Below are 72089 nucleotides of genomic sequence, written 5' to 3'. Positions count from 1 at the left end.
AAACATAGGATTGTTGTGGTATTAGAGCGGGACTCGTTGCCTACCGTTTGGTAGTCAGGAATTGCCAAAAAAAGACATAGGTTGGTCTCTGACTGTAATGAGAGCGTGTTTATGTCCAAATGTCCATCTAGCTCTCTTACAGTCAGAGTACTCGGGCTATGTGTTAGCTACAGAAAATAAATGACAATATGTAAGGCATGTAAAAAGTTAATATGATAACTTTATTCTATGTAAACCAGTAATCACTAAGGCTTTGCTTCACCCCCAAAGACCCGAATGATCGGTAACTAGGCCGTGTGACGTCACGCCGGTTCCGAGAATCAGACACTTATATAAATATTAGTGCATGATACTGTTAAGGGCATTGAGAAATAAACGTATAAAAACGATTTCAAATACATGAATTAAAATCGATATGTGTCTGACGAAACATAAATCCCTATTTCACTAACCTTGTCCATCATTGGGCCTGTTTTGGACGATATCATAATGTAAACATTAAGATAAGCAGTTAATAAACGAAGCCCATTCCATAATTTTCTAATGAAACATTAATCTTTATGGCATGGCATTTACTATGAATAAATATTTACACAATCTAGTTAGCTGCCGATTAAAATACAACAATTAAATGAATGGAAATATACCTGTGTTCTGTAGCTGTATGATGTGTATCAGAATCTGAGTAGGGAAAACGTGTAGGTCTTCACGACCTTGACTTTTACTACTTCAGTAATTCTCGTGTTTGATTGGTTAATAACGTGGGCAGGTCCTTATCTGTGACATTCGATTGGTTTATAAAATAGGACTTTATTCCTGTTATGTTTATAATATTGATAAAAATGAGCAATTATGGGACCATGATCTTAATTTGCATTAAACAAATTAATAATTATATTAAATAATACAAATCTCCCATAGGTCTTTGCAGTTTTGACTGGTATGCGATCGGTCACTGCGATAGCGTTCAAAATTGGCTATTTGTCCGTTAACACGTAAAGTTTTATTTTCCCCAACAATACGTCAGAAATGTTCTATAGTCAAACGTCCTTTGAACTCTCTCCACCTTTACACCCATCCCAAAAATATTGTATTTTATAAAATGAATTTGGTGCGTTCTGTGGTATTTGATTTTGTTATCTTGATATTACATTTTGTTATTTGTCTAAGCTTTTTATGTTCTTATTATGTTGTCTAATGTATGCCATGCCATTTTATATGATCCATATATATAATATAAATAAATTATTAGAATTTTTAAAAATTATTATTATTATTTAATTGTTTTATTTAATGTGTGAGCGTGCGCGCACGTGTGTGTGTAATATAAATGTCTGTGTTGTTTTATTAACAGAATCCACGTGCGTAGAAAGGTGGCAAAAAGTGTGGGGGGGAGGGGAGGGGCACACACACACACATATATATATAAATACATGCAGAAATATTTTTTTAAAATATCCCCCCCCCCCCCCCCCCCCCCCCCCCGCTTCCTACGCCAGTGTTTGAGAAATCTACTCATCATCTGACGCAAGCTGATTAACGGTTTGCATCACCTGACGGTTTTGGTCCAATACACTATTCTATTGAAAATTATCAAGCTCGGGACACCAGTCTACGATTGTTCATTGCATGTCTGCTGAGGTTCCGTGAGCATGGCGAAAGCAAAGGAGACGAAAACATTTAGCCTGAAGGATGTGAAGGAAAGCAAGGAGCCGATGCTAGTAATCCACGACAGTGTCTACAACGTGGCCAAGTTTCTGGAAGAGGTAAGGAGGCGCCTGGCGCCTGGGGATGCATTCTGTGTAGGCGTGACTAAGGGCTTTTTATTGGAGTGCCACTTTTCGAACGAGTGATGCGTACGTGCTGTTGTACAGACACCGACTGTCAAAACACGTCACATGGCCATTTCATTATTAACCTTTAGACTGAATGCCAGACAACTCGGCCCGGAGGACAACTCGGCCCAGACAACTCGGCCCACGTCGAGACAACTCGGCCCAGAGTTCTGAGACAACCCGGCCCACCGCGAGACAATTCGGCCCGGAGTTCAGAGACAACTTGTTGGACAAGTGTTGTTTTTTAAATTAAAGTTTTCTCACTGAAATAAAAGAATGTGTTTTTGTTGGTATTGAATTAGTCCCACCTTAACCTAAACGTCCCGAAACGATTTTGAGACAGGTATTTATATTTTAGGGGATTAAACATTTAAAATACATTTCTTGAATTTGTAACAGACTTTGACAAAAACTTATTTTGTAAATTATATTTATAAAATTTAAAAGAAAACTTATTTTGTAAATTATATTTATATGCACTAAGTTAAAGTAATTGGATGGGTCTGACTCGGGTCTCACTCGATATTTCGAGGGGTGTTCAATAACTTTAACTTAGTGCATATAAATATAATTTACAAAATAAGTTTTCTTTTAAATTTTATACAATCCAAATTACTAAAAACTAGCCAACCGTAATTTCTTTGAGGGGAGGGAGGGGGTAAGGTCGACCTGTCAATCTCACTTAACCTTCTGAGTACTGCAGGCGAGATATCTCGCCCGATGTCACGTCAGTCGACACTGTATGCTGTATACGGTGCTTCCCCAATATAATGAATTGTAGCAGCCCATCCAATAACGAACTTGTAGCATGATATTGATTGACAGCTTGTCAGTACAGTACATTAGCATGCAGGTAGAGACTTGCACGTGCTAAGCGACATACAATGTATGTTACATAAAACATGCATTTCAAAACGCTGTTTTTTTTTCATATCTCAAATTTTTTATTCATTTATTCTTATTTGTAGTTTGTTTTATTTTCCCCGTGTCTTGTAAAAATATTAAACATTTGCCTTTCGTGTCAACCTTACGAACATCTCAAAAGAGTTGGGGGTGGGTGGGGTGGTCTATCACATGTATTGAAAATTGAAATGTATTAAGATGGGCACTAATCTAAAAAAAAATTGTATATTAAGTTTATATATGCCTATATTGGTCTGATGGTAATGTTGTTTTAGCATTCTGTGATAAAATAAAATATATACTTGTGAAACCCAATGGCCAGGGGGCAGGATAAAGCTCGGTGGTAAAAGCCCTCGCCTAGGTGATGCGGTCGCAGGATCTATCCAGCTCAGTAGATGTCTACCACTGGGCTTTTTTCTGTTCCAACCAGTGTCCCACAATTGGTTTATCAAAGGCGGTGGAATGTACTATCCTGTCTGTGGAAAAGTGTTTCATGCTGAGTGTTTCGTTCAATAAAAAACTCCTTCCTCCCTCCCCCACCACCAAATTATGTTTAAATAATGTGTCCGCACATGTCCTTATTTTTGTTTTTTTATTATTATTATTGTTATTTTTTTTATAAACATGTAATGAACGATTCCGTGCAGCATGGTGTATTGTTCTATCTCACGTGACAACAGTACTATCACTATATGCACGTTTTGTGTGCGACTCAAGTTTAGGATATGAATTGCACATGCACAGGGGGCGGGATAAAGCTTGGTGGTAAAAAGTCATCAATCGTTAAAAAGTCTTTGATAGTCTATAGCATCTTAAAAATTGCAGCAAACTCGGGAATGTCCCTTTAACATTGTTTGAATCCTGGTTTGGATAGACAAATGACAAGTGGTGTATCTTTTTCTTTTTGAGACGTGGCCTCTGATCGAGGAAGATGTCTCTTCAAGGCAGAGATTTATCCAGGATTTTTTTTGCCAGGGAGCCATATTTGCAGGGAGTGGGAAAATTAGGGCAAGTAAATCAATTTGGGATATTTTTTCAGGCCACTGAATAATACAGTACACAACTGTTAACTTTATTTCTTACAACAAACATAATTAAATTTATATTTGGAATTTTTAGAATGGCTGGATAATTCCCTGTAAGGATTTATCGTAATCTTTTTTCGCTAATGAATGTTTTATTTTATATTTGTGTATTTTTGTTTTTGTTTTGCAGCATCCTGGAGGAGAAGAAGTTTTGATAGAACAAGCAGGTGGGTAGAAATGTAAGATCTTGTGTAGACATTGTCTGATGAACAGGTAGGTGGGTAGAAGTGTAAGATCTTGTGTAGACATTGTCAGATGAACAGGTAGGTGGGTAGAAGTGTAAGATCTTGTATACACATTGTCTGATGAACAGGTAAGTGGGTAGAAGCGTAAGATCTTGTGTAGACATTGTCTGATGAATGGGTAGGTAGGTAGAAGCGTAAGATCTTGTGTAGACATTGTCTGATAAACCGGTAAGTGGGTAGAAGTGTGCAGGTCTTGTGTAGACATTGTCTGATGAACGGGTAGGTGGGTAGAAGTGTAAGGTCTTGTGTAGACATTGTCTGGTGAATGGGTAGGTGGGTAGAAGTGTGCAGGTCTTGTGTAGACATTGTCTGATGAACGGGTAGGTGGGTAGAAGTGTGCAGGTCTGGTCTCAAAAAGGAATTTGGTAAACATTGTCTGATGATATTTTATGGATGTACCTGTTAGACTACTAAAATATTACTCCTGAATGTTGTCATTTTATCTTTATGAAATGCGACTCATGTGATGTGATTGATGACTTCATTTGATTAGGGAATGTGACGTTCGCCAGAAGTTAATTCGAAAACTGTATGCCGTTTGTATGTGTATAGCTATTTTTAAAAAATAATTATCTTTAGCTAAATATTACTTGAATTTGGCTACAGATTTTTTTGATCAAGATAGAACATTTCTATTAATTTGTGGCATGCATCTTAAACCCTAATTAATTTATACTTCATTTGGTGATATAGGGACGAGACATAGCCAAATGGTAAAACATTCGCTTGAAGCAGGGTCGGTCTGGGATCGATCCCTGTCTGTGGGCCCATTGGGCTATTTCTCAATCCAACCTGTGCACCACGACTGGTATATCAAAGGCTGTGGTATGTGTTATCCTGTCTGTGGGATGGTGCATATAAAATATCCCTTGCTGCTAATCGAAAAGAGTAGCCCACAAAGTGGCAAAAGTGGGTTTCCTCTCTCCATATATATGTAGTCCTTAACCATATGTCCGACGCCATATAACCATAAATAAAATGTGTTGAGTGTGTCGTTAAATAAGACATTTCCTTCCTTCTTTCTTCATTTGGTGATAGTCTGCTCACTGCTATAACAGTGTTTGTATCTACAGGTGGCGATGCGACGGAAGCATTCGAAGATGTAGGCCATTCTGCCGATGCTCGTGAATTGATGAAGGATTATTATGTTGGTGAAGTACAGGCCGTAAGTTTTAGATGTTATCTTTCCCATTTTTTTCTTGCCTTTACAAAGTAAAAAAGCAAACCTTGAGTATGATCACTTTTCTGACGACGCTGTGTCAGTGTTGAATTATGCATTTAGCTCAATTTTAAAACTAAGTTCTAGATCAATGAAAGTGGTTTATAGTTACATCTATGAGTGTACATCTATGAATGTAATTTTTTTTTTTAAATTCATTAAATTAAAAATTTTAATTGAATGGTTTTAGGGTTTGTTTTGGTTCATCCCACATATAGTTTTGCAGACTTCAATTATTATTTTTAATCAGGATTTTATTTATAAAATTTGATTTGACACCCATGGCTATGAAATTGGGAATTTTAGCATCATTTTAATAAACATTGGAAACTTTGTTTCATTTCAGAAACATCTTATTAAACCAATTTAGAATTAAACAAGTAATACTGTATATATGTATATACATGTACTTGTGTGTATTCAGATAAATATATCTATCGTGCATTATGTTATTGGGGAAGGAAGGTTTATCAAGTGAAAGAGATTTACATTCAGATTGGAAATTTTTTACTCCAAAAGTGGGAATGAAAAACGACATAGCCTCTGTAGAATGGTGGGGAATGGTGCCCATTATCGGTGTCTAGAAACATACATGTAGGTGATTTAGAAACAGGTGATAAAACCCTGAAAAATTTGCAATGCCTCCAGATATTGGACTAAAATTGTGTGTTTAGCTTTATCATGTACATTGTAGAGTAGCAGATCAAGTTTGCCTTTCATAGCGATTCTCCCATTTTTGACTGAGTTATGAAACTCTGTACAGTATGTATTTCTCTGTAGCAGTATTCCCACAATTCTTATTTTTCTTGGAAAGTCAACTGTGAGTTTGTTGTAAATATGAATTGGCCATAATGTCCATTGCAAATCAGTATTTTTTAATTCTTATTTTTAAAATTAATTAAATTACATTCATTGTTTGTGAAAAAACCTAAAGTGAGTGGTCTTTTTTTATGTTTTAGTTTGTCGAGATTGCTGTAACATGAAGTTACTCCTATTTTTCTTGTTTCTTTCAGTCAGAAAAAAGGAACGAAGATATACAGGTTTGTATAAAGATTTATTATGTAGGGCTACTATTAAATGAGGGAGGTAATTAACAACTTTCGTCATGGTTTGTTCCTAGATTTATTATGTAGGGCCACTATTAAATGAGGGGAGGTAATTAACAACTTTTGTCATGGTTTGTTCCTAGATTTATTATGTTGGGCTACTATTAAGTGAGGGGAGGTATTTTACAACATGCGTCATGGTTTTGCAGGGCTCAAACTTGAGAATTTGTCTCAAAATTGACATGGTTGAAAAGCCCCACTGACGGCAATTTAAAGTCTGCCCACAGCAATGTATCTTTGAAACTGACTTTTGCAGCAAATAATAACCAGGGCCCATATTTTCGAAGCTATCTTAGCCTACGAAATCGTGAAATCATCGTAAGCTATGACGTCACTATGGCGTGCGCTGTAGTGACGTCACAACCTACGACGGTTTTACGATTTCGTAGTGCTAAGATGGCTTCGAAAATAGGGCCCCAGCCTCGGTGGCGTCATGGTTAGGCCATCGGTCTACAGGCTGGTAGGTACTGGGTTCGGATCCCAGTCGAGGCATGGAATTTTTAATCCAGATACCGACTCCAAACCCTGAGTGAGTGCTCCGCAAGGGTCAGTGGGTAGGTGTAAACCACTTGCACCGACCAGTGATCAATAACTGGTTCAACAAAGGCCATGGTTTGTGGGAAGCGCAAATAAAAGATCCCTTGCTGCTAATCGGAAGAGTAGCCCATATAGTGACGACAGCGGGTTTCCTCTCAAAATCTGTGTGGTCCTTAACCATATGTCTGACGCCATATAACCGTAAATAAAATGTGTTGAGTGCATCATTAAATAAAACATTTCTTTCTTTTTTTCTTTGCAGCAAATAAATAAGACTGAAAGGTGGTTTTTTTTTTTTTGTAGAAATATTTTAAATGTATTAATGTTATATACTGGCAGATAATGTACATCAGGCGTAAACATTTTGCCATCAATGAGGAGCTAATGACGGCACTTTTGTGCTGTTGGTGATACTCATGACCTGCAGCAATTTATATTACGTTCAAACCCTGCTGTTGCGTTATGAGATGTGAAGGGAGGTATTTACATCATGGCTTGTCTAGGTTTATTGTTGGGCCATGGGCCGTTAAGGGGAAGTAATTCACAACATTGTTTATTTCTAGATTTATTGTATTAAGCTATGGGAAGCGGTGAGGAGGGGGGTTGTAATTAACAATATGGTTTATGTCTAGATTTTTTGTGTTATGGTATGGGAAGTTGGGGGAGAGGGGGGAGTAATTCACAACATGGTTTATGTCTAGATTTATTGTGTTGGCATATGGTTCCTCCCTCCCACTCCTGAAGGTGTATCAGTTACATGTTTGTTTTAAAAGCTGTTGGGATAGTCAGATCAATCCAGGGGAAAACAGATCAACTATTTTAGGTGGATGTTTTTTTTTATTAATGTAACAAGTCTTGGGTTTTTAAAAAAATATTTTAGTGTTTTTTATAATGAATAAACAAATTTCTTTCTTTTTCAGCCAAACACTGGTCCCACGCCAGCTGCACCTAAAAGCAAGTAGGTACATGAAAGCGTAACATAATTCAGTGCTTGATATCATGTATTCTGGTAACACCAGGGTCACCAGGGTGGGATTCTCAAGATACAATTGTGGGGGGGGGGGGGGGGGGGGGGGGGGGGGGGGGGGGGGGGGGGGGGGACTCTATATCCTTTGTCACCTGCCCTGTCAGTTTAACGTAGCACAAGCTTCTTCATTTTAAAAGGAATTCCTACCCATCTGTTATTTTCTAACAAAGCTACATGTTGTGTAGGTCATTTAAATTGCTTGAAACTAAAGTTTTGAAGTGTGCTCTTAGCTATGATATCACTGTTATTTTGCTTTATCCTACAATTCCATCCAGGCTTTTCCCAGAGGCATATGGCGTGTAAGCATGTTGGGGAGGTGTAAGCATCTTAAATCAATTGCCGCTTAGCGTTAATTGGACGTGGATGACAATTAGTTGTTGGTTGTAACAACTTTTGAAACATAACAGTACACTGGTATCCACAACTCTAATAGATGAAACATAACAGTACATGGGTATCCACAAATCTAATAGATGAAACATAACACAGGTATCCACAACTCTAATAGATGAAAAATAACAGTACACGGGTATCCACAACTCTAATAGATGAAACATAACAGTACACGGGTATCCACAACTCTAATAGATGAAACATAACATTACATGGGTATCCACAACTCTAATAGATGAAACATAACGGTACACTGGTATCCACAACTGTAATAGATGAAACATAACAGTACACGGGTATCCACAACTCTAATAGATGAAACATAACAGTACACTGGTATCCACAACTCTAATAGATGAAACATGTCCTTAATACCTAATTAGGTGCAAGACCCTCAACACCCTTTCCTTTGACAACGGTCGATTGCTATTTCAAAATTTATTTTTTTGTCAATCAAGGTTTAGGACTTGATTTTATTTGCCATGTGATGTTGATCACTAAGTGTCCTTAATATTGTTTTTGTCAAATATATATATATATCTATCGTTTGAAGTGAAGACCAGTGTACATTATAATATTGTTAAACAATAATATATTGTTCTATAGGCTGGCGAACTAGTAGAAATACTGGCAGGCTAGTACATTTTAGTTGATTTTGGTCCGGCAGGTTAGTGAAATAATTATCCATTCCTGCACCTCTGCTCATGCTTTTTCAACAAACATCAGCTTTCTCTCGACTAAACATTGACAGGTTTGACTACTAACACACCTGTCTTAATTTGGCTTGATTGAGAACAGATACTTGTATATATGCGTTAAACTGACACTGAATTCTTAAGTGCCTTTAAAAATATCCTGGGGAAAGGCTTGTATTTCATACATGACAGCTAGGCGGGATGGAGACAAGTGGTAAAGCGCACACTTGGTGGGCCCATTGGGCTATTTCTCATTCCAACCAGTGCATCACAACTAGTATATCAAAGGCTGTGGTATGTGCTATGCTGTCTGTGGGATTGTACATATAAAAGATTCCTTGCTACTAATGGAAAATGTAGCATGTTGCCTCTCTAAGACTATAGGGGTGAGACGTAGCCCAGTGGTCGGTCTAGGATCGATCCCCGTCAGTTAGGCTATTTCTCGTCCCAGCCAGTGCACCACGACTGGTATATCAAAAGCAGTGGTATGTCTTATCCTCTGTGGGATGGTACATATAAAAGATTCCTTGCTACTAATGAAAACATTTAGTGGGTTTCCTCTCTGAGTGTCCAAATGATCATGTATTTGACATCCAGTAGCTGATGATTAATAAATCAATGTACTCTAGTGGTGTCGGGGACTACATATATAATAATGACATAATCCTGACTCGACTAGATTATTTCAAAGTAGATTTTTGATTATAAACTCTTTAAATTGTTAAATTTCGGTACTGTACATGAATGCCAGTGACATTTTGTGTTCAGATAGAGATGACAAAACTTGTTTATTTTATTGATGATGACTGTCACCAAGTATTAGTATTGAAAATGTCAATAACAGAGGATTGATGTGTTATAGATGAATAACAAAGCAAATGACAATAGTCATCCTACAAGACAGGGACGGGACATAGCCCAGTGGCAAAGCACTCGCTTAATGTGCGGTCGGTTTGAGATCGGTCCCAGTCGGTGGGCCCATTAGGCTATTTCTCTCTCCAGCCAGTGCACCACGACTGGTAATTCAAAGGCTGTGGTATGTGCTATTCTGCCTATGGGATGGTGCATATAAACGATCTCTTGCTGCTAATCAGAAAGAGTACCTTGTTTCCTCCCTCAATATCTGTGTAGTCCTTGACCATATGCCCAACACCATATAACCGTAAATAAAATGTGTTGAGTGTGTCGTTAAATAAAATATTTCCTTTCCTTTCCTTACAAGATGATTAAGTCATATCCTTTCACCCCTCATGGAGAGTATTCCATAAAAAGGCAAAATGGCAACCAGCACAAAATTACATGCTTTTTGCCCTATGCGATCCCAGAGAAGTCGATATTGGTGACAGTTATCATCTGGTATGTGAATCTGTGTAATTGTAATGTTTTTTTCAAGATTTCTGTCTGGGTATCTTGTGGGTAAAATCTAATGAGAAATAAAGGTACATGTAGGAGAGCAATTTATTGTAGTTGTTAACAGTTTGGGTCGGACTTTAAGTTCGACGACAGTCACTTTTTGGACCCTTGTTTTGGCTTCGTACACAATAAATAAAACATATCCAACGGTAATTTTCTGATATGATATATTTGACAAAAGGTACTTTTTAAAACTTAAAATTAATATTTTGTCCAGGATTATGAAGAAAAAAAAAATACCGACCTGTAAACAGCATTGTCTGCTTGCTATAAGAATTTGACAGGGGTCAAGGTTAGTAGACTAGTTTTTATTTTAATGTGGAGTAGAATTGTAATAATATAGCTAATTTTGAATTTAAATGACGTCAGTATTCCTGTAACGTCACTTTGCACCTCCTTATAATCACCATAAACTGGGTACACGATGTTTCCTTTTTAACAATATTGGAAAAATTCCAATGCAAAATTGCTATTGAATTTAAAAAAAAAAATTTTAACATTACTAATGCACCTGAATGTGTTTGAACAAAGTCTTGTGATTAAAAAATTGTACCTTTTACGGAATATGGATTTCAAGTGTAATTACGGTAAGATATGCTATATTTATTGTGTACGAAGCCAAAACAAGGGTGCGAAAAGTGACTGTCATCGACTTTAGTCCCGGGGGAGTGATGGGGAGCCAGTATGACAGCTTCCCTCAAACAGCGAAGTCTGCATCATAAATCATTATCCTTACCATCATCATAATTCTAGTTTTCATTATCACTGATGGCTTTGTGTTCTTCTTTCTCTTGTAGTGGAGGGTGGAGTAGCTGGCTTCTGCCGCTGGGAATTGCTATAGCTGCCGCTCTCCTTTACAGATTTGTGATAGCCCCGGCAGCGAACTAGCATGCAGACAGGACGAGAAACACACAGACAAACAAGACAATGTGATAAAATAATGTTGTGTGCGGCTGCCTATCGGACGGCAAATCCACGAAAAATGGACCAAAAATAACGTTAGTGCCAGTCACTGAATGCTAGGTTCAGTGCTTCGAGGGACATTCTACATTTTAGAAAAGACTACGGCCATATCTAGCAACTATCTCTGCCAGTATTGAGCAGGATGTTTGAGGTAGTTAGGTAGGGGAATATTTTGTATATAAATCAATAGACGATTTCATCTTAAGAGACGGTAGATTTTGAGAAAGTGTAAATGAATAATGTAGCAGTTTTTCTATTCGGGTTCAACCAGATTTCTTTGTTTCTGTTATGTGCAGATGTGTTGCTGTCGCAGGGCCTGTTCAAAAGGAACCCAAGACTGCAATTGCCATAATATTCCCTAGAAAGAAAAAATTATGAATTCTATTTCTATTATTAATTGATTAGTCACTTGGTATGGTGTCAAAAATATATGAGAAAAAAATTGGATTCTCATATTATTATAGAAAGTTGCAGGAATCCAAATGAATTCTGGCAGAATGTGACAAAATAACACGGTCTGTTTCTTTTCCATGTCTTTGTATTTTAGCTGGACAAATCATTGTTGCCAATTTAGCATGTTTTTTAAAAATAAGTACAAGTAGTTAAGTTCAAACAGGGTTTCTGGCAGAAATTTGTTTTTGGGTATGGCGCTATAGAATTGAATAATTACAATGTGTGTGCTGAATGCAACCGCAGTAGACCGGAGGTTAGAAAGAAAATGGGTTACGTTTATGGTTAGGGTTAAGAAAATCATACAGTAATGATAAGAGTCATTAATTTTATCAAACAGTTAACTTAAAAAGATGAATCTGCAAAAAATGTTGGGTATGGGGCCATACCCATTTTACCCTGTGGCAGAAACCCAGTATTTTTTTTTTAAGTTTCGTTATAAAGTGCATTTATCTAATTCAACTTTAAATCATGTCAAAAAATAGGTAATGGTTTTCTCTGGGTTCATTAAAAGTAGTTATTATTATTATCATTATTATTATTATTATAAATATGAAATTATTTCCCTACTTTTTGTTATTTTAATTTTTATATTTATTAATCAGAAAGGTATACCTGTTTTAGAAAAGTACAAATAATGCCGTAATATTTTAACCATTGTAGTGTTACAGGTAGTCTCACAATATTGCTAGCAATTTATGGATATGAACATCATGTGATTTTCTCTGGAAATCCTAATTTTAGCCCTACCCTAAATGTGTGTCTCACAGTAACCAGATTTCTTAAGACTTTAATTTTTGTCCATTGTTGGCCCTAAACTTGCAACCTAAAACCTTGCAAATTGGTCATTTAGCTTTTCCATCATTACAACCGGCATCTGTGTGATTCCGATTTCACTGGTACCAACACAGAGCCTTTTAGTGGTAATAGCTTGGGTGAAATTGGCATAATCCATCTGTGTATACCAGTGCATTTTGACAGTCCCGCCATCCTCCCCCTTTAATAATCCAGTTTAGAATAGAGTCCACCATCTTGAAATACTTTTGGTTACTTTTTAGTGAACGACATTGTAAGGCTTGTATCATCAGAATGTTGTTATATATTACATTATCTTATTACTACACTTTATCCATTAATCAAATACCAGATTTTGTTAGAATAATTGCATTTATTTGTATAATTTGTAGCATATTTTATTTGTACCCTCATATAAACTTAGTAATACATTTCATTTTTGGGCATTATAAAATTTATTACCAGTAATTCTGTGAGTTGTGTAGAGTAAAAATAAAACACCCAACATTTTAACATTATCAATCACTCATGTTTATATCTAATCTCAACACAGTGTCGAAGACTGGGATTGTTTATATATTTAGCAACTGATTAACTAAATACTGCACATTTGTATTTATTTAGTATTCAATTAACTAATAACTGCATATTTTTATTTATTTAGTATTCAATTAACTAAATACTGCATATTTTTATTTATTTAGTATCTCAGATTTTTGTTTTGGAAACCGAAAACTATTTCATACTCGTGGAATTAAATTATGGTTGCTGCCCTGAAAAAGAAAAGTCTGATACCATATTTTTATATCGGTCTTTATATGCAGTTACATTCTAAAATATTTGTGCTTGGCTACTGGGTTTTCATAAAATCAAATCATTCACGTTCACAGTTGTGTTATGATTTGATACCTGTTTTCCTTGATGCTTCTCTCCAACAGTTGTTTTACTATTTTACTAGAATAATTACCCAGCTGAATGCACCAAACCAGTCTCTGTAATGTTTTACTAGCTACAGTTCGTGAACCAACTGTAAAATCAACTAGTAACCAGTAGTTGGTTTAGGCCAGTCTCTGTAATGTTTTAGTAGCTACAGACCGTGAACCAACTGTAAAATCAACTAGTAACCCATGGTTGGTTTACTAGAATAATTACCCAGAGAATTCACCAAAACGGTCTCTGCAGTATAGTGGTTAAGCCATCAGACCTGAGGCTGGTAGGTACTGGGTTCGCTCCAACTCAAGTTTTAATGGGGGTAGTTATGAGGCCACTACAGAAGACTTCTCTCACTAATCATTTACCCACTGTCCTTGTCTTACAGCCCAGATAGCTAAGGTGTGGGTGTCCAGGAAAGCATGCTTGAACTGGATATACATGTAGACACAAATAGTAAATTAAAATGAACTGGCTGTCAGTGCAGTTGTCTAAGGACTTGTTCTTCCAACTACCTGGACTACACATTATTCGGGTTACTCTGGCAGTCAGTGTAATGGGCTGGAAATCAGCCAGCGAACCACCTTTGCCCTGATGATTTTGTTGTTGGTTTGCGTACTGTAGCAGTATATGCCTACACGGCCTTTTGAGCATAAACGCAGGACAATCGGGATCGAGACAGCCAGTCTTCTCAAATACTTTGTGTGCCGATAATAAAGTACATGCGCTGAAAATCAGGCATTTGTTTTGACCCCTCTGCCTCCATATAAGTCATCACTGCTCCCTCCCCCAACAGTGTAAACGGAAGACATAGATCCTCCACACTGAAAAGTAGATTGAGGAATGTTAAAACCTGGAAAATTGTACATTTTAATTCTTGAAATTTTAAGATGTACTGGGTTTAACAACTCTAATTTGTTAATAAAAATTTTTAAACACCTGTTATCCTACTTTAGGCCTTATTTTATAACACTGGCACATTTTTATGGGAGTATATTACATACAGGTACTGTCAGAAAAACCCATTCACCCAGTGTACACCTTTTTTGTATACCATGTCAGAATTCTCCCCTCATCCCCCTTGTGATGTACATACTTATGGATGCTTCCTCGTAAGAACCAATACATTTTCTAGTTTTGTCAACTAAATTGTTGCAAGTTCAGTTCATTCTATTCTATTCAAGAGAATTATCGTGCACATTCAGAGCAAGCTGTTGTAGCGCACGCCTGTCCTGGGCACATATGTCAGCTTTGGCTGGCTCCTCCGTCCAGGACAGGAAAGTTCAGTTGTTTATTGTAATGTACAAATGTATCAGAAGTTGTGTACTCGTCAAATATAAGTCTAATACTGAATATGTTAAATGCTCCACATGTTCAGTAATGTACAAGTACAGTTTAAAATCTGCATAATTATTTTGTTTGAGCCTTAAGCTAAACTGAAGTATAATAAATTTGTATTTGTTTGCCTTGTCGTTTGTCGTCTTATAATACCATGATATGTTGATATTTTTAGCATATTAGTATGTTTCACATTTTGTTTCAAAATACATGTAGCAAAATAGATTTCCTGAGAAAAAACTTCAGGGAATCTTTATTCTTTGTTAACCAGGGCCCATGCTTACAAAACTTAGTCTACACTTTAATAAAGTCCAGACTTTAACGTAATGCTATTTGAATGACGTTAAAGTCTAGACTTTAAGATTTATAAGCATGAGGCCTGTATTCAGTGCACCTAAAAACACCAACAGACTTTGTATAACCATGATGTACATGTAGCTGCATGGCGAGATTTTGTGTATGGCAGGTGACTGATCATGAAGTTAGCATGACGTAGCTTTTGGATGTCCTGCTTACGGATCACCTTCAGAGTGATTCAAGTGTCCTACGATATGGCACACTGAGTACAGCCCATACTTGTAAAGGTTAAAATCGAGACCCCAAGACCTGAGCAATAAACGGTTTGTATGTGTGTGTGAGACTTTACTAAACTTCATTATGGACTCCAGTGTTGAAAGCATTGTACCACAACTGTAGCACACATTGTGAAAAGAGAAGCCATTTTAATCTTGAAGCAGAAGCTTGAACTTGAGAAGCCATTGTAAAACACGGGTAGTGATAGGAACTCTATAGCTGTAATGTGTATAATGCGCAAAAAGCTTGAAAGCTGATGTCAGAAAGCATATTGTGTACTTTGAATCACAATTGCTTTCTTTTTAACTGTCAATTTTGAACTCTGCTCTTCACACCAATGTCTCACGTCCCGGCATAATCTGCTGTTGAAGGAAACCCTACTAACACCAAGCTGGGGCCTCCGGGTAAGAGGGGGGATTGTAAACTGGCCTAAACCATTTATGGGTTATGTGTAACCCATTGTGACGTTTAAATGATGTCCTACATTTAATGCAGACCACAAAATGGGTGTGCAAATCAAGATTTGTACAAGCAACACGCACAATTTTCAGATGTAACTTCTTTTTTTCCATTGGCTTTCAGCATTTTTATTGTTTTTCTAAAAGGATGGGTCTGAATTAAAGTAACTAGGGGTATATGACTAAATTTTAATGTATAGTTTATTTTATCAATACTACGCACATGTATAACCATACCTACCGTGTATTAATATTATGGGCTACCCTTATACATTAAAACCAGAGTTGAGTTTTATTATGTGTATTTGAGAACTGCACGATGTAACTGTTTAAGTATGCTGTATAGAAAAAGTGCTGCTCATAGCATAACTTTGGTGCATTTTGAGTCATAATGTGCATTGTGACAGATTCTACTCATCACTATACTATTGGCTGTTGTTGAAGAGTAAACATTTGGTTTGTATCTGTACACCTGTGACCAGCAGCAGTGGCTGATCCAGAAAATCCATTAGTGGTGGGTGGGGGGGGGGGGGGGGGGGGGGGGGGGGACATGAGGTGGAATGCCAATAGAACTGGGGGAGGTTTAGAGGGGATCGTAGAAAAAATGAAAATTAATATATGATAAAATTATAACTGTCACAAAATTTAGGGGGCCCCTGGGCCCCCTCCCCCTAGATCCACCTCTGAGCAATTGTACAGATGTTTTGTTTTATAAGAAAAATCCACCAAAAGAATTCACAACATCTATTGAAGCTACCAACGGCACATGTCTAAATATGACTAGTAGTTTGGCAAACCGTGATTGCCAAATTATTAAACATTAAAATTGGTCTGTCCCCTCTGAGAAAGAACTGTAAAAATCATTTTTCTTTTGACCTTCCATTGTATCATTGTTATTATCTTTGATTCTGAGATATTTAATTTAGATGGTCGAATAATTACCGGTAAAAAAAACAAAGAGAAGACTGTGTGAAAGAATGTATAATATTTGAATTGTAGTATATACAGAAATCACTTACAACTTGTTTTCAGGTTAATAGTTTTACATGTATCACAATAAAAGACTATTATTCACATTTTGTGTTTATCCTTTTGTTCCCCCCCCCTGTTGGGCCTAAGTGACAGTTGTATGATGATCCATTTCATCCTTTTGTTCCCCCTTGTTGGGCCTAAGTGACAGTTGTATGATGATCCATTTTATCCTTTTGTTCCCCCCTGTTGGGCCTAAGTGACAGTTGTATGTAGATCCATTTTATCAAGTCTTAAACACTAATTTCGAATACGCCCGCCATCCATTGGCAGCGATAGTAATATCCGTCATCCATTTATTTAGGCCGCCATCCAAAATCACAAGTCGTGTCATCGTCTTGAACTACCAGAGTAATCGGGTTCATCATCGTTTACAAGACATTTTCGAAGTACTTGTACCCTGCAAATTTTAGGTACCATCCCTTCCCTCCATCCCTTTCCTGAATACTGGACAAACCAATTTATTACCTTCATTCCAGGGCAGAGAGTCCAGATAACTGAGGTGCCTGCCTGGGAGAGTTGTGAAACATGGAACACTAGTCGTAGATCCAAACAAATAGAAAAACTTTTTTGTTTTTAATGACACCACTAGAGCACAATACATGTAATTTATTAATCACTGTGTCAAACATTTTGCAATTCTGACATTTGGACTTGGAGAGGAAACCCGCTACATTTTTCCATTAGCAGCAAGGGATCTTATATATGCACCATCCCAAAGACAGGATAGCACATACCACAACCTTTCATATACCAGTCTTGGTGCAGTTCGTCTGAATGAGAAATGGTCCAATGGCCTACTGACAAGGATCAATCCTAGACTGACTGCACATCACCACTGAGCTACCGTCCCACCCCAGTTGAGGACACCGCCAGCGAGGATTAATCCTAGACCAGATGTGCTTTAACACTGGGCTACATCCGTCCCAGAAAGAAGGAAGGAAGGAAATGTTTTGTTTAACAATGCACTCAACACATATTTATTTATGGTTTATGGCATCGGACATGGTTATGGACCACACAGATAATATAGAGATGAAACCTGCTGTCGCCACTTCATGGGACGTCACATGGGATTAGCAGCAAGGGATCTTTTATATGCACCATCCCACAGACAGGATAGTAAATACCACAGCCTTTGTTACACCAGTCGTGAAGAACTGGCTAGAACGAGAAATAGCCCAATGGGGCCACCGACGGGGATCGATCCTAAACCGACTGCGCATCAAGCAAGTGCTTTACCACTGGGCTTCGTCCCGCCCCCCCCAGAAAGTTTATTCTCTAGACCAAGAGACACAATAAAGATAAAACCTCACGTGGTGTTGTAAAACATTCCTTTTCTTTCCCCAATAGACCCTGAAAAATTAAGTACTGAAAAAATATTCCTTTTCTTGTAACTGTATCACACAATCCCACAGTTGGTCTAGGATCCCTTGTTGCTAATTGAAGATAGCTGCCCATAATGTGGCGACAGTGGGTTACACCTCTCAATATCTGTGTGGTACTTAACCATGTGTCTGATGCCATATAGAGAATAATACATTCGTGACCGTTAGATACCATTTATCTCACAACGAGTTGTTTTAAAATGTATCTAACAAGCGAAAGCGAGTTTGATACGTTTTTAAACAACGAGTTGTGAGATAAATGGTATCTAACGGACACGAATGTATTATTCTATTTCTTACATATCCGCAAATACCAGGTTTTAACATCTTTTTGGACTAAAAGTTATTTACAGCCGTTGCATTTGTAGCGAACTTACACATCACAGACACATGATTGTCAGGTTAACTATACGTCACAATGTAATCTATTTCCACCATGTTGCTTTTCACTGGCTGCTTGGCACTGGTGACCTGGTCATCACCTAGGAGCAGCCAGTCGTATGTCATGAAATTGTTAAGACACATTCGTGTGTTAACAACCCATGTTACCAAAAATAATGCATGGTGTTCTCACCAACGGGTGTGTAAGAAATAGCCGTAACTGAAATGTGTTGAGTGCGTCGTTGAATAAAACATTTCCTTCCTATCGCACAATTCTTAAACAATAATTCAGTTCCCTCAATTAGTACAGTGTGTGTACTACCCTTTACCCATCATGCATCCTCGTCCTTTTCCGCTAATAAAGCTGGCACAGTATTAACTAATGACCACCGGTAGTAGGTGGTTACAACTGCCTTGTAACCACAAAACACTCCAAACTGGTCAGAATAAGTCCACAGCTAAAGTGGATGAGAAATGGCAGGTGTGTGGCATGTATAGTGACAAGAGAGGGGCACCTGTTGCAGTAGGAGAGACAAGGACTGGGATGTGGAGGTGGACAGGGAAAGAAGCTGACAGATACGAGTTGTCAGATCAGGAAGAAATGAGTTGAAAGAAAAGAAAGAAAGAAATGTTTTATTTAATGATGCACTCAACAGATTTTATTTTATGGTTATATGGCATCAGACATATGGTTAAGGACCACACAGACTGAGAGAGAAAACCCACTGTCATCACTTCATGGGCTACTCTTTTCGATTAGCAGCAAGGGATCTTTTATATGCACCATCCCACAGACAGGGTAGTACATACCACGGCCTTTGATATACCAGTCGTGGTGTCCTGGCTGGAAAAAATAGATGAAATTCAAGGAAAGGGAGCACTGGGATAGAAAAAAACGTTTTCCTCAATTATTTCATAAACGGATGTTACTAAAATAACATTCTCAAAAATATAAGTAACACAATAACCATTCTTAATAATATACATATATTTATATAAAAATGTTCACAAAATTTAAAATGTCAACAATAAAAAAAAAGGTTCAAATATACAACAGGTGTTATATAAATGCATACAATTTGAATATTAACAACATATTCTAGTATATATTAACATAAATGAATTTTATAGACATGGTTCAGTTACTTACATACATTTGAGATATTTACATTACCTACATGTACATGTATTGTGTAAGAAATTCATAAAGTAAAGTTCAGAAATGTTTATTTCATGTCGCCCATAGAGATGATACAGCTCTCGGACAAATGTTATACATTTAGTATAATGTAATACATCCTCCACCTGAGTAGAACATTTTATATTGGAATGTAGATTATTTGTATATATATATATAAAAATTTAATTATGTGGATTAAACTCTCTAGCTTACTATAAACTTATATAGTGTCACTCTTTCTTCAACTTATTTTCACGTTTAAATGTATATCCAATTAAGGTCCAAGCATGTCGTCCTGGGCACACACCTCAACTATCTGGGCTGTCTGTCCAGGATAGTGGGTTAGTTGTTAGAGAGAGAGAGAGAGAGAGATAAGGGTGTAGTGGTCTTACACCTACCCATTGAGTCGTTAAAACCCACTCTGGTTGGGAGCCGGTACCGGGCTATGAACCCAGTACCTACCAGCCTTATGTTCGATGACTTGACCATGACACCACCGAGGCCAGTGTCACTCAACTGCACCTCTAAGAGCACCTCTAAGAGGCTGTTTCGGGGGGGGGGGGGGGGGGGGGGGGGGGCAGGAGATTGTTTGATCTTTTCTCTAGTTTGTCCACGTCCCCCTACTCTCATCCCCAATATTTCCTGGATCTGCCTATCTTTGAATACTCTGGCGTTGTTAAATAAAACAAACTTTACCTTTGAATATTTTAATGCATGTTAAATTAAAATGTTTTATAAACTTAAAAAGTCAATTACATGTATTTGTGATGCAAAATCATGATTAATTTAATATATGTAATTAATTAGAATTGTAATTTACTTTCTCAAAGCCTGCAAAGTGATTAACATCCATCAATGGAATCATAAAGCAGGTATCACTGGTCTATGGTCAAATGAGATAATGCAAAAATGTAAGATTGAGCTGAATGAAAAAGCTGCCAATGTCAGAACAGTAACAAACCATACAATGTTGTCCAGATGAGACAAATATATACTCTTTAAAAACGTAGGGGAACTGTAATATGAATTTACAATTGCCAAAATTGTAAGGTATATTAGCTATGGGGAATGGTTATATGATAATAGTGAATTAATTGGGCAAACATTACAACCGGTAGTTCAATATTACTGTAAGTTTTACGACCACCAAAGATCTTGAAGGATGATTGGGTGTCAGAAGTGAAATTTGAAAGTTGACATTTTTTTAATCAGTAAATCGTAAATTCAAACAATAAAAATGACTAAAAACAAAACAATAACAACTGTATGATCAACAGAATGAAAACGATTAACAGAAATAATGTTCCACAGTGATTAATCAACCTTCCTGGAAATTGTCAAAATCGAGAATGACACCCCATGCACATGTACGAGGCAACTACGTGATGCATGTGCAAACTATGGAATGTGTTTTGGTGTATTGATAGACAGACCTGAACGTTCTTTACTAGGATGTCTGTGGTCAAAATGTATGTTAGGTCTAATAGTTGATATTAACATTAATATTTCAGATTCCCCTACTTTTTTGGAAGAGTATAATCTTTTCCCATTAAATAGAGCATACATTGAGGAATAGTAAGTTTCATGGAATGTAGATCTGCCCCATGCAAAAAAAAAAAAACCCCAAACAAAACAAACAGAACAAAAACAAGAAGTGTGCAGAATCGGTTGACTGAACCATAATTATGTTAATGTAAGTTATGCATGGTAGAATATTATTAACATATACACATGTAACATACCAGTAGTAACAACATGGAATCGTTGTGGGTATAAATATATATATATATACCCTGATAATCCTGATGAGCATGCAGATTAAGTACAACTATTAATATAGTTTGCCATAGCTTTCTCCGAGACTGATTTGTCAAAACTACTGATCTCTATGATTAAATCAGAACCTTAGTCTGAACAGTGACGTGATCTGTGATGGCAGTTTGACTTTAGACATTTAAACAATATTTATTCCACCTCTGTAGCTGGTGGAACCGATTGACAGGCGAAAGCCTATATCAGGACCTCTCCCTACATATTACAATGACACAAGTGTTTCCTAAATTTGTCACATTTATCCTGTACATTATAACATGAACACAATGACATACCGTACTAGTACTGGTACATTACACATTCCTTAAAGTGGTGTATCCCACATATTTTGCTAATATCTGAAATATAAACATGCATTATATCCCATATTAATTACGTACATGTATAGCATATACCGGTAAATGTGGTTTGGGTATTAAGGTTAAATTATGATGGACAATTTTCACACACTGTTTTTGCTTCATTTACAATAAACCTCTAACAGTATTTTTATATATAGCAGAATCTCGTCGGCTCGACCTCGGAAGGGTCAAAGACACCACAATGCTCGAACCAAAAACGAAGTCTCAAGTTTATTGTTCTGTGATCCCTTATATTAACTGCTCCAGGGTCGAATATAAGCCTTCGCTCTAACTAAATTTTCAGTCCCATCTGTGTTAATAGCTATATTTCCCTCGACCTGGTGATCCATCAAATATCAAATGGTAAACCACCAAACAGAACCAACAATTGCTACGCTTTGCTACAGTTGGTCATTACAACCTTCGGATTAATTATTTAGGTGGAACAAACTATAGATAAATTGGGGAATCACAACAATAGCCATGCAATTCTTTCATTATCATACTTGTCATGTTGTTGGTTACATGACTATCGGTTATGATCTTTCAATTACAGCTCGTTTTATGGTAACCGTGAGATGAACCCTGATACCAATTAGTGCACAAACAGACCTCAGCATAAAGCATTACTTTGAACACAACATTTCTGGAAACTGGACAGTGCTGGGTTTGTTTGTAGTTGAAATATTGAAATTGTTTAGTAATAAATTCATGTAAATACAAATTATGAATTTGCCATTTATTTATTTCAGTGCACTTACATGTACAGGGCTCGAAACTCACCAAAAAATATTAATGGATGTTGACAAATTAAGTTAAGCGAACCATGAATAAGAATTTAATGTGGAATAAATTATATGCAATACAAATATTAATAGTGGCTCGTGTGTTACAGCTCTAAAGAAGATAATAATATTATTTGGGAGACTAACGCCATTATTTTTTAATATTTAAGTCTCCCAAAGGGGACATTGGTTGCATTTGGCGACCCGGCCACAGGCAGTTTCGAGCCCTGATTTAATACATAATTTGTATCTCATTCAACTTTCTAACTTTCTGTCCGATGTTGACCGAATGACTCAGTCGAACTACCCGATGGGTTGAACACTTTCACAAGCACCGACGGGGTTCGAGCCAATGGGATTCAACTGTATATATTATTTTGACAAATAAGAACAATTTTTTCTTTGACCTTTTTAAAGTACCGTATATATTTTTGTACACTTGTGAATAATAACAATATACTGACAGTTACATGTAAACGATATTCTCAACTCAATATGAAACAGACAATTTAATTACATGTAGTTTAACAGGTTTGGATAAAACAAATAAGACCAGCATATCATGTCTCACATTATAGATAGTTTTGGATGTCAGTACATGGGTGTATTCGAAAACTGACATTACTTCTCAAATTCCCTACAATGTCAATAAACTGGGTACATGATGTTTCCAGTAGGAACAGGGTCAGAGTGATGGCTGGGCCCCACATGACTATGAAAATGTATGCAGGATTTTTGTTTTCCAACTCTATAAAAATAAACATAAAATCTGACTTGACACGTACCCCCATCCCCACACTAGAGCAGGGCTCACCCTAGCCATTGCCAAATTATGCAACAGCTAATTTTACAGACAGTGACAATAACATTTAGTCTTGACTTTGGATAATAAACGTTTGTATAGATTAGCCATTTTTTAATCATGTTCAAGAAAATATTCTACACATTTCAAAATTGGTTAAAACTAAATTCTTTCCAGTGTGAGTCCTGTTAGAGACTGACCCCCCCCCCCAAAAAAAAAACCCCACCTACCCCCTCCTCCTCTTCAGATATTGTTGCTATGGGCCTGTAAACTGATGTTTATACCCATCAATATATAAGACTGATAGGAGAAGAGGAGGAAATCTAGAGGGGTCCAGGGTGGTGAACTGTAAAAAAAGAGGAAATCTAGAGGGGTCCAGGGTGGTGAACTGTAAAAAAAGAGGAAATCTGGAGGGGTCCAGGGTGGTGAACTGTAAAAAAGAGGAAATCTAGAGGGGTCCGGGGCGCAAGGAAATACAATGTTCCATAAGAGGAAAACCGTGGATCCGAGGAGAATTCCCACCCCTGCTGATTCAAACAGTAAGTAGATCGGCTGCCATCAGTAAAATGAAAACCATCAAATGTGGTTTGTGTACATGTATATGCAAAGCATTATGCTTCTGGGTGTATGAGAAAATACACTGATATAATATAATACAGACTATTTTATACTTGGCAACTGTTTGTGAAACATGATTAATAAGGCGAGATATGCCGATAACTGATGACTCTTTGAAACTATATAAAAATACAATTTTCACAAAAGATAAAAGTAAATTACCACCAAAGAAAAGAAGGGGATAAAAATAATTAATTTTACAAATCAATAAAACTAAACTGCAGGCGAACATGAAAAAATTAAAATGATTCTTTGGGTACATGATTCCTTTCAATTAATATTTAATAAATGCATTCAGATTTATCCAGACACATCATTTTATATGTATTCGGAAAGTAAAAATTAAAGAAAAAAAATCATAAGCATTAAATAATTTATAATGAAAGCAGATAATGCTACCACTGGTCTATGACAGTGCAGTGAAATAAATTATGTTTATTAACCCGTATAAAAGGGACTCTTTTTTGTAGCCTTTGTAAAGAGATTTGAATATCACTGTAGATGATAATAAAAGTTACAAATAAATGCTGCAAGCTATCACCTCAGTTCAAATGAACCTGAAATCTTGCATAGTTCAATATTATATATAAATATACAAACATAAAACCTACTTACATGATATATTGTATATATAAAACACTTTCTGTATTCCACTGTTGGAAGAAACACTACAATCCACACACCAAGAGATATGCAACTAGAAAATTAAGTTAAATGGCAAGCTGGCAGACAGCACACACCATGCACAGCTCTCTGTGGCAGTAAATGTGGACACATCTTGTGTTTCCAGGGTTCACTCATGTCACACACAATGTCTCACCCCAAATACAGTGTCCCACCCATCACAACCAATGTACCACATACCACACCCAGTATCCCACCCATCCCATGTCTCAACCAGTGCCCCACCCATTCCACCCAATGTCTCACCCGTCAATCAATGTCCCACCCCATTCCACCCAATACAGCCTATGTCTCACTCGTCACACACTATGTTTCACCCATCACACCATATGTCCAACCCATCACAACTTATGTCCCACCTATCACACCCTATGTCCCCACTATCACATTCAGTGTCTCAACCAGTGTCCCACCTATAATTCCCAGTGTCCACATGTATCTACAGATGTCAAACATATCCAATAGGACTGCAATCTAACAGACCTAGGTTGTGGTGTAGACTTGAAAATATATTAACATGTCATTATTTACAAATATAAATCATGTATAACTCACTTTAATATGTTACTCAATCTATAATAGCAGACAAATGCTGGCCATAAAAGGGCAAATTTATGAAAGGTGTTCATCCCTTAAGTCCCATTCCTGAACTGCTGTGTATATTTAATAACTTACAATAAATACAGTTTGACTGGTGCCATTGTCTTCTGTCACATCACATTCAACCAACATTCAGTGTAAACACCAGTCTACTTAGCAATCGCTTGCCCTCCTCAATAAACCTCAGGTGTTTAGTCAGGTGCAGAGGTCAAAGGTCATTTTTCATGGGAGGAGGGGGCACACAGGTCAGGTCATAGGTTTTAATGTGCACATTCAGAACAGGCTGTTGTAGCACACACTCTTGGAGGAATAACAAGTGTTGCCTTTAAAGGGACAGACCCTAGTTTCAGCCCGTGAAAATTAACACTAAGTTTAGTTAATCTACAAACCTGAAACACATTTGAATAAAGTTACAATAGAGTGAAACATGAGTCTGTGACTTTGAAATAGTGAAATACCCTCTAAAAATAGACTACAACTTGACTCCATAAATGTTACTTCTCAGACGCATGTGCGTTTTTTTAAATATGAGAAATGCATTTTGTGGTATTAAAAACACCTGGATGACAAAAAACACTTCAAATGTACTGAAATTGATATTCTAATTCATAAAATCTAAGTAAAGTATGATTTTAGTTATCAAAAAATGCTCTAATAGTCAAAAATATGCCTTAGTGTTTGAAAACTAGGGTATGTCCCTTTAATACAAGAAGTTAGGGTACCAGGACAAGTTGGATGAGACCCAGGGCTAGCTCTTGATCAGCAGAAAATTTCGCCAAATTATATATTAAACTTCAAAATTTTATAGATACCCAGTTATTTTGTAACAAAATATCAATTAATACTTGAAATTCTTTTGCCAATTTTTCTTTCTTCCACCAATTGTTTTCAAAATTAGCAATTGCCGAATTTGGCGACTGCCAGAGCTTGCCCTGAGACCCAAAGTAAACATTTTCTTCAAAAAAGGGCATGGATGCAACTTAGTTTGTATTAAGTTTTGTAAGACGAAAATGATATTTCACCTTCGTGCCTTGAGGTTTAGCGTATGCCATGTATTGGACACTGCTGCCATTTACCATACTACCAATGATAATTGTACTATTTCTTACATGTTCAGCATGGAATGTATGGCAAGGGCACAGTGGCAAGCCTGGAAGGGCACCATAGCATTTTTCTTGTCGTCGATAACATCAGATTTCGGGGCACAACGTCAAGTCTGGAAGGCAACTACGTTACTTGCTGTCATTGCTGTGGTAAAATTAAAATCCTGCATGTGCACATATACTTTGTCTGCTGTCAAAGAGTCAATATACCTAAAATAAAGAAAAATAATCACCTTTCATAAACCTAGCTCATGATGTGCAAGATGTCTAAAACAACAATCATGCAACACAGTCTGTCGGTAAACAAGTTACAACACTTGAGACATCACCCTGTTCATTTCAACTTATTTTCTTGCTTATATCCAATTAAGGTTCAAGCATGCTGTCCTGGGCACACACCTCAGCTATCTGGGCTGTCTGTCCAGGACAGCGGGTTAGTTGTTAGTTGGTTAGCAAGAGAGAAGAGGGTGTAGTGACCTTACATCTACCCATTGAGCCCTTAAGAACTCGCTCTAGGCGGGAGCCAGTTCCGGGCTGCGAACCCTGTACCTACCAGCCTGTAGTCCGATGGCTTAACCACTGCACTACTGAGGCTGGTTGTTACCCTGTACACATGTTTACATACACAGAACAGCAGATCTAACAGTAAATAACTAATAAAAAAATACATTTTACAAAGTAGATTAGACTTGATTTGAAATGCAAAAAAAAACGAAGTGACTCTTATGTTGGAATGATATACTACTGTCAACTTTTCTAACCGAGTTCAGCTTTTCTTATTAAATAGATATCAAATCACCAAATAAATAGTGACTGTTAATTTGGCAAAACCTAAACACAGGTAATCAGGGCCTTACCCACAGGAGGGGTGAGAATCGCATTTTTTTTTTTTTACCCCAAAAAATAACATACACATTTCAGGGTTTAATATGTATAGTTTCATTTGTTTATAAAAAGTAGTGCCGCCCCCTTAGGATTTTGATCAGGGTATGGCCCTGGTAATTCATAAGAACCCCCCTTCGCTTACACCCCGTTCACTGACCCTTGAAACAGCATATACACAACGGAGAAGCACCCAATTTGTCACCTTACATTAACACAACATATAATGGTGAGGATACAGAGGTTAACTTCTGGCATGATGGCAATGTAGAGCGGTTGTTTCACTCATAACAATGAGTTTAGAGAGGCTAATTTCTCAGAGTGTAGGCAATGTAGTCCAGTTGTCACACAGGTAACAGTGAGGTTAACCGAGAATAATGGCAATGTAGTCAGTCTCACGTATAACAGTGAGGTTAGAGAGGTTAACTTCTAGAAGAACGTGAATGCCGTGGTCGTCTCCCTCTCTGGTTATTTCTGGAAATCTGATTTTGATGTGATGATGATGCTGTAGATGATGAGGCTGTAGCCTGATGGTTTGCGTTGTTCACTGGTTCCCACGTGATGTTGCCATTCACTCGGATGTTGCTGTAAGCTGCTACACCTAGATCCAATAGAAAAGAAGAAAGGAATGTGCATTTGAAAGTAAAGTTTGTTTTATTTAACGACGCCACTAGAGCACATTGATTTTTTATCTTATAATCGGCTATTGGATGTCAAACATATGGTCATTCTGCACTGGGGTTTTGGTGGGTTTTTTTTAGAGGAAACCCGCTGTCGCCACATAGGCTACTCTTTTACGATAGGCAGCAAGGGATCTTTTATTTGCACCTCCCACAGGCAGGATAGCACAAACCATGGCCTTTGTTGAACCAGTTACGGATCACTGGTCGGTGCAAGTGGTTTACACCTACCCATTGAGCCTTGCGGAGCACTCGCTCAGGGTTTGGAGTCGGTATCTGGATTAAAATCCCATGCCTCGACTGGGATCCGAACCCAGTATTTACCAGCCTGTAGTTCGATGGCTTAACCACTGCGCCACCGAGGCCGGTAAATGAATGTGCATTTGATGACATTTCTCAGCATTTTTGTAATATATGGCTATTTGGTGGTATATACATGGGAGTTACTCCTGCATAGGATTAGGATTAAGCTCGGTCAGTTGAGTGCTTGCTTGAGGTGATGGCATCTCAGGATCAAATCACCTCAGTGGATCCATTTAACTGGTTGGTTTTTTCTTGTTCCAACCACTGCACCACAATTGGTCAAAGACCATGGTATATGCTTTCCTGTCTGTTGGAAAGTGCATATTTAAAAGATCCCTTGTTGCATTAGGAAAACCTGTAGTGGGTTTCCTCTGGTAACTATGTGTCAAAATATATATTTCTGTGCATACAAAATTATTGAGATAAAATCTGGTATTGGCTTCTGGAAAGATTCAGGTGATCAGAAAAACCTTGTATCTACATTTACACTCAAGCTACATGTATCAACAAGAAAATGCATTATTTATGTAATTTTAGTGATTAAAAATACTCTGTCGGTCGAAAACGTGTTACAAATCAGCAACTCCTATTTCAAACAGCCCTATTAACCAGACGCATTACACTTGATACAAAGTTATCAAAAGTAAGTTGGGCCGACTGTCATGAAGTGGTGAGATTAAAAGTTATTGTCTTCCCTTGCTCATTTTATCATGGTGTGGCACCATGCCTCATCAAACAAGCCTTTTTTAACAATTAATTCTAAAAAACGTGCCTTCATAAAACACTCAAAACATTTATTATTAATTAATAATATATCCCTGTTATATATTTTGCCATTCATTTATTGAAGCAAACACATCAATGACATTTATTTTTATTTCAATTTTTTGTTTTGTTTTTAATGAACATAAAAAAATGCCCTGGAAATGACGAAAATGCCCCTAAAGTGTTTAGTCTACAATGCCGTGTCAAATATCTAGTAAAACCACTAACAGTATGTGTTTACCTGTCCCCATTATGCCGGTTGATATAGTTGGAATGTCATCAATTCTCTCCCCTTGTCTAGCTCTTCGACGTTTACGCAGCGCACGACAAATCATAACCATCGTCAATAGCAACACACAAGCCAACACGGCAACGGTTACCGCGGCGATGGTACCTGTCACCGATGAAGAGTCGTCTACCGGCGGTAGTGGTAGATCTCCACCTCCCCCGTCATCACTAGAGTTGTCTACACTTGGTACAAGTGTAGTGGTTGTCTCCCCTGGTACATCATCTAATTGTGTCATCTTGGCAGATTCATTGCCATCGACTGAAAAATATAATCAACATTGAATGCTGCTTTACAAACTTTGTTTTGTTTAATGACACCACTAGAGTACATTCACTAATTAATCATCACCTATTGGATGTCAAGTATTTCAGTAATTCTGACACGTAGTAACTATTCGTCATCAGAGGAAACCTGCTACATTTTTTACCTAATGTAGCAAGGGATCTTTTATATGCACTTTCCCACAGACAGGAAAGCACATACCTCTGACCAGTTGTGCTGCACTGGCTGGAACGAGATAAAAAAAACCAATCAGTTGAATAGATCCACCAAGATGGTCCAATCCTGCGAGGCAAGCACCTCAAGCGAGCACTCTGCCAATTGAGTTAAATCCTTCCCGTGGTGCTTTAAAGGGACATTCATGAGTTTGCTGCAATTTTTAAGATGTTATCGACTAACAGAGACTTTTTAACGATTGTAATTACATATCAAATATATTTTTCTGCATAAAATATTAGTGGCCGTATATTAAACGTGTTTCTGATCCAGGGTATGCACTTGGGATATTTTTTGACTGGCCAATCGGGCCACTCACAGCAACACTTTGACTCGCCCGTACAACTTTTGAATGGCCCACGACTGAATTTCGTTTTAAAAAAAGAACTTAGTTAAATTGCACTTTAAAAACATGTTATCAAACAATAATAACAACACAAGAGAAGGAAACATAACTTGTTTTAGTTTTATTACAAACTTTTGTAATTAAATTCTAATTATTATGTTGTCACAGGACCCACACAGTCAAACATCTGGAATGTTTTACCAAAGTCCGGTCTTGGATTGAACAAGGTACTTTTATGATGAGAAATTAGAAAAAAATTACTGAAATGACAGCAATCTATACAAACAATATATTTTATATATTCCACTACAGAAATAAACATACAAAACAAGTTAAAGGCATAATTATCACTATTTAACGGGAGTAGGTCAACTCGCCTCAAAACCAACTCGCTCCCAAGTTGGTCAACTCGCCCCCCACTGTTTAGTCAACTCATATCGTTACCATTTTGAAAATTAATATACCAACATTTTAAGCTAATGACAATGTGCATTAAATATTGTTGAATATGTACACCAGTCGGAGTCCAAAAGCCTTGCCTGATCATCCCTTTAAGGACATAAGGGACAAACTCAAAAACGTTGTTACATTAGGCTTGACAGTTCATTGTAATAGATTATTATAAGTTGTAGACGGTGATTTTTAATTTTGTCACAATTAACAAGTAACACTCATACGTGCACAGGCAATTATAGCTGTTGTGGACATCGTTGGCAGTGACGATTGGGTGTTTGATATAGTAGACTCTGTATATTCCGTAAGAAACGAAAACGTTCCAACAAAATGTAACTTCGGAAAACCTCAGGCTCGTAAACAAAATCTGTTTGCGAAACATAGCGTAGCGGAATGTGACGAGTTGTTCCAATTGTAACTAAATGGAAAGTAAAGACGGACATGGCCGAGGTGTTCCGATTGAACCTACGAATACATTTATGTGGCCGAGGTTTTCTGAATACAAAATCAAAACCGACGTAGGCTTCCAAATGGTTTTAGACTGTTCGATATAATGGGGAAGTGGTCGCTATTAAGTACTATATAGGTTTTGTTGCACAGATATTAACAGGAAACCAGCTGAAAACAATAAATAAAAAATAACTTACCGATCTCTTATAAACATTAGTTATTTGCACATTGAATATACAGACACTGATATTCTAAACATGAAAATATATTTAATATGTAAGTTTAATCGTAGAAATATTTTATTAGTCGAAAACATCTTACAATGCAGCAAATTCAGGAATGCCCCTTTAAGTTTACAACCAATCAAGCAAATACATGTCAGGCACATGGGCGGGGTGTGGGAGCGGGTAGAATTATAGTGAAAACACCTGAATCGGAATATGATTTATCAGGGGTTACAAATGGTGGAAATTCCTACCAGACATACAATCCCCCGGGTGCTGGCAATCCACGCTATGCCACAGCCACTAATTGAAAAATGTGGTCGGCTTCCTCTCTAACTCTAAGACTGTCAAAAATTACCAAATAATTGACATCCAATAGTTGAATAGCCGATCGGCCCAGTGATCATGATTCATAAATCAATGTTGCTCTAGTAGTGTTGTTAAACAAAACAAACGTTAACTTTTCCGGGTAGTCGCCTACTCGTTAAGGTAATAATTTGTGACAAACAACTGTCATTTCAAGTCCACCTCGGCACCTGCCGTCCAAATCGATTCCCCTTTTATAATTAAAGGCCTTTTCCCCCACGACATAACCTACGTTACCTGCTAAACCTGTACATAAGGTTTCGGACGTCTCTCCAACAAATCAGATCACACTGATGTGTCGAGGATTATTGACTTTTATAAATGTTTCACTTTGAATACACTCACTGTACCTGACTGCCACGCTTCACAAAGCGAAATCAAATAAACGCACCTGTAAATCTACCTGTACAGGTAAACGGAAGTGACTAAAGCAGCGCCACGGATGTTGTCTCACGGAATAAGCCGAAGTGTTCCGACATTTATCTCACGGGATGCGCCGAGAGGATTCTGGTGACAAGAGTTTCTTTTTCATTGTTTCCAGTGTAAATAAATATTATGTATTGTTTTATAAATTAATTTTCAAATTTGACATGAAATAAATAGAAATAATATTACTGATTTTCAATTTTGTTTTTTTTTATAATTTTTTTTTAGGCTACCTTTATGTTTAATTAGTTTATGTGTATGTGTATGCACGTATGTGTATGCATATTAATTTGTGTGTTTCTGGTGTGCTTGTTTGTACATTTACATATACGTGTGTATATATTATATATAATGTGTTTGTGTGTGTGCGAGAAAGAGAGAAAGAGAGAAAGAGAGAGAGAGAGAGAGAGAGAGAGAGAGAGAGAGAGAGAGAGAGAGAGAGAGAGAGAGAGAGAGAGAGAGAGAGAGAGAGAGTGAGTGAGAGAGAGTGCGTGCGTGCGTGCGTTTGTGCGTGCTTGTTTTAGAATGTAATATAATTGTGTCATATATAGCCTTTCTTTTCATTCTTTTTCTTTTCGACTTATTTTCGTGCTTACATCCAATTAAGGTTCAAGCACGCTGTCTTGGGCACACACACTCCTCAGCTATCTGAGCTCTCTGTCCAGGACAGTGGGTTAATTGTTAGTTGTTAGTGGTTAGTGAGAGAGAATAGGGTGTAGCGGTCTTACACCTACCCACTGAGTCATTAAAACTCGCTCTGGGTGGGAGCCGGTACCGGGCTACGAACCCTGTACCTGCCAGTCTTATGTCCGACGGCTTAACCATGACACCACCGAGGCCGATATATCTAGTCTACTTTCGTAGAATCATGAATGGGAGATAACTGCTGCTGTTTTAATGTACTTGACGTTAAAGATTGGGAGTTGTTTCCCTTCCATTAATTTTCAACAACGGCTCTTTTCGGTGAACATCAAAATATCTTGTATAATATATACCATCCCACAGTCAAGATAGTACATGCCACAACCTTTGTTACACCAGTCGTGAAGCACAGTAATGCAGTGTGGGTTTCGAGAATCGAAACCCAAAGCCCCCAACCCACACACCCTGCTCAAGCATATTTTTTCTTTTTTATTGTATTTTCCGGGCCAGCATGAGTCGATCCTCTTACAAACTTGGCTCGTCACAGTCTAGACCGCCACCCCCTTCCCCTGCGTACATCCCTGCACACGAGCCTGTCTAATATGTTTATACATGACTGTTTACTTATAATGAGAAAATCATAATTAATTAAACATCCGTTACGTACGTTGCTGTCCTGAAAATTCTTTGGAATTAGTGTTTTTAATGGTTCCCACAAGTAAACCTATTGTTATCAAAGTGTTTCCCGACAAAGCGAACATAATTTTCGCAATACAATGAAGTGGTTCCAAGGCTGTAGCTATCGGGGGACGGGGGGGGGGGGGGGGGGCGGCAAAACAAATCTGGTAAAATAATAGAAACTTACTGGTTATTGATATTGGCGTTTTAAATATATAAGCTCCCTAAAATGGCTGCACAATAGTATTACAGAGCCTCTAGATTTAAATTTTTTGACTCTGGCAGTGGCGGATCCAGAAAATCCATTTAAAGGGGGGGGGGGGCAATGACATGAGGCGGTATGCCAAGGGAACTTTGGGGGAGGTTTGGAGGGCGATGAAAGTTAATATATAATAAAATTATAACTGTCGCAAAATTTAGGGGGGGGGGGGCGGCCCCTGCACCACCCCCACCCCCGCCCAGATCCGCCTCTGTCTGGGTTCATTATCTGTAGAAGAGCAAGAAAACTCGTATTGGCAAAATACAGTGCATGATGACACCACTTCACTGGAAACATCACAGATTCTGTCTGTGTTAAGCGTGGCTTAATAACTTGTACCGGCCTCGGTGGCGTCGTGGTTAGCCATCGGTCTACAGGCTGGTAGGTACTGGGTTCGGATCCCAGTTGAGGCGTGGGATTCTTAATCCAGATACCGACTCCAAACCCTGAGTGAGTGCTCCGCAAGGCTCAATGCGTAGGTGTAAACCACTTGCACCGACCAGTGATCCATAACTGGTTCAACAAAGGCCATGGTTTGTGCTATCCTGCCTGTGGGAAGCGCAAATAAAAGATCCCTTGCTGCCTGTCGTAAAAGAGTAGCCTATGTGGCGACAGCGGGTTTCCTCTAAAAAATTGTGTGGTCCTTAACCATATGTCTGACGCCATATAACCGTAAATAAAATGTGTTAAGTACGTCGTTAAATAAAACATTTCTTTCTTTTAATAACTTGTTTAAATTTTGATCAAGCAGAACTACTAAGTTATTGCCCGTTTCATATTCCAATTTATTCAGTTTGGTTTTTAAATATACACCTGGTGCTTTTTGCTATGAATGAATGAATGAATGTTTAACAACACCCCAGCACGAAAAATACATCGGCTATTGGGTGTCAAACTATGGTAATGCAAACAAATAAGGTGATGATCAACATCAATAGAAACATTCAAGATTTAAATAAAAACAGTGTAAAGAACTGTGCAAAAATACAAATATCACTGACTTTTACTCAAAATTTAAATTTGTGCTGTATTGGCCATTCTCAAAGAGAATGTTACACCCCTGCACCACGGTGAGGTTACAGCACGCGCAGGGGCTTTTTGCTATGTTAACTATATCTATTACTATATTAATAATATCTGTTACTTTGTTAATAATATTTTATGCTATGTTAAGTATATTTAATACTATGTTAATTATATTTATGACTATGTTAATTATATTTATGACTATATTAATTACATTTATGACTATGTTAATTATATTTATTACTATGTTAATTATATGTTAATTATATTTATTACTATGCTAATTATATTTATTACTATGTTAATTATATATATTATTCAGCATAACCTTTGTGTTGCTGGTATTTATCTCCATGTTATTCTCACGTCGACTTTAAGATAAGGTCCAAAGTTTGCTGCCTTTTAAACATGTTTTCTACTAATATAGTCTTTTTAATGACTAAACTTATATGTTAACAAGCATTCTGAGAGTACTGCTAAAACGATACATGTGCCCTACCGGGCCCAACGAATTTTCATATCTCCTAAATGCAACGACCATAATTCTGTGAAAAATTGGTAAATTGCCATGAAAGTGAAAGCTGTACACACAATTTCAGCTCGATTTCTTGAGGCATTGGAAAAACCCCAAATTGTCCGGAGTACAAATTTTCGTATCTCCTACATTCAAGGGCCACAACTCTGTAAAAAAATGATAAATTGCCATGAACGCAAAACTTGTGGTCCATACCAGCATATGATAAAGCTATACAAAACATTTCAGCTCAATATATCAAAGCACCGTGAAAAAAACAACAAACCCCCCAAACATCCGGAAAACAAATGTTCGTATCTTCTAAGCACAAGGGCCATAGCTCTGACAAAATCGCCATGAAAGTCCAACTTGATCCATAACAGTATGCCTACATAATAAAGCTATACGCACAAGTTGAGCTCACGGCACAGACGGACGGACGAACGGAGAGACAGACAGAGACGAAACCTATAGTTCCTTACGGTTAGTCCGGTAGGGGACTAAAACAGGTTCTTATTTAGAATGTCAATATTTGCATAATCAACATGTTTCTGGTTCTTCCATTGTTTTAGTAGCATAACCCCGATTTTATCTACCAGTAGGGAGCGGAATTAAGCTCAGTCGGTCGAGTGCTCGCTTGAGGTGCTTAAGGTCGCAGGATCGAACCACCTCGGTAGATACATTCAGCTGATTTTTTTTTCTCGTTCCAACCAGTGCACGACAACTGGACAAAGACCGTGCTATGTGCTTTCATTTCCTGTCTGTGGGAAAGTGCATGTAAAAGATCCCTTGCTGCATTAGAAAAAAAATGTAGCAGGTTTCCTCTCATGACTACGAGTCAGACTTACCAAATGTTTGACATCCAATAGCCGATGATTAATTAATCAATTTGCTCTAGTGGTGTCGTTAAACAAAACAACCTTATCTCCCAATAATTTTGTATGTACGAAATTATAATTTACTGAGAACATGAGGACGACCAGAAACAAGTTGAAAATAAAGACACTGACATTGTAATAAATGTGCAATTTAGTCGTTAAAAAGGCTCTTTGTAGGTACACACAACAGTATAGGAACGGTGCGGTTGCGAACAAGCTTCATGCTGTCAAGCCAGTCTTGGGAGAGTGACAGTCCTCCTATAGACAGTGCAGGAAGGACGAAATAGTCTTGTGTTGTGCTCGCATCGGTCATCCATACTTGACCTCTTTATTTGTTTGCATTACCATAGTTTGACCCCTATTAAAATTCGGTGTTCGTAAAATTCTGTGATATTTGTATTTGTATTTTTGCGCAGTTCTTTACACTGTTTTTGTTTAAACCTTGAATTTTTATATTGATGTTGATCATCACTTTATTTATTTGCATTACCATAGTTTGACACCCAATAGCCGATGTATTTTTCGTGCTGGGGTGTCGTTAAACATTCATTCATTCATTCCATACTTGACCCATTGATTTATTTGGAAAAAGGACTTTTATTGCAATTTGTTCGAGATACTGACTTTTATTCTAAATTTTAATTTTCTCTATCTGTGATATTTGTATGTTTTGCACATTTCTTTGCACTTTGTTTTAATTTAACTGTTGAATTTTTATGTTGATGTTGATCATCACTTAAAGGCATATTGTCACAGACCACTGACCTACTACATGGCCTAACAAAGTATTACTTAAATTTATATATATTTGATTTGTCCCTAAATGTACTTTATTCAACTATCTACGTAACCACTATACTCCACGTAATAATGATATTTTGTAAAAATAATTAAATTATGGCAATGGTCCATAATTCAAAAACTAACATTGCTGAGAGGGCTGACATGGATTTCTCTCCATCATGGTGTAGTTAAAGTGATGCAATAGCTAGATTTATTCTGTAAAAATTAATTTAATTTTTATTTATTATTCATTTTTAGAGAAATAAGGTCCTTAAATCTGTGACAGTATGCCTTGAATGTTTTGCATTTACCATAGTTTGACACCCAATAGCCGATGTATTTTTGTGTGTGTTGGTTTGTCGTTAAACATTTACCAGTTCATTATGCATTCTGAAAGCAATACATGTCCCCTACCAAGTCCAACACATTTCCGTATCTCCTAAATTCAAGGAACATAACTCTGTGAAAAATGGATAAATCGCCATGAACGTTAGCCTTGAACTGTAACAGTACACGATAAAGCTGTATAAGCAATTTTTAAAAATATATTCATGCATTGCAAAACAAAAGCCCGAAAAACTGATTTTCATATCAAGGGCCATAACTATGTAACAAATTGGTAAATCGCCATGAAAATCAAACTTGATCTGTAACAGTATATGATAAAGCTATACACTAAATTTTAACTCAATTTCTCGAGGCATTGTGAAAAAATATCCGGAAAACTATATGTAGGACAGACGAGCGGACATACAGACATACGGACAGACAGACATACGGACAAAAGGACGGAGACGAAACTAATAGTCCCCTCCTGTTGGACTGGTGACAAACTAATTACACAAGTTTGGTTCAAGGTTTCAGGTTTTTGAGTTATTTACAATAACTAGATTGTTCCGGACAAAATAAAAAAAAGAAGAAGAGAAATACTTGAATAAGATAAAAAATACTTGTATATTAACTGCAGTAAGTACACATTTAGAGATCCCAGTGAAGTTCTACTACAGGTTTTGAGGTTTCCTCCACTGCGAGAAATTAAACAAGTTTCTATTATGACTTTGCTTTACATTAATTCTACTTTTATGTTTAATTAGTTTGTCGTCTGTGTGTATGTGTATGTGTGTGTGTGTGTGTGCGTGTGTGTGTTGTATGCGTGTATGTTGTGTGTGCGTGTGAGTTGTGTTGTATGCGTGTGTTTGAGTGTGCGTGTGTATGTATGTCTGTGTGTGTGTGTTGTGTTGTTTGTGTGTCTCTGTGTGCGTGGTGTGTGTGTGTTGTGTGTATTGTGTGTATTTGCGTGTGTGTATGTGTGTTGTGTGTGTGTCGTTGTGTGTTGTGTGTGTGTATTGTGTAAGTGTGTGTGTTGTGTGTGTGTGTGTGTATATGTGTATATGTGTGTGTGCTTGTTGTGTGTGTTGTGTGTATGTGCATGTATGTATATGTATGTGTGTGTCGTCTGTCTGTGTGCGTATGTGTGTGTGTGTGTGCTGTTTGTGTGTATATATGTGTTGTGTGTGTATGTATGTATATATGTTTTGTGTGTGTATGTATGTATGTACATGTGTGTGTGTGTGGTCTGTCTCTGTGTGTGTGTCTGTCTGCGTGTGTGTATATCTATCTATCTATCTATCTATCTATCTATCTATCTATATATGTATATATATATATATATATATATATATATATATATATATATATATATGTGTGTGTGTGTGTGTGTGTGTGTGCGTGCGTGTGTTGTGTGTTTGCGTGTGTGTCTGTGTCGTTTGTGTGTTATTGTGTGCGTGTGTGTGTTAGATGCGTGTCGTAGATAGTAACTTTTTTTTCTTTTTTCTTTATTTAACAACGCACACAACACATTTTGTTTACGGTTACATGGTGTCCCGCCCCCCTCCCCTCGTAGAGAGTATATGCTAGGATTACCTTTTATAAAATTGGAAAGGGTCGATCGCTTTGTAAGGTTACTAACAGGAAGTGTGGTAAACCTCACATATGACACGTTACTTACGCACTTCATATGTAACCTACTAATGAGGCAATATCATCATACTATACGAGTATTACATCTCTTTAAATCAGCCAGTTCGCGGCGTGGGCGTGTAATAAATGTTGTATTTCACCAGTCAGTTACTTCCGTGCAGATGGTATTTTATAGAAAGTAACGTTATAAAATTATAACACACTAGGCGTATAGACGGAAGATCGACCCATACGTAGACTTATTGGTGGCAGAAAAACACAATCATAATACACCGTCAAACTTACTCACACAATTTCTTTTTAATGTTGGGAAGTAAAAGGACGATAAAAAAGACATTGAATAACATCCCAATAACTAAACAAGTCAGTTTATTTAATATGTAATTGTAGTGACTAACAGTCCCATTTAACAAACTTGTGGCATGTATTCGAAGGTTCGTTATCGTTACATCACCAGACGAGGTAGAGGCGAGGTAACCAGGAGAGGTAGAGGCGAGGTAACCAGGCGAGGTAGAGGCAAGGTAACCAGGCGAGGTAACCAGGCAAGGTAAAGGCGAGGTAACCAGACGAGGTAGAGGAGAGGTACCGGCGAGGTAGAGGCGAGGTAACCAGACGAGGTAGAGGAGAGGTAACCAGGCGAGGTAACCGGGTGAGGTAGAGGCCAGGTAACCAGGCGAGGTAAAGGCCAGGTAACCAGGCGAGGTAACCAGACGAGGTAGAGGCCAGATAACCAGACGAGGTAGAGGCCAGGTGATCAGGTGAGGTAGAGGCCAGGTAACCAGACGAGGTAGAGGTCAGGTAACCAGACGAGGTAGAGGTTAGGTAACCAGACGAGGTAGAGGCCAGGTGATCATGTGAGGTAGAGGTTAGGTAACCAGACGAGGTAGAGGCCAGGCGATCAGGTGAGGTAGAGGCCAGGTAACCAGACGAGGTAGAGGCCAGGTAACCAGACGAGGTAGAGGTTAGGTAACCAGACGAGGTAGAGGCCAGGTAACCAGACGAGGTAGAGGCCAGGTGATTAGGTGAGGTAGAGGGCAGGTAACCATACGAGGTAGAGGCGAAGTAACCAGGCGAGATAGAGGTCAGGTAACCAGACGAGGTAGAGGTCAGGTAACCAGGCGAAGTAGAGGCCAGGTAACCAGACGAGGTAGAGGCCAGGTAACCGGGCGAAGTAGAGGTCAGGTAACCAGACGAGGTAGAGGCCAGGTAACAAGGCGAAGTAGAGGCGAGGTAACCAGATGAGGTAGAGGCCAGGTAACCAGACGAGGTAGAGGCCAGGTTATCAGGTGAGGTAGAGGCCAGGTAACCATACGAGGTAGAGGCCAGGTAACAAGGCGAAGTAGAGGCGAGGTAACCAGATGAGGTAGAGGCCAGGTAACCAGACGAGGTAGAGGCCAGGTTATCAGGTGAGGTAGAGGCCAGGTAACCATACGAGGTAGAGGCGAGGTAACCAGGCGAGGTAGAGGTGAGGTAACCAGACAAGGTAGAGGCCAGATAACCATACGAGGTGGAGGCGAGGTATCCAGTCGAGGTAGAGGTCAGGTAACCAGACGAGGTAGAGGCCAGGTAACCGGGCGAGGTAGAGGCCAGGTAACCAGGCGAAGTAGAGGCCAGGTAACCAGACGAGGTAGAGGTCAGGTGATCAGGTGAGGTAGAGGCCAGGTAACCAGACGAGGTAGAGGTCAGGTAACCAGACGACGTAGAGGCCAGGTAACCGGGCGAGGTAGAGGCCAGGTAACCAGGCGAAGTAGAGGCCAGGTAACCAGACGAGGTAGAGGCCAGGTGATCAGGTGAGGTAGAGGCCAGATAACCAGACGAGGTAGAGGCCAGGTAACCGGTCGAGGTAGAGGCCAGGTAATCAGGCGAGGTAGAGGCCAGGTGATCAGGTGAGGTAGAGGCCAGGTAACCATACGAGGTGGAGGCGAGGTAACCAGGCGAGGTAGAGGTCAGGTAACCAGACGAGGTAGAGGCCAGGTAACCAGACGAGGTAGAGGCCAGGTCACCAGGCGAGATAGAGGCTAGGTGATCAGGCGAGGTAGAGGCCAGCTAACCAGGCGAGGTAGAGGCCAGGTAACCAGGCGAGCTAGGGGCCAGGTAACCGGGCGAGGTAGAGGCCAGGTAAGCAGGCGAGGTTGAGACCAGGTAACCAGGCGAGGTAGAGGCGAGGTAACCAGGCGAGGTAGAGGCGAGGTAGAGACCAGGCGAGGAAGAGGCTAGGTAACCGGGCGAGATAACCAGGCGAGGTAATCAGGCGAGGAAGAGGCGAGGTAACCGGTCGATGTAATGTGGGATTTAACAAGAGGAGTTCGTTTATGAACACATTCTTTCTTTTAATAGTTTTCAATTACGTAAGGCATTTTATTTTTCATACGAATATAGTGAATTGTAAATTCAGCTATTTGTTTTGAAGAAATAAATTTTTTCTTTATTTTCTTTAAAAATTTTTTATAAAAGGAAGTAATATATATATTTCTTACTTAACCGAAAACTACGGAAACGTTTTCTTTGTATGTCTTTTTAGAAATAAGTTGTGTGTGGGTTTTTTTTTCTTTCAAAGTGGGTTGTGTTTACTGTTATACTTGTTTATAACGTAACGTTGATTGGTTCATTTACTTCCCTGCTAACAGACTGAGCAACCTGGCACCGTTTGGCCATCGCACTCGGGCCACTTGGAACAGAAGCTGCGTTAACACCGGTTGACCCTCTTTAAACCTGTCAAATATGTCAATCGTGAAATTTCGCCTTGCAAGTCTTTTAGAAACTACTACCATTCGCAGTCAGCGAGTGTGCGATCGACAGGTAATGACGCAGATCACAACAGAACGGGCTTTGCCAGTAATGGCGGGTTGCACCGTGTAATTGTTGCCCGTTTGCGGTCATTTCAGTGTGTTCAAGTTTTTATCTCATATGCCACAGCTGGGGGGGGGGGGGGGGGGGGGGGTGTTTCTGTGAGAATGTTAAAACGGAAACCTCCCAAGTAGTCAGAAAATGGGGGAACTTGTTATTTTGTTTCAATCGTATATGCGATATGAGAGAGGAATTATTTTTAAAAAAATCAAATTACTGTTACGTTACGTCCAAATAATGATAAACAATACACGTAGGCCTATTTTCATTAAAATACCAAAAGAAAAGCTCAGGGTTTATAAACAAAATTATGTAACCATATGACACACGTAATAGTCGATGGGTAAACCAGATGTTAATCACATATTTTCATGCTTATATCCAATTACGGTTAAAGCACGCTGTCCTGGGCACACACCTCAGCTATGTGGGCTGTCTGTCCAGGACAGTGGGTTAGTTGTTAGTTTATTAGTGGTTAGAGAGAGAGAGAGAGAGAGAGAGAGAGAGAGAGAGAGAGAGAGAGAGAGAGAGAGAGAGAGAGAGAGAGAGAGAGAGAGAGTGCAGTGGCCTTACACCTACTCATTCAGGCCGTAAGAACTCGCTCTGGGTTGAAGCCGGTACCGGGCTACGAACCCTATACCTACCAGCCTGTAGTCCGATGGCTTAACCACGACACCACCGAGGCCGGTAGATAGGCGGTATTGCTATGCTATGTGATACACCACAAATAGTCAGCGTGGATATTATTAAACCATAGACTATACACATTTACCAAAGTTTACTAGAGCGCGTTGATTAATCAGTCGTCAGCTATTGGTTAATTCTGACATATATTTTACGTCTTCCTTTACAGTTTTTTTATTTTATTATTAGCAGCACGACTTTCGATATATCAATCGTGAGACAATGGTTGAACAGAGGGAATGCCCAATTATTCGGCCGAGGAGTTCGATCATAAATGACTAATGACCCGATCACACTGGCCCGAATGCCATTCCGTTTGTTTTCCGAATAGGAATTTGGGTGTTCGGGGAGCGAACGGATCATATTCGGGAAGTATTCGGTGTGTTCTAGGAGCATACTGGCTGTTCGGCTCCGTACGGATGCATACGGAACGGCATTCGGTAGCTCCAAAAATTTGTTGTGCATGTTCAAAATAATTTTCATCGACCATCCGAATGTGGCGTCCATGTGTATTCGGGAAGTATTCGGGAAGCATTCTAGGAGCATACGGCATGTACGGAAAACGTTCGGGAAGCATGCGTCTAGTTCTTGGTGCATTCGGAATGAAAATGTGGAGGTGCTGGGTTCCGTATGCTTTCCGAACACCCCGAATGGACCTAGAACATGACGAATGCTTTCCGAACGTTTTCAGTATCCTTTCCTGATTTTTTAAAATTTATTCCGCCGAATGTATAACGAATAGCCAGAACCCTTCCAGTATTATTTCAGAACATTTTCCGAACTGCTCGTACACTTCCATAATGCACAGTATGTTCCGTATGCTTTCCGAACACCCCAAATGGACATAGAACATGACGAACCCTTTCCGAACGCTTTCCGAATCCTTGCGGAAAGAGTTCGGTCCATTCTAGGTCGATTCGCCGTGTTCTGAAAGCATTCGGAAAGCATACGGAAAGCGTTCGGAAAGGAAACCTTTCGAAGTCAACATGCGGGAAGTATTCGGTCTATTCTGAAAGCATTCTGAAACCATACTGAAAACATTCGGAAAACAAACGAAAAGCATTCGGTAATACATTGGGAAAAACACATTCGGAGGGACATTCGGCCATTTTAAAAAATCACACCACTTTCGTATACGGAAAACAAACGGAAGCTCATTCGGGCCAGTGTGATCGCCCCATAATGCAAAATAAAAATACAAACCTGTAGGTCACGTTTCACTGTTACAGTTTTGTCAAACTGCCTTCCACAACATGCATGTCAATCATCGTGATGTTTTATTTATTTATTTATTTATTTATTTATTTATTTATTTATTTACTTATAGTAATAATAATAATTATTATTGGTGGTGGTGGTGGTGGTGGTGGTGGTAATAGTAGTAGTAGTAGTAGTAGTAGTAATAGTAGTAGTAGTAGTAGTACAAATATGAATTGCTCAACTGCCAAGTCATTGGATGTAGCTTGGGTGTTGTTTGTTTGTTGTTGTTTTTGTTTTTGTTTTTTGTTGTTGTTTTTTTGTTTTTTGTGTTTGTTTGTTTTGTTTTTGTTTTTTTTTTGGGGGGGAGGGTATGTTAAAAGAAGAATACAGTAGCACCAAATTGCTCAACCTTTTTTTAATCTTGGTATAAAACATTGTTGTGTGACCTACAATAACGACTATAACCAAACAGTAACGAAGAATGTCGCGCGACGGTACGAAAATTAATGTTAATGATCTATTCTAAATGAATAACACAGCGCGTGCTAGGGGTGGTGTGGGTGGAGGTCTAGACTGTGGCGAACCACGTATATAGAGGGCTCGAGTCACTAGTCCCCAGAAAATGTATTTAAAACTTATTTTGAACAGGGAAGGGGAGATCGACCCCTGAAACCTCCCCCTGTACAGGCGCATGGGTATAAAGATATAAACGAGACTGCAGCTTTTATTTAATGTAGACCAGGATGAATGAATGAAGCTGGGTTTAAGAGAACCAGGTGTGAGTGATCAGTGATCGTTTGTTGCAGATTACTCAGGGATGTCGCACTCTCCCCTCCAGTTTAAACTAGCGGTCGAGGGAAATGGCAGAATTAGTCCACGAGTACGCTGTGAGATCCAAGACACATGGCGAGAAAACGAGCGCACTTCTAACGCACTCACTATTTATTACAGGTGGGGTAAGGCGGTACAGTCACGATTACAGGTGCAGTAAGGTGGTACACACACTATTACAGGTGGGGTAAGGCGGTACATACACTATTACAGGTGGGGTAAGGCGGTACACACACTATTACAGGTGGGATAAGGCGGTACACACACTATTAGAGGTGGGGTAAGGTGGTACACACTATTACAGGTGGAGTAAGGCGGTACACACACGACTACAGGTGGAGTAAGGCGGTACACACGATTACAGGTGGGGTAAGGTGGTACACACACTATTACAGGTGGAGTAAGGCGGTACACACACGATTACAGGTGGAATAAGGCGGTACACACACTATTACAGGTGGAGTAAGGCGGTACACACACTATTACAGGTGGAGTAAGGCGGTACACACACTATTACAGGTGGGGTAAGGCGGTACACACACTATTACAGGTGGGGTAAGGCGGTACACACTATTACAGGTGGAGTAAGGCGGTACACACACTATTACAGGTGGAGTAAGGCGGTACACACACTATTACAGGTGGAATAAGGCGGTACACACACTATTACAGGTGGAGTAAGGCGGTACACACACTATTACAGGTGGGGTAAGGCGGTACACACTATTACAGGTGGGATAAGGCGGTACACACACTATTACAGGTGGGGTAAGGCGGTACACACACTATTACAGGTGGGGTAAGGCGGTACACACACTATTACAGGTGGAGTAAGGCGGTACACACACTATTACAGGTGGAGTAAGGCGGTACACACACTATTACAGGTGGGGTAAGGCGGTACACACTATTACAGGTGGGATAAGGCGGTACACACACTATTACAGGTGGGGTAACGTGGTACACACACTATTACAGGTGGGGTAAGGTGGTACACACTATTACAGGTGGAGTAAGGCGGTACACACACTATTACAGGTGGAGTAAGGCGGTACACACACTATTACAGGTGGAGTAAGGCGGTACAGACACTATTACAGGTGGAGTAAGGCGGTACACACACTATTACAGGTGGAGTAAGGCGGTACACACACTATTACAGGTGGAGTAAGGCGGTACACACACTATTACAGGTGGAGTAAGGCGGTACACACACTATTACAGGTGGAGTAAGGCGGTACACACACTATTACAGGTGGAGTAAGGCGGTACACACACTATTACAGGTGGGGTAAGGTGGTACACACTATTACAGGTGGAGTAAGGCGGTACACACACTATTACAGGTGGAGTAAGGCGGTACACACACTATTACAGGTGGAGTAAGGCGGTACACACACTATTACAGGTGGAGTAAGGCGGTACACACACTATTACAGGTGGAGTAAGGCGGTACACACACTATTACAGGTGGAGTAAGGCGGTACACACACTATTACAGGTGGAGTAAGGCGGTACACACACTATTACAGGTGGAGTAAGGCGGTACACACACTATTACAGGTGGAGTAAGGCGGTACACACACTGTTACAGGTGGGGTAAGGTGGTACACACTATTACAGGTGGAGTAAGGCGGTACACACATTATTACAGGTGGAGTAAGGCGGTACACACACTATTACAGGTGGAGTAAGGCGGTACAGACACTATTACAGGTGGAGTAAGGCGGTACAGACACTATTACAGAGAGTGGGGATGACGAGTGCTAGAGGACCAGTGATTTGTCAAAATTCATTTCGCTTGATGCGCGGTCGGTTTGAGATCGATCCCCATCGGTTGGCCCATTGGGGTTTTCTCGTTCCAACCGTGGTATGTGCTATCCTTTCTGTGGGATGGTGAATATAAAAGATCCCTTGCTACTAATGGAAAAATGTAATGGGTTTTCTGTCTAAGACTATATGTCAAATTACCGACGATTAATAAATCAATGTGCTCTGGTGGTGTCGTTAAACAAAACAAACTTTAACTTCTGTATAATGTGTTTTAGTCCACCGTTCTCGCACACTGACGCATTCTTCATGTCTACCGATAAGCCACCCACTAACCCAAAATATGATAATTGGAAATAACCAGCCCCTTCCAACAATATGCTTACATTTCCTTTCTTAAAATACGAAAATTTGTATCCTGCGCATTTCATCCTAAAATATATAGTAGTTTAGTACAAATGTTTGTTTAAGTACATTGATTTATTAATCATGCTATTGGATGTCAAACAACAAAAAATGATTATAAAATCTAATGCTATAATTGTTTATTTTTTTTTTTTTTTATTTTTTTTTTTTTAACGACACTACCAGAGCACAATGTTTAATTAATCATCGGCTATTGGATGTCAAACATTTAGTAATTCTGACATATACAAATGTAGTCTTAAAGAGGAAATCCGCTACAGGGAAGGGAATTCTATTTACGTGCCCATATCCCAAGGGTTCAGGCACGCCCTGTCCGGACTTGGCCTCTGACATCGCCAGTGACTAATTCCGGGGCAGTTCCGCTATATGTTTCCATTAGCAGCAAAGAATCTTTTATAGGCATCATCATACAGACATGATAGCACATACCACGGCCTTTGATATACCAGTCGTGGGGCACTGGTTGGGACGAGAAAAGAACCAATAAGAGAATGGGCTCGCCGAGGTTATTTTTAGACAGTCTGAATATGTGTTATTACCCTGATGTATTGCATAAGAGTATATTAATTAACTCTCTGATTTAAAGTGACATTCCTGAGTTTGCTTCATTGTAAGATGTTTTGGACTAATAAAATAGTTCTACGATTAAACTTACATATTAAATATATTTTCTGGTTCAGAATATCAGTGTCTGTATATTCAATGTGTTTCTGGTCGTCTTAATATTTGTAAGAAGCCCAAACTGGATTTGTCTTCAAATAATTTCATACGTACGAAAAAAAAATGTTTTAGGAACTAAAATGTAAGTTAACCTAGTACAAATATTAGAACGATCAGAAACACGTTTAATATACAGCCACTAATATTTTATGTAGAAAAAAAGTCTTTCAGTCGATAACATCTTAAAAATTGCAGCAAACTCAGGAATGTCCCTTTAATACGTGTTATTACCCTGATGTATTGCATACGAGTAGATTAATTAACTCTCTGTTTTAATAACCACAAACTCGCAATAATATTCTATATCTGTATGCTGGTTTCTTGTTTTAGTTTTTTCTATAAGAAACAAGGAAAAACAGAACAAAGACGTGAGTGTATTTTCGTAAGTTTATTAAGTTTAAATTTATAAAAACGTTCCCAGAAAATACTTAACTTCAAAAGTAAGAGTGCGTTGCATTAAACATAACGGCATCGTGTTCTTGTGTGGTAGAGAAACACTCGCGTTTGGAATGCGCACGCATCTCACAGTTGGCGTGTGTCGGACATTAAAAAGCCCTCATTTTGCACTTTTATGACGCAAGGCCGAGTTCAAAGTGATTTGTTTTAACTTGTTCTGCCATTAATGTCCCCGTTTACGAGGATTACAGCGTTTAGAGCCCTCTTTACTGCCTCGTCGGGGAGTTTAACACGAACGTACTGGGTAACACGTATTCCTGCGCGGCTATGAAAAAGTCCTAGATTAAAATACTAAATCGTGAGAAATTTTAGGTCGCTATCAAATCATTTCTCTTTGGTCGCAATGATGACATTTATTTTCTAACAGCTAATTTATTAATCTTTCGTTTGGTGTAATTAATAATTTAGTAACACATAGGCCTAACATCAACGTTTGATTTATATAATGAATATATGTTTCAAACCAAATCAATGCCTACTGGCGATAAGGTATACGTTTAGTAATAAAGCTGATAGCAGACGTGTCTTAGCCCACCCAGGCGGTGCTGTAGAAATACAGTTGTACCTGGCATTCAATCTGTTCTCCAAGAAAATGAACTGTCATGTGGCATTATAAAGATTTAACCCTCATTTTGCAAACAGTAGATGGTGCGCTCTTCGTTATATTATCATGCCAGTTTCAGCCTTCGGCATGCTTTAAACGGTAACAATATACTAAATACAAATATACTGGACATACAACAAATGAATAAATCATTTAATTACAACAAATGAATAAACATTTAGTTACAACAAACGAATAAACATTTAGTTAAAACAAATTAATAATCATTTAGTTACAACAAATGAATAATCATTTAGTAACAACAATGAATGAATGTTTGTTTAACGACACCCCAGCGCAAAAATACATATTGGCTATTGGGTGTCACATTAGTAACAACAAATGAATAAACATTTAGTTACAACAAATTAATAATCATTTATTTACAACAAACGAATAAACATTTAATTAAAACAAATGAATAAACATTTAGTTACAACAAATGAATAAATAATTAGTTACAACAAATGAATAAACATTTAGTTACAACAAATGAATAAACATTTAGTTACAAAAAATGAATAAACATTTAATTACTGTTAAAATCAATAATTCCTCTTCGGAACTTTATGTAGCTTATAACTCCAAGTTTGTTTGTGTTGTAGCATAAAGGTAGCCGTACACCGAATAGAATCTCAGCGGGTCAAAGTTCGAAGTGCAACCAACTTTTAATTCCAAGGTTAATACTGGCAGTCCTGCCATTAGTGGTCAATGTGATTGTTGGCCTATTTCAACATTTAAAAAACGGGGGGAAAAGTTCAGTAATAAACTCTGAATTGTGTACTAGAATAAATATATTTTGTGGCTATGATATCACGTTTTTCCGTCTTGAAACGAAAGTTCAACATTAAATATCCGACATACTTCATAATTCACCCGAATCATTTCGTATACCCTTTGGCATAATTCCGAAAGTTTTCAAATTCTTTTCACGTCACTGGCATGATTCTGCAAGCAAGGTTTTGATTGGTCGAATGAAAAGTCAACAGGACATGAGCTCCAACGGGCTGCTGTTAGATCCACAGGTAATAGTTATTAACCAGTGGAGCTAATTTTAATTAGATTGAGTGTTTACTGTCATGAAACAGTAACTTGCTGTAATTTAATTTGAACTAGTATCAATTTACTAAATACTATTGCGTGGAATTAGGTACGCTTCTCGTTATGTCTAGAACTAATAGCTTAACCCCTATTTGTTTCTGATTTATATTAAAGGTGAGGGGTGGTAGTATTTGTATCCATGGTGTAAATATGTTGATTGAAATGCTGCCTGTATTAGCTTACTATTGCCGTCTGTGTGATTTGATTCGGTGGTATATACCCTACAGGAAGGAAGAAAAAGTTTTATTTAACGACGCACTCAGCACATTTTATTTATGGTTATATGGCGTCGGACATATGGTTAAGGACCACACAGATATTGAGGGAGGAAACCCGCTGTCGCCACTTCAGTGAGCTACTCTTTTCGATTAGCAGCAAGAGATCTTTTATATGCACCATCCCATAGACAGGATAACACATACCACAGCCTTTGATGTAACAGTCGTGATGCACTGGCTGGAACGAGAAATAGCGCAATGGGCCCACTGGCGGGGATCGATCCCAAACCGACCGCGCATCAAGCGAGCGCTTTACCACTGGGCTACTCCTCGTCCTATACCCTACAGAATTAGATAACATAGGACACAAACTGTGCTCGTCGTATTGAATACTAGTATAGTATGCATTTTCTCATAAACAGCACGATCTTTGATCTAATGCACTGGCCTTTGTGGTGTCGTGGTTAAGCCATCGGACAAAAGGCTGGTAGGTACAGGGTTCGCAGCCCGGTACTGGCTCGCTCCCAGAGCGAGTTTTAGCGACTCAGTGGATAGGTGTATGACCACTATATCCTCTTCTCTCTCTCACTAACCACTAATATCCAAACCACTGTTCTAGGCAGACAGATCAGATAGCTGAGGTATGTGCCCAGGACAGCGTGCTTGAACCGTAATTGGATATAAGCACAAAAATAAGTATGAATGAATGAATGATCTACTGGCACCTTTGCAAATGAAAAGTAATCCAGATGGCCACTACTTGTTAGTAGAAGATGTTCTTTTGTCATACACATCCCAGTAAAGTTCGCTTGATAGTAACTCTAGACACAAACAGGTGACGTTCAGGACGTAAAAAGTACAAAAGAAATCGTAACGCATAAAACGCGGATCATTCCGTGAGAAATAGCCGTTGTGTAAAAACAATGGCGTTTTAAAGTGATAACTGAGTAAACTAAACACAGGTGCTCTGTTAGACGAGGCGGGATTCGGAGACAAATCGACATGAAAGAGATAAAAACAGACACCCGCTGGTACGCGAAAAGATCGAGCTTAATCAAGCGTGAACGTAGAAACTGAAGAAAAAACTTAAAAGTATTTGCACGCTGCACATGACGTCGGTGGCATAGCCGGATTGGGTGGGATGTACCACGCATAGGACAAATTCTTGTAGGAAAGAAGAAAAACGATCACAGTAGGTCCACTATAATATCTGCATACCATACACATTTATTTTATTTTGGTCAATGTTTTCCACCACAACGCATTTGACCCTACAGCATTCCTTGCTCCGCCCCTGGACAGGTGTGCATTAATCACATTTTTTCCGGATTAGTACTAAGTACACAAATGTTAATGCTACTGGATAGGGTTCAAAGAAAAATGTATGTTTTTATTGTCCATGGTTTATTAATTTTGAATAAGATAAAAGAATTGCATGAATTCTGTAGGTTTATACATTTACGGATTGGCCAAGCTCCTGATAAAGTACTAAACGTTTTTTCTTTTAAAGGGACATTCCCGAGTTTGCTGCATTGTAATATGTTTTAAAGGGACATTCCCGAGTTTGCTGCATTGTACGATGTTTTAAAGGGACATTCCCGAGTTTGCTGCATTGTAAAATGTTTTAAAGGGACATTCCCGAGTTTGCTGCACTGTACGATGTTTTAAAGGGACATTCCCGAGTTTGCTGCATTGTAAGATGTTTTAAAATTAAAGGGACATTCCCGAGTTTGCTGCATTGTGTAATATGTTTTAAAGGGACATTCCCGAGTTTGCTGCATTGTAAGATGTTTTAAAGGGACATTCCCGAGTTTGCTGCATTGTGTAAGATGTTTTAAAGGGACATTTCCGAGTTTGCTGCATTGTGTAAGATGTTTTAAAGGGACATTCTCGAGTTTGCTGCATTGTAAGATGTTTTAAAGCGACATTCCCGAGTTTGCTGCATTGTAAAATGTTTTAAAGGGACATTCCCGAGTTTGCTGCACTGTACGATGTTTTAAAGGGACATTCCCGAGTTTGCTGCATTGTAAGATGTTTTAAAATTAAAGGGACATTCCCGAGTTTGCTGCATTGTGTAAAATGTTTCCAACTAATAAAATATTTCTACGATTAAACTTACATATTAAATATATTTTCTTGTTTAGAATATCAGTGTCTGTATATTCAATGTGTTTCTAGTCGTCTTAATATTTGTAAGAAGCCCAAACTGGATTTTGTCTTCAAATAATTTCGTACGTACGACAAAAACAATATTTTAGAAAATAAGATGAAATCAGAAACATGTTTAATATACAGCCACTAAAGTTTTATGCACAAAAATATATTTAATATGTAATTACAATCGTTAAAAAAGTCTCTTGTTAGTCGATAACATCTTAAAAAGTACAGCAAACTCAGAAATGTCCCTTTAACTTTAACTATTCACAGTGGGCCCGTGATCAAGAGGAATGCAAGGCACGCGTGTGTGACGACACCCCAGCACGTGTTCAGATGGTGGCTATTTGAGTCCAGTGGACCCGTAATGAGAGGAATGCAAGGCATGCATATGTGACGACACCTCAGCACGTGTTCAGATGGTGGCTATTTGATGCCAGTGGACCCGTGATGAGAGGAATGCAAGACGCGTGTGTAATGACACCCCAGCACGTGTTCAGATGGTTGCTATTTGATGCCAGTGGACCCGTGATGAGAGGAATGCAAGACATGCGTGTGTAATGACACCCCAGCACGTGTTCAGATGGTTGCTATTTGATGCCAGTGGACCCGTGATGAGAGGAATGCAAGGCTATTGGACATTTGGTAATCATTAGAGAAAACCCGCTACAAGGGATACTTTATATGCACTTTCCCACGGACAGGAAAGCACACACCACGGCCATTCACCAGTTGTGGTGCATTAGTTGGAACTAAAAAAAAACAATCAGGTGAATGGATCCACCGCGGTGGTTCGATCCTGCGACGCAAGCACCCCAAACGAGCACTCGACCGACAGCTCAAACCCGCCTCGCAATCAAGATATTTAAGCGCAAATGTCATTTGTCCGTAATCCATATGCATATACGTGTACGTAGTGTGTAATGCGTAATGTGTGACAACCACTTGCTATTCAAATAGGTGGAGTAGATTCCATGTCTACGTCTCTGTACGCGTCTACGTGTGCGTATCCGATCACTCTGTGCATTATGAATTACGTACATGTATAGGCGTACGGATTACGGACCATAAGCGTACGAGACTGGGGAGGGTGCGTGGGGGATGTCAAAGGGGACAACTATGCCCCTAGTGGTGGTGCAAAGTCTTAAATTCGGGCAAAATGAGCAGGCCAGAAACCATTTTACCATGCATTTGCAGCATTCTACCCACAATATCAGTTGTTATCCATATAAAAATAAATACGTAGTGTTTCGTTTGCAACCCTATATAGCATTTTGGCAGTAACGCTAGTCATTTTGTTTAATTCGGGTAAAATGAGCGCTCTTACAACTCGATTGAAACTAATCTGAGCGCACCAGTCGTAAGTCGGGACTTACAAATTACAACGAAACCATCGAGTTGGCCAACTCCGTCGTGACAGTTGACAGTCTGAGCGTAGCATAAGTTGACCTTTTGTATTTCAGTCTTTTTTATTTGAATGGTTCGGATCCTGAAAATGAAGATTGATGTTTATCTGTTACATTTAGAGCAAACGCAAAAAAGAATTATATATAACCCAGGCAGGCACCTGGACGTAGCTTCACTGAGGAGACGTAGTAGTAGTATGTAGTAGTGTTGGTATACAGTGCTCCTACTGGCAGTAGCTAGTGGGAATTCCCCTATTAGCTCAGTTGGTAGAAGGAAGGAAGGAAATGTTTTATTTAATGACGCACTCAGCACATTTTATTTACGGTTATATGGCGTCAGACATATGGTTAAGGACCACACAGATATTGAGAGAGGAAACCCGCTGTCGCCACTTCATGGACTACTCTTTTCGATTAGCAGCAAGGGAGTTTTTATATGCACCATCCCACAGGCAGGGTAGTACATACCACGGCCGTTGTTCCACCAGTTGTAGAACACTGGCTGGAACAAGAAATAGCCCAATCAGTTGATAGAGCGCTAGACAGTATCACACAGACGTCCCGTGTTTCGAACCCCTACAGTGGATGTTGACGTATCTGCCGCATCACTCATTTACTGTGCTTTTAGAGAACGTCACAGTTTCTCTATATATCTCGTGTAAAAGTAACTAATGGTGAGCATCCTGTCAGTGGGGGGCGGGACGTAGCAAGTGTTTATGACGTCATAATGATGGAGAAGTCCAACTTCATAACATTTATGGAGCAGGACGTAGCCAGTGGTACAGCGCTCGCTCGATGCGCGGTCGGTGTGGGATCGAAACCCGTCGGTGGGCCCATTGGGCTATTTCTCGTTTCAGCCAGTGCATCACGAGTAGTGTATCAAAGGCCGTGGCATGTACTACCTTGTCTGTGGGATGGTGCATATAAAAGATCCCTTGCTGCTGATCGAGAAAGAGTAGCCCATGAAGTGGCGACAGCGGGTTTCCTCTCTCAATATCTGTGTGGTCCTTAAACATATGTCTGATGCTATATAACAGTAAATAAAATGTGTTGAATGCGTCGTTAAGTAAAACATTTCTTTCTTTCCTGTCAGTGGTAAAACATCATCCTCTTTACAGGTTATTACAGACGAACGAAGCAAACCGATTAAATCATTTCGTGATGGAAACGGGAAACAGCTTGTCAAATACTATCCGTCGAAATAAATCGCAAAGAAGATTACTTCACCAGTCTATTTTAATACCGCTGAAGAGAGTGCACGTGCGTGGGCCAGTCCTGGCGCTTTTGAAAGGGGAAGCTGCGCGAGGTGTCTAAAACTTGGTTTAAAGCATGTGCAATGTTCGACGGAATTGTCCCTTTCATTATATATACAAACATGAAATCTCGCTCACTAGAATGATGGAAATACATGGTTAAAAGGTCTCAGGTTTGTACATTTTACCCGAACATCTCTATCGTTTTTGCCCGAATTTGTGGATTTGCTCCAGCACTAGTGATGCAGTTGGCCCCTGACCCCTGTCTCGTACGCTTATGCGCAGTGATGTTATGTCCAAAGTAGTATGGCTATAAGACGCTTGCAGATTTGTTATTTGACGGCACTGTTATTGTATTAATAAATTTATAGCCTAAATGTGTATAAACTGTGTTTGGTAATACAAGCTGATTTATAATTTTTAGTTAATAAACATCTACATGTAGCAGACAGTGTTTAGTAATAGATCAACGCTCAGAAATAGTGCGTGATAATTTCTCAATTACGAACCCGTTTAATACTGCAAAGCCATACCTAGAGAGTGGAATAAAAAAAAACCGTGTCTTTCTAGCGTAAATGTCTTCTTTTCCCCCACCCTTTTTTTTCAGCTCTGGCTATCCAATGTTCCAACAAGTCAGCATTATCAGTATTTCTTCTACACTTTCCCATCACCCCCCCCCCCCCCCCCCCACTCTGTTTGTGACCTTCCTAAAAATCACTTGTCTCTTATCCTTGTATTCCTCTCCGTTATCTGATTTTTTAGAACGCCATAACGTCCAGGTCTTCATTTCACTTTAAAGGGACATTCCTGAGTTTGCTGTAATTTTTAAGATGTTATCGACTAACAGAGACTTTTTAACGATTGTAATTACATATCGAATATATTTTTTCTGCATACAATATTAGTGTCTGTATGTTAAACGTGTTTCTGATTGTTCTGATATTTGTACTAGGTTAAATTCGATTTTATTTCCTAAAATAAATTTAGACAAAATCCAGTTTGGGCTTCTTACAAATATTAAGACGAACAGAAACACATTGAATATACAGATACTGATATTCTAAACAAGAAAATATATTTAATATGTAAGGTTATCGTAGAAATATTTTATTAGTCGGAAACATCTTACAATGCAGCAAACTCAGGAATGTCCCTCTAATGGAAACCGGCGCTGAAAACACAAGGCAAAACAAAAACAAAAAACCAGAATACAATTTTGCAATATTATTTTGACCTGCTGTAATTTAACGTCACTATAAGAACTGCTGCAATTTAACGTCAGTATAAGAACTGCGGTATTTTAACGTCACTATCAGAACTACTGTAATTTAAAGTCATTATCAGAATTGTCATAATTTAAAGTCAGTATAAGATTTATTATAATTTAACGTCAATATTAGAATTGTTATAGTTTAACGTCAGTATACGAACTCCTGCAATTTAACATCAGTATAAGAACTGCAGCGATTTAATGTCCGAATAAGAACTGCTGTAATTTGACGTCAGAATAACAACTACAGTTAAACAAATTAAAGCTCGAGATGCATTTTTAATTACCACCAGATATAACCATCAACGAATATACTCACGTTCTTCAATTAAAGGTACCAAGTCTGGTTTAGCCAGCAACTTTTAGACAAATACATTTGTATCTTTGTGAGTTCGTCGTACAAATGTCGGGTGTTTGTGCCGATAAATCGATGATAGTCGTTGGGTTTAGATCGCGTTTCTTATGAGAGTGCACTTATCTTTACGATATTTGTCCGTAAATCTGCTTCACACCAAGTTCCGACATGTTGGTGTTATCGGCTCACTTGTATTTCTTTTATTAATTTTCCTGAATTAAAAACGTCGTAGGTTTGTAAAGTCGGCCAGACAAATGGTGGTTCCCGGCATCGCATCAAGACGCCGATTTGATTGTAGGACGGTTGGGAGTTGGAGAACAAGTCTGACATCCCTGACTTTCCCCTGACAACAACTGCATCGCACGACAGCCCTTACTGCCACAAAGAGCAACGGCAAAGATAAGAAATTGTAAAAATGTGTGAAAATTAATATTTCGACTGCAAATCACAAACCTCCCCCGATATTTTGAAATGGAAGGAAATGTTTTATTTAACGACGCACTCAACACATTTTATTTACGGTTATATGGCGTCGGATCCGATGTTTTGAAGTCATAAGGCTAAACACAATTGCAGGATAAAAACTGGACCGTTGTCCTTTAAGCAGCATTTTGACATAATGAGGCGTCTGTATAAATAAGCACGACTCACTATGTGTTATTAGTGAGGTCTGACACTTTAATAGAATTGGCGCTTAGATGCGCGATTCTACTTGGCGCGTTTCCTAGATCACGTGGTTTATCTGACACAATCAGAGGACGCTCGTCAAGCGTTTCACCAAACGCTCGAATCTAAAACTGTACCCTGCATAACGACCACTTGTCTTCGAAAGATACTTTATTTGAGAGGTAGAAATATCTCTTCATGCCTATCTGGAGTGGGCGGGGGCGCAATCTCTAGTCGGGGGGGGGGGGGGGGGGGCACATATTCTAATGGTAGTGGTGATGGTGGGGGCTGGAGAGGGAGGACACAAGCCACATATATATTTTTTTTATATAGAGTAGGACCAACAACGTAAAGTTTCGTCCTCGTTTGGAGGGGGATGTGTATTTTTTAGTAATCGATATTCGGTAAAGAGAGGCTAAAGGCTGAACCGCATATAACATCCTGTTGCCTATCTTGACCTCAACGAGAAAGCGATATCATGGAACTCGTTGTTTAAAAACGTACCCAACTCACTTTCGCTCGTTAGATACGTTTTAAAACAATTCATTTAATATAGATAATACCTAACGGCCACTCTGCATTCTCTATTCTATATCTATTATTATTTTGTAAATCTCTCTGTCTCTCTCTCTCTCTCTCTCTCTCTCTCTCTCTCTCTCTCTCTCTCTCTCTCTCTCTCTCTCTCTCTCTCTCCCCTCCCTCCCCATCTTTCTTTAAGCTATCCTTGACATAAGGGATACTAAGTTTTCCCATTTGCCGACGTAGATCGGTGGTATTACTGTCGTAAACATTTAGTTTGACTGGCAACGCGTTAGCAGAGTCGCTAAAAAGATCAACCAAATCCCACCCACTCTTTTCGCTTGTGTTCCATTAACTTTATTTCTTACTTTAGATAATCTTCTGAAACAGAATAACCATCAATATTCTTTAAGATAAAACAAAGAGGTCCAAGCAGGACAAGTGAATAACCGAAGCTTCTAAATAGAGCTGGGGTGGCGTCATCCACTCTTTAATATTTTGCTTTTATGTTCCATCTTTGTCATTCATTAACTTTATACGTTACATTTGTGGTGGTATGATGTTGTTGTTGTTGGTGGTGGTGTTATTTTTTGTTTGTTTGTCCTTTTTTTTTTACATGTTTAAGATCTTTCTCTTTTTTTGTTTATTTAAAACAAAAGGTCGAAACGAGAAGAAAGTAACAGAAAATAGTGAGACAATAATATTAAATTATAACAGAATCCAAAACTCCGTACTTTCATCTCTGTGATTTGCGTGTATCACCGAACAAATACACAAATAAAGACATGGAATGTGCTCCTTTTTTTTCTTAAAACACAAAACCGTGAAAAAATAAACCCAATACCTAGTGAGGGGAAAAAGATGAAAGAAAATTATATTACCGTAGCTATCGTGTTACCGGCAATATTTACAGAAACCCAATTACATGTTTACAAGTGTTGTAAGTCGGAATAATTCCAATTGCTGATATGTGAAGGAAAATAAACCGACTGCGTCTACAAACTTGCAAAACAAACAGGCCCCGTATGTAGTAATGAAGCTAAAAGACACGAATTTCTAGACATTTTATTTTACCAAGTTCATTCACCGGAGAAAGTAGGCTAGGCCTATACAAGTTGTACCGCTAGAGACAGTTCTTTCTGTTGCTAAATCATTAACAACACTGAAGGGACATTCCCGAGTTTGCTGCATTGTAAGATGTTTCCGACTATTACAATATTTCTTCGATTAAAGGCATACTGTCACAGACCACTGACCTGTTTCATAGCCTAACAAAGTATTACTTAAAAATATATACATTTGATGTGTCCCTAAACGTACTTTATTCAACCATCTACGTAACCACCATACTCCACTTATTAATGATATTTTGTAAAAATAATTGAATTATGGCAATGGTCCATAATTCAAAAACTAACATTGCTGAGAGGGTTGACATGGATTCTAGTCCATCATGATGTAGTTAAAGTGATGCAATAGTAAGATTTGGTCTGTAAATATTAATGTAATTTTTATTTAGTATTCATTAAAAGAGAAATATGTCTACCTGGATACGACCCTCTGTGGGTGTGTCCTGATTCTTTATGTACAGCCACCCACTTATTTTAGACGGTACCGCCCTGTAATTGTGTCTTTAAAGCTTTTCCAGTATATGGATCCCCGTCGGTGGGCCCCTTGGGCTATTTCTCGTTCCAGCCAGTGCACCACGACTGGTGTATCAAAGACCGTGAACATTATGTGATATCGTGTCTATACAAAACATCACTTGCTACTAATGAAAAAATATAGCGGGTTTCCTCTCTAAGACTAGACGTCAAAATTACACATTTTTGACATCCAATAGCCGATGATAAATAAATCGAGGTATGCTAGTGGTGTCGTTAAAAAAAAAAAAAAAAAAAAAAAAAAAATAATACAAAATAAAAATCCCAGGATATGGATGGGCAGACAGAAAGGTGGACGGATTAAACGTGATTGCACTCTAAAGCAGAGTGGAGGTTGGTGAAACCGTTAACATGTCGGTGCCATGTTGAACACAACCAACAGATGGGAAACTCGACTGAAATGCGCTGTAAAACGAAGAACACAGATAAAGGGTTAACTTTTAGTCATTTAGTTCTGCCTCAGCTCGTGCTAATCAGAGTTAATGTGCTTGAAAAGAAAGTGGAACCTAACGCGAGCACTTTAATCTGGAAAACAGACCCAGCTTGCGGTTTAGGGGAAAAAAACCACACAATTCTCGAGTGTTACCGAAGCTACATTCCAAGGAGATTCTCGTATTTCAATCGAACACGTTCCGATTCAAGTCGGTCAGAGAGATTAAATGCATTCGTGTGCGGTGGTGTCCTCCTAAATTTAGTACGAGGAGCAGCTGTAGCTCTTGTCTGATTTACAAATTTATTATCCATATGGTTCAACATATCCGAAAGCATACGTGTAATAACAAGTGTAATGACGTAATTTTGGGAAGTGACGTCATGTTATGACGTTGCTTCTCCAGTCCTAGCTCAGACTGTGCATTTGAACATTTTGAGTTGGGTCTTGTTATTCATAAAGAAAACAACAATAATAATATGGATAATAAAAACATTATTACACTCGCGTGTGAGTCGTACTGATTTTACGAAACTCGTATCAGGATTCATGTACTTCCTCGCTCTCGCTCGGGCAATACAAAAATCCTGACACTCGTTTCGTAAAATCAGTACGACACACAAGCTCGTATAATAATCTCTATATCTTCAACCCTCTGTTTTAGACACATCCACCGGGGAATCTCGGAGAAAGTGCCTCCAAGACAGCTGTGCTTAAACTTTCAGTGGGTGTAAACACGAGTCAAATGGTTGATTGACTGATTGATTGAATATCTTCAAAACATAAATGTTCTGCTTTTAATAAGTTTAATTTAAAAATGCTTTTTATAGAGCATATCTGGCTCATTCGGCAGAGAGCTCGCGTCTGGTGCTTGGAATGTAGGATCGAATCTCTTCATTCTCTAATTGGATTGTTTTGCCGAACCAACCAGTGCTTCGAAACATCTGGAAAGCAAGCAAGATTAGTTTGAAGACAAAGATACGCCTTTTTAAAAGCACGGTCTTAAGCACTCTACTGTATGGAGCAGAATCCTGGAAAATGACCAAGACCATCGGTCAGATGTCTTTCAAAATCGGTGCCTTCGCAGGATTCTGAATACCTTCTGGCCCAGCATCATAACCAATGAAGAATTCCATGAACAAACCTCCACATAGTCATTGGTATCGGAGATCAAGCGCCGAAGATGGCGCTGGATTGGCCATGTTATCAGAATGCCCCAAAAGCCCTACCAAGGCACTCCGATGGACACCACCTGGAAAAAGGAAACGAGGAAGACCGAAAGAAACATGAAGGACAGTAGAGACGGAAATTCCAGAGGGCAGTCTGATCTGGGGGCTGCTGGAGAAGCTGGCAAAAGACAGGCAGCAGTGGCGATCTCTGGTTACACCCTTATGTGCTTCTTAGCACGAAGGGGATTAAGTAGGTAAGTAAGTAACCAGTTCTCCACAACAGGCATATCACTGAAGGCGTGGTATGTGCTGTTCGATCCCTTGCTGCTAATGGAAGAAATATAATGGATTTTATATTAGACTATATGTCAGAATTACCAAATGTTCGACATGTTAGCCGATGGTTAATTTATTAATGTGATCTATTGGTGTCGTTTAAAAAGTGTTAACTTTATTGAAGCCGAAATGCAGCTGGTGTGAATGCTCCAAATTGTAGTTGTGTTTGTATTTTAGAGTAACGAATAATGTTATAATATGGCGAGGCTAGGCTGTGAGTTTATTAAAAGTGTAGCTGTATTTGTATTTTACATTAATAAATGATGTTATAATATGGTGAGACGAGAGTATGAGTTTATTAAAACTGTAATTGTGTTTGTATTGTACATTAGTAAATAGAGGATATTTCATTCCCCGACTTGCGCGACTAGTGTGATATGATTGCAAACTTCACGAGATGAGATATAAATCAAATTTGACAAAAAAACATGACATTTTCTATTTATTATATAACTTGTGGCAAGTGTGTGGTGGTGAAAACCTTCAGGTACTCTAAAATGTGTTATCGTCACTGAGTGACTGATAACACTTTTATTTCACTGATATTTTGAGATATTTCATAATAATTGATGTTATAAGTTTTATGGCGAGACACAATTGCAGCTTTAAATTAAATATCATTAGAGAAGTCAAAATTGTCAGATGAGAGATAGGCCTATATGTCGTCAAATTTAGACTCGTCATATTTAATTTAAATTTTAATTTCCTGCTTATATCTAATTAAGGTTACACACCTCAGCTATCTGGTGTGTATGTCCAGGCCCCGTTTTACGAAGCGATTTTAGCGCTAAGATCATCGTAAATGCACAGCTACCTTATTTACATAAGGTGATCTTAGCGCTAAGATCATCGTAAATACACAGCTACCTTATTTACTTAGGTGATCTTAGCGCTAAGATCATCGTAAATGCACAGCTACCTTATTTACTTAAGGTGATCTTAGCGCTAAGATCACCGTAAATACACAGCTACCTTATTTACTTAAGGTGATCTTAGCGCTAACATCACCGTAAATGCACAGCTACGGTACCTTATTTACTTAAGGTGGTCTTATCGCTAAGATCACCGTAAGTACACAGCTATCTTATTTACTTAATGTCATCTTAGCGCTAAGATCACCGTAAATGCACAGCTACCTTATTTACTTAATGTCTTCTTATCGCTAAGATCACCGTAAATGCACAGCTACCTTATGCACTGGTTATAACGAGAAAAACCCCCAGTCAGTTGAATGGATCCACCGAGGTGGTTCGATCCTGCGACGCAAGCACCCCAGGCGAGCACTCAATCGACTGAGCTAACTCACAGGAGTCTAGACTAAGGGAGACGAAGTCGTGCTCCCCCCCCCCCCCCCCCGACAGTTTATTGGAAGGGGGTGGTGGTGAAAACCCTCCGCCTGGTGAACGGTGAGGAAAACGTCGGTGTACATCCCCATCTAGCCATTTAGCCAGAAAAACGTACTTTGGTTGGAGTCCATACCGAGATACGAACCCAGTACCCTTCAGGTTTAATGCGATGGCTTAAGCACAACACCACCGAGACCGGTAGAGTGTGGAGAATCGCGCGTGCTCTGTACAGACCCGACTCTTATACACTAGGGGGCGGGAAGTAGCCCAGCGGTACAGCGCTCGCTTCATGCGCATCGGTGGGCCCATTGGGCTATTTCTCGTTCCAGCCGATGCACCACGACTGGTATATCAAAGCCCGTGGTATGTACTACCCTGTCTGTGAGATGGCACATATAAAACATCCCTTGCTGCTAATCGAAAGGAGTAGCTCATGAAGAGGCGACAGCGGGTTTCCTCTCTCAATATCTGTGTGTTCCTTCATCATATGTCTGACGCCATATAACCGTAAAAAAAATGTGTTGAGTGCGTCATTTCTTTCTTTCTATACACTGGTGTAGTTTACATGTTTGCTCACCGAACCTTTCTTCACGGAGACAGCTACCGTTAGGAATGATAAGGGCAGCGAGTGGATCGTGATCGAATTCCCGAAACGGAGCGAACGTCCAACTGAGCACCAGTCGACCCGAGGCGTAGCAACGAGTGCAGTACAGACGTCAGTAGCTTCAAGGCCGCCGCCCATGCACGCGCAAAGACTGCGCCAAGAAAACATTTATTATTTCTCCGACTAAATCAAGTTACGACTTGGAAGATAGCATCAGTTAACCAAGTTTTTGATGAGTTTTTAACACGAAGATTAATGACACACCTTCACCTGCAGAGAAACACACAATACACTGGCATGCGGGGCGTAGTAATAAGGCGTAGTAATACGGCGCAGTGGATAAGACATAGGAGAGGTTTGGCAACCATTATTGTTACGGACGCCAATAGCTAAGCATAATGCGCCGAATTTACAAAGCTTAATGTACAGTATACACATTTACAATACTTAAACACTGGGTCACGTTTTACAACTTTAAAAGTTAAAGTTTGTTTCGTTTAACGACACCACTAGAGCACATTGATTAGGCCTAATTAATCATCGGCTACTGGATGTCAAACATTTGGTAATTCTGACACGTAGTCATCAGTGGAAACTCGCTACATCCCCCCCCCCCCCCCAATGCAGCAAGGGATCTTTTATATGCACTTTCCCACTGACAGGAAAGCACATACCACGGCCTTTGACCAGTTGTGGTGCACTGTTTAACGTGTAACGTGTGTAACGTGATGAACTCGACGGTTGGTCCAAGGCTGTACCCTGATCAAAATCCTAGTGGGGTGGGGTTCACTACCTTTTTATAAACAAATGAAACACTATACAAATTAAACCCTGAGATGTGTATCCCATTTTCTGCCTCCCCCCCCCCCCCCTCCCCTCCCGGAGGGTACGGCCCTGTTGGTCGAGTTAACGAAAGAGAGGCAATCAGCAGCAGCAGCTATTCAGGGCCAGATCAGTGTATTTGAAAGTGGGGGGTTTATAAAGAATATAAAGTACATGTTTAACGACACCCCAGCACGAAAAATACATCGGCTATTGGGTGTCAAACTATGGTAATGTAAATAAATAAAGTGATGATCAACATCAATATAAAAATTCAAGGTTTAAACAGAAACAGTGTAAAGAACAGTATAAAGAACTGTGCAAAAACACAAATATCACAGAATTTTACGGATACTGAATTTTACTCAAAACTTCAATTTTGTGCTGTATTGGCCATTCTCAAAGAAAATGTTACACCTCTGCACCACGGTGAGGTTACAACACGTGCAGGGGACATGAGCAACAGTCTGTTGCCGACTAGTAGCTGTGTTTCGTGCACTGGTGTGTAACAGCAGCTATGTTCGTGCCCTGACGGCGGGGAGTCGTCCAGTACAAAGTTACTAGGTCAATATATATATATATATATATATATATATATATATATATATATATATATATATATATATATATATGTATATATGTATATATGTATATGTATATATATATATATATATATATATATATATATATATATATGTCAGTAAACCACCTCAATGTATCACCGTTTGCTGATCAGAGAGAAATAAAGTTCTGTTGTCAACAGATGTCTCCAGCTGATGACTCAAGCGTCATGTGCGTTCAAGGTCTCACCGCAGATAAACATGGTATTAAATAAACAAACATATTTCTCTTTGACGAATACATATTGTTTACATGGCGATTTGTAGTATTACCTCTGTTATTTCCTACCTAGAACCTAGAGGGAAGGAGAAGGAGACGGCTCCCTCTCGCCGCCTCCGGCATAAATGTAGGGGCGGGGCGTAGCCTAGTGGTAAAGCGCTCGCTTGATGCGCGATCAGTTTGGGATCGATCCCCGTCGGTGAGCCCATTGGGCTATTTCTCCAGCCAGTGCACCACGACTGGCATATCAAAGGCTGTGGTATGTGCTACCCTGTTTGTGGTATGGTGCTGTTAATCAGAAAGAATAGCTCATTGCGTGGCGGCAGCGGGTTTCCTTTCTCATTATCTGAGTGGTCCTTAACCATATGTCTGACGCCATATAACCGTAATTAAAATGTGTTGAGTGCTCGTTAAATAAAACATTCCTTCCTTCCGGCATAAATGTAATGAAAAGTGTTCGATTTGTTTGTGTCAAAGAAAAGTCTTTTTGAGGAAGTATGTCACAGTTAAAGCTGGTGTTGTTTTACACTACAGTCACCACTAGATCACACTCATTGATTAATTAATCATCGGCTATTGGATGTCAAACATTTGGTAACTCTGACATGTAGTCACCAGAGGAAGCCCGCTACATTTTTCCCAATGCAGCAAGGGTTCTTTTATATGCACTTTCTCACAGACAGAAAAGCTGCATTAAAGGGACATTCCTGAGTTTGCTGCAATTTTTAAGATGTTACCGACTAACAGAGACTTTTTAACGATTGCAATTACATATCAAATATATTTTTCTGCATAAAATATTAGTGGCTGTATTTTAAACGTGTTTGTGATCGTTCTAATATTTGTACTAGTTTAAATTTCATTTTATTTCCTAAAAAGGTTTTTTCGTACGTACGAAATTATTTGAAGACAAAATCCAGTTTGGGCTTCTTACAAATATTAAGACAACCAATCTTTAAAAAAAAAAAAAAAAAAAACAACAACCAGAAACACATTGAATATACAGACACCGATATTCTAAACAAGAAAATGTATTTAATATTTAAGTTTAATCGTAGAATTATTTTATTAGTCAGAAACATCTTACAATGAAGCAAAGTCAGGAATGTCATTTTAATATATCCCTACGACACAACAACGCACCACAAACCACTGTGCTACAACAAGCTACCTGTATGACACTCAAGGGCGGGCCCAGTAAATATTTTAGAGAGGGGACCAAGGGCGAAAGGGCACTCCCTGAAAATGACTCGTTTGATGAAAATTGTAAACAAATTATTTAGGTGAGTTGGAAATTCTGTTATTTTATTATTTTGTTGACAGTGAACAAGAAGATTCCAGAGCAGGGCCGTACCCTGATCGAATTCCTGGAGGGGAGGGGGGGGGGGGGGGGGGGGGGGGCTACTTTTTATAAACAAATGAAACACTATACACAAATTAAACCCTGAGATGTGTATGCTGCTTTCTGGAGTAAAACAAAAGTGAGATTCTCAGGGCAGCAACTGCACACACACACACACACACACACACACCCCCCCCCCCCCCCGGAGAGTACGGCCATGCAGAGCTGTTGTTTATTTATCAAAAAGGTGAACCGCCTCTGTAAACCAGAAAAAGCCAGCAACCCGCTTTTATTAAAAATAAACAAACCTTTTCACTTTCGTCTCGATCTGTTTTCATTTTCAACCAGTTTGTTTGGAAAAACCGTAAAGAAAATTGAGCAAAACGCAGACGACATGAAGAGGTCACGGAGGTCACGTGGCATCATGGTAAATGGATATTTATTTTTGCAGTCGTCTGCTGAAAGATCTCGTGACGTCTGCTAAGAATGAAAACTCCACTCTCATCTGTTTCCCTACTCCGAGCATAGAGCTGTCTTATCTACTTTGTCAACAAACACTACACGTTCACCTTTCCCGTGATGGTAATTATAAAACCAGCTTCTTGCGGGGAAAAAAGAAAAAAAAGAGAAAAAAAAGAAGCGGATTCTGCAGCAATGTCTAAACGCCGATAGTAAAGATAACTACGGAAATACGTTATATCAACATCGTCTTCGTTAAAGTTTTTGTCCTATCTACAGTCTGTCAGTATTTGTTTGTTTTACATACTTGAAATATTAATTTTAAAATCAGCTCTTTAGTTAAACGGTGAACCACAGGTGATCATAAAACAATGGCTAGGTACACCAAACAGGGCCGAATTCAAAATATTTATGAGGGATGCGGTGTTTAAAAACGGCACTCCCAGTATTCAGGAAGGGGGTTTAAAAAGGGAACCTGCAGTATTCAAAGAAAGAAAAATATGTTTTATTTAACGACGCACTCAACACATTTTATTTACAGTTATATGGCGTCAGACATATGGTTATGGACTACACAGATATTGAGAGAGGAAACCCACTGTCGCCACTTCATGAGCTACTCTTTCCGATTAGCAGCAAGGAATCTTTTATATGCACCATCCCACAGACAGGATAGTACATACCACGGCCTTTGATATGGTGCACGGGCTGGAACGAGAAATAGCCCAATAGGCCCACCGACGTGGATCGATCCCACACCGACCGCGCATCGAACGAACGCTGTACCACTGGGCTACGTCCCGCCTCTACAGTATTCAAATTTATCAGGGCGGTACCCTAGGTGGGGGACACTACTAGATTCTCAGAGGTCAACTGCGCCATCCACCCCCCCCCCCCCCCCCTCCTCCCGGAGGGTACAGCCCTAGTGTATGCTATGTATATTGTCTATACATGTGTATAGCAATCTTCCACAGAAATATCAAGAAAAGGTAATGTACTATATTTTCCCCCTAGATACCAATGAATGCACCCCAGTAGCCGCCGCCCCCTACGAGATCCACGTCTGCTGAAGAACCAATATTCTTGATGTCATGCGAAGCACTAAATAATTACATGTCATCATCTTGGTCACCATCTTCTCCTTCGTGATTATAAGCAACAACATAATCATCAAACAGTTGTTCAGGATAGATGGACAGAAGGTAGTTTTAAAACAACAATGACAAAACATTGTCGACATAATTACCGTCATCACTATATTATTTCTATCATTACCATCATCAAGAACATCATCATTATCAATATTACCATTATCATCAACCAGATCATCACCATCGTCATCAACATCACTATTATCATCATCAACGTGATCATCATTAGTTACCACCACCATATCTTGATACTTCTCATCTGAATATGAAATAGGCGTATATAATAGCGAAAGCACGGAGTTGTATTCGATCGGGAATATTTGCCTACCCGGTGATAGACAGCCATTCTGTGTTTTCGCTACACAGTTATCTCTGATGGCAGAGAGTGATAATAACCGTCCAAACGTCCGTCTGTCTCTCGAAGAGCAGAGTACTCGGGCTAGCAACAGCAGTGCTATATAGCGTGTCTCTTGACGTCTGTGCTACGTAGCGCGTCTCTTGATGTCTGTGCTATCTAGCGCGTCTCTTGATGTCTGTGCTACTTAGCGCGTCTCTTGATGTATATGCTATCTAGCGCGTCTATTGATGTCTGTGCTACTTAGCGCGTCTCTTGATGTCTGTGCTACCTAGCGCGTCTCTTGATGACTGTGCTACCTAGCGCATCTCTTGATGTCTGTGCTATGTAGCACGACTCTTGATGTCTGTGCAACCTAGCACGTCTCTTGACGTCTGTGCTACCTAGAGCGTCTCTTGATATCTGTGCTATTTAGCGCGTCTCTTGATGTCTGTGCTATCTAGCACGTCTCTTGACGTCTGTGCTACTTAGCGCGTCTCTTGATGTCTGTGCTACCTAGCGCGTCTCTTGATGTCTGTGCTACTTAGCACGTCTCTTGATGTCTGTGCTACCTAGCGCGTCTCTTGATGTCTGTGCTACTTAGCGCGTCTCTTGATGTCTGTGCTACCTAGCGCGTCTCTTGATGACTGTGCTACCTAGCGCATCTCTTGATGTCTGTGCTATGTAGCACATTTCTTGATGCCTGTGCAACCTAGCACGTCTATTGACGTCTGTGCTACCTAGAGCGTCTCTTGATATCTGTGCTATTTAGCGCGTCTCTTGATGTCTGTGCTATCTAGCACGTCTCTTGACGTCTGTGCTACTTAGCGCGTCTCTTGATGTCTGTGCTACCTAGCGCGTCTCTTGATGTCTGTGCTACTTAGCGCGTCTCTTGATGTCTGTGCTACCTAGAGCGTCTCTTGATGACTGTGCTACCTAGCGCATCTCTTGATGTCTGTGCTGTGTAGCACGTCTCTTGATGTCTGTGCAACCTAGCACGTCTCTTGACGTCTGTGCTACCTAGAGCGTCTCTTGATATCTGTGCTATTTAGCGCGTCTCTTGATGTCTGTGCTATCTAGCACGTCTCTTGACGTCTGTGCTACTTAGCGCGTCTCTTGATGTCTGTGCTACCTAGCGCGTATCTTGATGTCTGTGCTACTTAGCGCGTCTCTCGATGTCTGTGCTACCTAGCGCGTCTCTTGATGACTGTGCTACCTTGTGCATCTCTTGATGTCTGTGCTATGTAGCACGTCTCTTGATGTCTGTGCAACCTAGCACGTCTCTTGACGTCTGTGCTACCTAGAGCGTCTCTTGATATCTGTGCTACCTAGCGCGCCCTTGATATATGTGCTCCCTTGCATCTCTGTGCTGTCTAGCGCGTCTCTTGACGTCTGTGCTACTAGCGCGTCTCTTGATGTCTGTGCTACCTAGCGCGTCTCTTGGTGTCTGTGCTACCTAGCGCGTCTCTTGATGTCTGTGCTACCTAGCGCGTCTCTTGATGTCTGTGCAACCTAGCACGTCTCTTGATGTCTGTGCATACCTAGAGCGTCTCTTGATATCTGTGCTACCTTAGCGCGTCTCTTGATGTCTGTGCTATCTAGCAAGTCTCTTGATGTCTGTGCTACCTAGCGCGTCTCTTGATGTCTGTGCTACCTAGCGCGTCTCTTGATGTCTGTGCTACCTAGCGCATCTCTTGATGACTGTGCTACCTAGCGCGTCTCTTGATGTCTGTGCTACGTAGTGCGTCTCTTGATGTCTGTGCTACCTAGCGCGTCTCTTGATATCTGTGCTACCTAGCGTGTCTCTTGATGTCTGTGCTACCTAGCGCGTCTCTTGATGTCTGTGCTATCTAGCACGTCTCTTGACGTCTGTGCTACTTAGCGCGTCTCTTGATGTCTGTGCTACCTAGCGCGTCTCTTGATGACTGTGCTACCTAGCGCATCTCTTGATGTCTGTGCTATGTAGCACGTCTCTTGATGTCTGTGCATACCTAGAGCGTCTCTTGACGTCTGTGCTACCTAGCGCGTCTCTTGATATCTGTGCTATTTAGCGCGTCCCTTGATGTCTGTGCTACCTAGAGCGTCTCTTGATGTCTGTGCTACCTAGCGCGTCTGTTGATGTCTGTGCTACCTAACGCCTCTTGATGGCTGTGCTACCTAGCGCGTATCTTGATGTATGTGCTACTTAGTGCGTATCTTGATGTCTGCTATATAGCGCGTCTCTTGATATCTGTGCTACATAGAGTGTCTCTTGATGTTTGTGCTACCTAGCGCGTCTCTTGGTGTCCGTGCTACGTAGCGCGTCTCTTGATATCTGTGTTACCTAGTGCGTCTCTTGATGTCTATGCTACCTAGCGTGTCTCTTGATGTATGTACTACCTAGCGCGTCTCTTGATATCTGTGCTATATAGCGCATCTCTTGATGTTTGTGCTATCTAGCGTGTCTCTTGATGTCTGTGCTACCTAGCACGTCTCTTGATGTCTGTGCTATATAACACGTCTCTTGATGTCTGTGCTACCTAGCGCGTCCCTTGATATATGTGCTACCTAGCACGTCTCTTGATGCCTGTGCTATCGCGTCTGTTGATATCTGTGCTATCTAGCGCGTCTCTTGATATATGTGCTACCTAGCGTGTCTCTTGGTGTGTGTGCTACCTAGCGTATCTCTTGATGTCTGTGCTACCTAGAACGTATCTTAATATATGTAGCACGTCTCTTGATGTCTGTGCAACCTAGCACGTCTCTTGACGTCTGTGCTACCTAGAGCGTCTCTTGATATCTGTGCTATTTAGCGCGTCTCTTGATGTATATGCTATCTAGCGTGTCTCTTGATGTCTGTGCTACTTAGCGCGTCTCTTGATGTCTGTGCTACCTAGCGCATCTCTTGATGACTGTGCTACCTAGCGCATCTCTTGATGTCTGTGCTATGTAGCACGTCTCTTGATGTCTGTGCAACCTAGCACGTCTCTTGGCGTCTGTGCTACCTAGAGCGTCTCTTGATATCTGTGCTATTTAGCGCGTCTCTTGATGTCTGTGCTATCTAGCACGTCTCTTGACGTCTGTGCTACTTAGCGCGTCTCTTGATGTCTGTGCTACCTAGCGCGTCTCTTGATGACTGTGCTACCTAGCGCATCTCTTGATGTTTGTGCTATGTAGCACGTCTCTTGATGTCTGTGCAACCTAGCACGTCTCTTGACGTCTGTGCTACCTAGAGCGTCTCTTGATATCTGTGCTATTTAGCGCGTCTCTTGATGTCTGTGCTATCTAGCACGTCTCTTGACGTCTGTGCTACTTAGCGCGTCTCTTGATGTCTGTGCTACCTAGCGCGTCTCTTGATAACTGTGCTACCTAGCGCATCTCTTGATGTCTGTGCAACCTAGCACGTCTCTTGACGTCTGTGCTACCTAGAGCGTCTCTTGATATCTGTCCTATTTAGCGCGTCTCTTGATGTCTGTGCTATCTAGCAAGTCTCTTGACGTCTGTGCTACCTAGAGCGTCTCTTGATGTCTGTGCTACCTAGCGCGTCTGTCGATGTCTGTGCTACCTAACGCCTCTTGATGTCTGTGCTACCTAGCGCGTATCTTGATGTATGTGCTACTTAGTGCGTATCTTGATGTCTGTGCTATATAACACGTCTCTTGATGTCTGTGCTACCTAGCGCGTCCCTTGATATATGTGCTACCTAGCACGTCTCTTGATGCCTGTGCTATCGCGTCTGTTGATATCTGTGCTATCTAGCGCGTCTCTTGATATATGTGCTACCTAGCGTGTCTCTTGGTGTGTGTGCTACCTAGCGTATCTCTTGATGTCTGTGCTACCTGGACCGTCTCTTAATATATGTGCTAGGTAGCGCGTCTCTTGATGTCTGTGCTATGTAGCGCGTCTCTTGATGTATATGCTACCTAGCGCGTCCCTTGATGTCTGGGCTACCTAATGCGTCTCTTGATGTCTGTGGTATGTAGCC

At 39.6% G+C, this 72089-nt stretch overlaps 4 protein-coding genes across 4 annotated transcripts in view; 1 reads left to right on the top strand and 3 right to left on the bottom strand.

The window, feature by feature from the left end:
* Positions 1-703, bottom strand: part of LOC121388859 (tyrosine aminotransferase-like) — a 51304-nt gene extending 50601 nt beyond the window's left edge. Inside the window, exon 1 of the mRNA XM_041520376.1 lies at positions 648-703. The gene's annotated coding sequence lies outside the window, so the exon portion shown is untranslated. The remainder of the gene's footprint in view (positions 1-647) is intronic.
* A 906-nt stretch (positions 704-1609) lies between these two features.
* LOC121388566 (cytochrome b5-like) lies at positions 1610-17041 on the top strand. Its single transcript, XM_041519950.1, has 6 exons — positions 1610-1766; positions 3954-3990; positions 5142-5233; positions 6301-6327; positions 7851-7888; positions 11256-17041. The coding sequence occupies exons 1-6, from the start codon at positions 1653-1655 to the stop codon at positions 11344-11346; spliced, it is 399 nt and encodes a 132-aa protein (XP_041375884.1). The 5' UTR covers positions 1610-1652; the 3' UTR covers positions 11347-17041.
* A 10132-nt stretch (positions 17042-27173) lies between these two features.
* On the bottom strand, positions 27174-32334 carry LOC121388958. The gene is made up of 3 exons (XM_041520509.1): positions 32200-32334; positions 29581-29886; positions 27174-28192 (listed from the first exon to the last, which is right to left on the bottom strand). The coding sequence occupies exons 2-3, from the start codon at positions 29861-29863 to the stop codon at positions 28014-28016; spliced, it is 462 nt and encodes a 153-aa protein (XP_041376443.1). The 5' UTR covers positions 29864-29886; positions 32200-32334; the 3' UTR covers positions 27174-28013.
* Positions 32335-39598: 7264 nt separating this feature from the next.
* On the bottom strand, positions 39599-69350 carry LOC121389263 (mucin-5AC-like). Its single transcript, XM_041520862.1, has 4 exons — positions 69314-69350; positions 67916-68050; positions 41200-41361; positions 39599-41166 (listed from the first exon to the last, which is right to left on the bottom strand). The coding sequence occupies exons 1-4, from the start codon at positions 69348-69350 to the stop codon at positions 39599-39601; spliced, it is 1902 nt and encodes a 633-aa protein (XP_041376796.1).
* Between the last annotated feature and the right edge of the window lie 2739 nt (positions 69351-72089).

The sequence above is a fragment of the Gigantopelta aegis genome, chromosome 14 (assembly GCF_016097555.1).
Source record: "Gigantopelta aegis isolate Gae_Host chromosome 14, Gae_host_genome, whole genome shotgun sequence".
Lineage (NCBI taxonomy): Eukaryota > Metazoa > Mollusca > Gastropoda > Neomphalida > Peltospiridae > Gigantopelta > Gigantopelta aegis.
The sequence above is the reverse complement of the archived record's forward strand: the minus strand, read 5'-3'. Positions and strand labels throughout refer to the sequence as shown.

Bases quoted from the DNA above. Each gene is read 5' to 3' on its own strand.
- LOC121388566 (XM_041519950.1), top strand. From the start codon at position 1,653: ATGGCGAAAGCAAAGGAGACGAAAACATTTAGCCTGAAGGATGTGAAG. The intron at 1,767-3,953 runs GTAAGGAGGCGC...TTTGTTTTGCAG, and splicing joins TGGCCAAGTTTCTGGAAGAG to CATCCTGGAGGAGAAGAAGT. The intron at 5,234-6,300 runs GTAAGTTTTAGA...TGTTTCTTTCAG, and splicing joins ATGTTGGTGAAGTACAGGCC to TCAGAAAAAAGGAACGAAGA.
- LOC121388958 (XM_041520509.1), bottom strand. From the start codon at position 29,863: ATGACACAATTAGATGATGTACCAGGGGAGACAACCACTACACTTGTA. The intron at 28,193-29,580 runs GTAAACACATAC...TATTGGATCTAG, and splicing joins AACCGGCATAATGGGGACAG to GTGTAGCAGCTTACAGCAAC.
- LOC121389263 (XM_041520862.1), bottom strand. From the start codon at position 69,350: ATGCACAAGGTAGCACAGTCATCAAGAGACGCGCTAG. The intron at 68,051-69,313 runs GTAGCACAGACA...TTTCATATTCAG, and splicing joins GTCATCAAGAGACGCGCTAG to ATGAGAAGTATCAAGATATG. The intron at 41,167-41,199 runs GTTAGCTGGCCT...CTGATCACCTAG, and splicing joins CCTGGCCTCTACCTCGCCTG to CCTCTATCTCGCCTGGTGAC.